Here is a 72,089-nt window from a genome sequence, read left to right as displayed (position 1 = left end):
AAAGACTCGCTTTCTGAAAAAGTGCGATTAAAAAACACCAAACATAAATGTACTATTATAACCAATTTTTTTAAATAGGCTTTATTGGACTTCTCTGGTAGACCAGTCATTAAGAATCCGCCTGCCAACTCAGGGGACACAGATTCGATCCCTGGCCCAGGATGATTCCACATGCTGCCGAGCAACTAAGCCCGCAAGCCACAGCTACTGAGCCTGCACTCTAGAGCCCGCGAGCCACAGCTACTGAAGCCCATGCACCTGGGGCCCGTGCTCCACAACAGGAGAAGCCACCGCAATGAGAAGCCCGCGCACCACCATGAAGAGGAGCCCCCGCTCGCTGCAGCTAGAGAAACCCCGCAGGCATCAGTGAAGACCCATCGCAGCCAAAACTAAATAAATAAAAATATAGAAGACGGACTCTATTTTTTAGAGCAGTACTAGGTTCACGGCAAAACTGAAGTGAAGGTATAGAGATTTCCCAAATGCCTCTTTCCCCCATGTACACATAGCCTCTCCCATATCAAAATCGCCCACCAGACTGCTGCATGTGTTACAACTGATGAATCTACACTGACGCAACATCATCACCCAGAAACCATAGTTTACGTTAGGAATCACTCTTGGTGTTGCTCATCCCATGAGTTTGGACAAATGTATAATGACCTGACCATGACATCATAATGATCATGTCAAGTAGTTTTACTGCACTAAAAATCCACTGTGTTCCACCTATTCATCCCCCTCTTCCCCCCAACCTCTGACAACCACTGATCTTTTGACTGTCTTCATGTTTTGCTTTTCCCAGAATATCATATAGCTGGAATCATATAGTAGGTAGTCCTTTCAGGATAGTTTCTTTCACTTAGTAATATGCATTTAAGTTCCTCCATGTGTGTTCATAGCTTGATCGCTCATTTCTTTTTAACACTAATATTATGAATACATTGTCTGGATATACCACAGTTTATTTATCCATTCATCTGCTGAAGAACATCTTGGCTGCTTCCAAGTTTTGGCAATTATGAATAAAGCTGCTATAATCATCTGTGTGCAGATTTTTGTGTGAATGTGAGTCTTCAACTCATTTGGGTAAAATGAAGGATCATGACTGCTAAATCATATGGTAAGAGAATGTTTCGTTTTGCAAGAAACTGTCAGACTGTCTTCCAAAGTGGCTATATCATTTTGTATCCGACTAGCAACGAATAAGAATTGCTGTTGCTCTACATCTTCACTACTATTTGGTATTGTTAGTGAAAGACGAATGGATATGGTGCACCTTATTAAAATTTAAAACTTCTGCTTTGCAAAAGACACTTGCAAGAGAATGAGAAGACAAGCCACAGACTGAGAACATGTTCATGAAAGATATATCTGATAAGACTGTTGTCCAAAGTATACAAACAACCGTTAAAACTCAACAATAACAGAACAAACAATCCAACTAAAAAATAGGCAAGAAACTTGAACAGACACTTTACTAAAGAAGATGTAAAAAGATGGCAGATGTGCACATGAAAAAATGTTCAGCTTCATGTTATGAGTTGAAAATTAAAACAATGAGATACCCTTCACGCTTATTAAAATGGCCACCATCCATCATAACCATTTTCGGTGCACACCTTCGGCAGTACTTATTCACACTGTTGTGCGACAAATCTGCAGACATCTTTTGATCTGGCAGAACTGAAACTACATACCCACTGGGCAATGACGCTGCATTTTCCCCGTCCCCCAGCCTCTGGCAAGCACCAGTCTACTTTCTGTTTCTATGTACCTGACTACTTTTGTTAACTCACATAGGAGAATCAGAATCGTGTGTGTCCTTTGGGGACTGATCTATTTCACTTAGCATAATGTCCTCAAGGGTCATCCACATTGTAGGGTCATCTATGCACATCCTTGCACAGGCAGGATTTCCCATGGTTTTTTTAATCATAAAAAAAAGACTGATGTTTTCAATTAGGTAATGTACGTTGTGCTAGCTGTTTGTTCCACCTGCCCCCAATCAGACATTCTCTAGCCTCCTTGCCCTGCTGAGTCGCAGGAGGCTGACTTCTACAGACTGCCTTCCCCCTCACCCTCTGGTTTCTGGTTGCAGTTGGGTTGGCACATGGGAAGCACCATCAAGAGCCTGAAGGGCATGAGGGCATTCGTTTATCCCCTGCACAAACACTCTCTTCCTGCTCAGCACGGTTCAGGGAGTGGCTGCTCTTCATCCCACTTCCTCAGCACCAGCTCACTCTAGGCTCCCTTAACACCATTCCCCACTCTGACTGCACCCCTGCCCATAGGCCTGGGGTTAGGAACAACTTCCTGCTGTTGCTAGTCCCTGCACGCTTTCCCATCCCTTTTATTCTTCCTTTAACCTCACCCATACATGTGTAAATCATCTCTTTATTAAAGTCTCTTCATCAACCCCTTTAGAATGTCATCTGTTCATAGGATTCCTATGATCCTGAGTCAGACACATGTAGCTATGTTTAAAAAAAAAATTAATGGTGTAGAAGGCTAAGAAGTGAAAAAAGAAATCTGTTTCTTCCCCATAACCTTTAATTCCATTCCATTCTATGCCTAGTTGCCATTTATTTGCTTGGTGATTTGCGGGGGAAGGGTGGGAGATGGAGGTAGGATGACCTTGACCTCACCTCTTGGGTGAACTCTAATTGGTCTCAGATAAGCATGCTAAACCCTCCCTTGTGTGCTGTTTTTGCTTAGTCGCTCAGTCATGTCTGACTGCAACCCCATGGACTAGAGCCCACCACACACCTCTGTCCACAGGGATTCTCCAGGCAAGAATAGTGAAGTGGGTTGCCAACCCTTCCTCCAGGGGATCTTCTAAACCCAGAGATCAAACCTAGGTCTCCCACATTGCAGGCAGATCCTTTACTGTCTGAGCCACCAGGGAAGTCCAAGAATTCTGGAGTGGGTAGCCTATCCCTTCTCCAGGGGATCTTTCTGACTCAGGAATCGAACCGGGGTCTCCTGCATTGCAGGTGGATTCTTTACCAGCTGAGCTATGAGGGAAGCCCAAATCATCCCTTACTGGTACCTGGTTCAGAATGCTAGGCCTAAGCTATCCTTGTAGGGATTTTCCTGTCCCAGGGATTCAGCTGAGAATGGGCTCATGAGTCACAGCTATGATTCAGTTCAGGCCAATAAGACCCAAGAAGAAATTTGCTGGGGGGGAGGGGCAGGGTTCCTCTCATGAGAACTATAATTGGAGAAGTCCCAGAACTGCTAGAACTAGTCTGAGACGTCAACAGAGGAGGTTGGGCCAGGAGATTCAGAGAAATAGAGTTGGGCCAGCAGATTAAGCCATTGAAGCTAAACCCTGTATCCAGCAAGCCTCTACACTGCAAACCATGAGATCTGATCAGTTTCATGATTATCTGTTTACTTACAACAAAAGCATCCTAACCAATACATGCTTATAGTGTAAAACACACATACCCAAATGGGATCATATCATAGATTTTGTATGGCAAGTTGCTTTTTTCACTAAGTCATACATTCTAAACATCTTTCCACGTGAAAACATTTAGCCCTGCTTCACCAGTTTAAATGCTGGATGGTGTTTTCTCAAAGGGAAAAGTCAGAGTTTTTCCTTTCTTCAGTGGAAGAACATTCAGGTTGTTTGCAGGTTTTCCTATTACAGACGGCGGCACAATTACACATATTTTGGAGTGTCTATATTAATATGTACATAAGATAAATGCCTCATAGAATTGCTTGGTCAATAAGTCTGAGAATTTTAAATGTTCATAAATACTGCTAAGTTGTCTTCATTAGTTTACTTCATTAATAAAAAGGTTCCATTAATTTACACTCTTATTATGGATATGTGAGTGTACTTATTTCTTCACACCTCTGCCAATACTGGGTATTATAAAAAGTCTAAACCATTGGTAATCAGATGAACATTACATCTCATTAGTGAGTTAATATTTTATTCATGGGTTAGGTCAAAGGAGAAAAGGAAAGATATACCCATCTGAATGCAGAGTTCCAAAGAATAGCAAGGAGAGATAAGAAAGACTTCCTCAGTGATCAATGCAAAGAAATAGAGGAAAACAATAGAATGGGAAGACTAGAGATCTCTTCAAGAAAATTAGAGATACCAAGGGAACATTTCATGCAAAGATGGGCTTGATAAAGGACAGAAATGGTATGGGCCTAATAGAAGCAGAAAATATTAAGAAGAGATGGCAAGAATACACAGAAGAACTATACAAAAAAAATCTTAATGACCCAGATAACCACAATGGTGTGATCACTCAACTAGAGCCAGACATCCTGGAGTCCGAAGTCAAGTGGGCCTTAGGAAGCATGACTGTGAACAAAGCTAGTGGAGGTGATGGAATTCCAGGTGTGCCATTTCAAATCCTCAAAGATGATGCTGTGAAAGTGCTGCACTTGATATGCCAGCAAATTTGGAAAACTCAGCAGTGGCCACAGAACTGGAAAAGGTCAGTTTTCATTCCAATCCTAAAGAAAGGCAATGCCAAACTACCACACAATTGCACGTATCTCACACACTAGCAAAGTAATGCTTAAAATTCTCCAAGCCAGGCTTCAATAGTATGTGAACTGTGAACTTCCAGATGTTCAAGCTGGATTTAGAAAGGCAGAGGAACCAGAGATCAAATTGCCAAGATCCAATGGATCATCAAAAAAGCAAGAGAGTTCCAGAAAAACATCTACTTCTGCTTTATTGACTATGCCAAAGCCTTTGACTGTGTGGATCACAACAAACTGTAGAGAATTCTGAATGAGATAGGAATACCAGACCACCTGACCTGCCTCTTGAGAAACCTGTATGCAGGTCAGGAAGCAACAGTTAGAACTGGACATGGAACAACAGACTGGTTCCATATCAGGAAAGGAGTATGTCAAGGCTGTATATTGTCACCCTGCTTATTTAACTTATATGCAGAGTTCATCATGAAAACTCCCGGGCTGGATGAAGCATAAGCTGGAATCAAGATTGCTGGGAGAAATATCAATAACCTCAGATATGCAGATGACACCACTCATGGCAGAAAGCGGAGGAACTAAAGAGCCTCTTGATGAAAGTCAAAGAGGAGAGTGAAAAATGTGGCTTAAAACTCAACATTCAGAAAACTAAGATTATGGCATCTGGTCCCATCACTTCATGGCAAATAAATGGGGAAGCAGTGGAAACAGTGACAGACTTTATTTTTGGGGCTCCAAAATCATTGCAGATGGTGACTGCAGCCATAAAATTAAAAGATGATTGCTCCTTGGAAGAAAAGCTATGACCAACCTAGACAGCATATTACAAAGCAGAGACATTACTTTGCCAACAAAGGTCCGTTTTGTCAAAGCTATGGTTTTTCCAGCAGTCACATATGGATGTGAGAGTTGGACCATAAAGAAAGCTGAGAGTCGAAGAATTGATGCTTTTGAATTGTGGTGCTGGAGAAGACTCTTGAGAGTCTCTTGGACAGGAAGGAGATCCAACCAATCCATCCTAAAGGAAATCAGTCCTGAATATTCATTGGAAGGACTGTTGCTGAAACTCCATTACTTTGGCCACCTGATGTGAAGACCTGACTCATTTGAAAAGACCCTGATGCTGAGAAAGATTGAAGGCAGCAGGAGAAGAGGACGACAGAGATGAGATGGTTGGATGGCATCACCGACTCAATGGACATGAGTCTGAGCAAGTTCTGGGAGTTGTTGATGGACAGGGAAGCCTGGAGTGCTGCAGTCCATGGGGTCGCAAAGCGTCGGACAAGACTGAGTGATTACACTGAACTAGGTCAAAATATTTTTATGGTTGCTGTGTTTTGTAAACTGTTGATATGTTTTGCCTACTTTTCTATTTAATTGTATTTTTCTTATTGATTTGAGATAGCTCTTTGCATATATTTTTCAAATAGCTATTTTTGATAGGTGTTAAATTTTGTCCTCCTGCTTTTTGTTAATCATTTTTATTTGTTTGTGATACATTTTTTCACACGAAAGCTTCATTCAATCTAATGTGTCGATGTTTTCCTTCATCATTTCAGGGTATTGTTTACACTTAGAGTTCTTCCTTCACTCCAATATTATTATTTAAATTTACCAATTTTTTTTCCACTTATTTTATGGGCTCATTTTTACATTTGAGTCTCTGATCCAAGTTAAAAGTTTTTGTTCTACACAAATCTGAACTCTTTGATTTTTTTTTTTTACGATGAGTATATATAAGTATCACAGTTTTTAAAAATATAGTCACCAGTTAGTACAGTACAGCTATATCTTTCTATGAAAATCTTGACAAAAACAAAACCAATAACAGATGTAATTTTAAAAACAATATGGCAAATGAATGAAGCTAGGCTTCCCATATTTTGCTTTGAAAGATCACCATATGTGAGCCTCCCTCTGCTTCCCCGTGTGTACACACTGTTCTGCACATGAGGACGGCTGGCTTCGTATTGGTGGCCACCCCTCCTGAAGCTTGATACGAATCCACAGGAGAAAAGGAAGAAAAGATGTCAAGGGAAAGAGTAATCAAGTAAGATAAAAGCCTGTTGGAAGCAGAATCAGCATTTACTGCCAGGCAGCAATAGCTCTGCTGAATAGTACGCTTCATTTCTCAACTCCCACCTCATTAAAACTCTTCAAAGCTCTCCACCCTTTCGGTCCACAGCCCCAAAGCGTCTCCCCAAAGCATAAAGTCAAGAGCGTGGGCTCTGGAGCCAAACTGCCCAGTTCACACTGGACTCTGCTACCTAACTAGCTGTGAGTCCTTAGCAAGTTGTTCAAACATCTTTGGATGTCAGTTTTCTCTCTTAAAAAGTGGGAGTAATTGTAGTAATACTTACCTCATATAGATGTCCAGTGGATGGATTTGGTGAGGTAATACACATCAAGCACTTATCATAGTATCTAGAATATAATAGTTCTCAGTAGGTATTAGCTCTTTTCATTATCTAAGTCTAATTAAGTCTATCTGAGCCTCAAGTCCCTTGTAGAAGTCTAAGGGAATATCAGAAAGTTAGGAATTATGAGATATTCCAATTGTATTGTTTCACAGGTTTTGGAAAGTCATGCAAGTTCTGCCTTTCTACTTTGCTAAGCTGTAATATGTGGGCAATTAGTTTCTTATTACAATTAACTGCTCATTGTAAATTACTGTAAATATGCAGTTTGAAGGCTACAATTATGAAAGTGGTTCTTATTCACCTGACTTAAAATATGCTGTGTTTTTTTTTTTTCCCCAACTGACTCAGGGCTCTACTCACTACCATTGTCCAATAAAATTAGAGAAAGTTGTTGAATCATTTCAAACCTGCTTATTGATGCTAAGCTCCCATTGTGAAATGGGGCAAAAAAATCTTAGTCATGGTTAGGCAATAGCACCATATCAGAAGGGAAAGGAAAGGAAACGTGTGGTAATTGATAAACTGTGCAACTGAGGTCTATTTTGTGATAATAATTCTCCCACCAATCTTATGAAGTTAGCACTTTATAATGTTGGCCTATCAAGTTCCCTTCTTATAGAAAAGTAGATTAAAACTTTACAAGATCACATTACTGGCAGGGATCATTAAGATTCATTTTAGAAAACTGCTTACCACATTTATATGTAGATACAAGTTGCTTTCTTTTTTTCCCCCAGAAAAATACAGTAACGTGATTAAAATGCACTAATTTATTTTCTTTAAATTCCCTTTTATGTGTATTACACTTCATCTTTGGTACACTCTATTGTGGCTGAATTTTTTGGTTCATTTCTTAAAATTCACTCGTTTATATACTTTGATGTGTTTATGTTGCTATTTGGTTTATCTGTTGTTGTTGTTTAGTTGCTGAGTTGTGTCTGACTCTTAGGACCCCATGGGCTGTAGCCTGCCAGGCTCCTCTGTCCATGGGATCCTCCAGGCAAGAATCCTGGAGCGGGTTGCCATTTCCTTCTCCAGGGCATCTTCCGACCCAGGGATCAAACCTGCATTGACAGGTGGATTCTTTACCACTGATCTACCTGGGAAGCCCTTATTTGGTTTACTTACTAGGACTTTTATTTCAATGATCATATTTTTGTTTGTTTGTTTTCAAGAGCAACAGGTGATTCTTTAATTAAAACTGCCTGCTCTTACAGGTGTAGTATCTTGTCATATCTCTGCAGTTATTGATCACAGTTAACGTGAAATATTATTTGTTCTACAAACTGTTTCCTTGGGCATTCACGCTTATACTTATTGCCTTTGGTGCCTGTCTTCCACGGTGTTGGTTTTCCTTAAAAGCCTGGTGATTCTTGGTGCACTGCTTGTCTTCGTGTTTGAGCAGCCCTGTCTGTAGGAGCTGCTTCTGCTCCTGGGAGCTGTCACGGTCACTGTGGATCTCTCCAGCCCTCTTCTTCTCCTTCCTCCTCCTAGACACTCCCCCCCAATTTCACTACCCTCTGGAACATGTTTCTCAACCCTTTTTTCATTGTTGTTCTTCTAAGAAGCTGTTTTATGACACTTTCCCCCCAATCACTGCCTAAGCTCAATGAATTTTAGTAGCTCAGATGTGCTGTACATCTGTTTATTTATTGTTGTCCTTTGTTGTCGTTCAGTCTCTAAGCTGTGTCCAACTCTTGGCAGCCTCATGGACTGCAGCACACCAGGCTTCCTGTCCTTCACCATCTCCCAGAATTTGCTCAAACTCATGGCAACTGAGTCAGTGATGCCATCCAACTATCTCATCCTCTGTCGTCCCCTCCTCCTCCTGCCCTCAATCGTCCCCAGCATCAGGGTCTTTTCCAATGAGTCGGCTCCTCACATCAGGTGTTCTTTGGAGGGCCGCAAATTATTGCAATATTTAAGGTGTTTTTTGTTTTTCTTCTCTCCCCACTCTCAAATCGGTTTTTGCCACACCAGGAGCAATAGTGTACACACTCCCAGCTGATGCCGTGTGCTCTGAAGAACATTCCTGCCTTTCTGCACCAAGTGGCCTAGAGGTAAATGCTCTTACTGCCTTCTGCTTAGAAAGTGAACGTGAAACTGTTAGTCGCTCAGTCGTGTCCGACTCTTTGCAACCCCATGGATTGGGGCTTCCCAGGCTCCTCTGTCATGGGATTCTCCAGGCAAGAATACTGGAGTGGGTTGCCATGCCCTTCTCCAAGAGATCTTCCCGACCCAGGGATCAAACCTGGGTCTCTCACATTGCAGGCAGATACTTTACCATCTGAGCCACCAGGGAAGCTTCTCTACTTGGAAAACTGTAGCCCAAAAAACTCTCCATTCATTCAGTGCCTCTGAGCTTAGAACATCCCAACATTCCCCGAGTCATTCCTACCTCTAGAGTCTCTGAGGCACTAGGATGTCTAGTTGCTGTTGTTCTTTTAAAAAAACTTTATTCTTTACAGCAGTTTTAGGTTCACAGCAAAATCAAGCAGGAAGTACAGGCTGTTCTCATACACTCCCTCCCCACCCCACACACAGCCTCCCCCACCATCAACATCCGCCTCAGTGTGGTGCATTGGTTACAATTGGCATTTGGTTTTCAGCTGATGCTTGCTCTGTTAATCCAATGATACAAGCTTTCAATATTTCTAGAATTCTTCAAACACAAGGACCTAATCATGGCATATTTTGTTATTTTCAAGCAATAGTATGAATTCTGCTTTGTCTTTATAATTTTTGTAATTTTGAGGGACTAGAACAGGTGGGTAGGGAGAGCTTTCCTTATAGTCGTCCATCTGAAATCAATCTTCTAGACGGACAGGTCTACTATAATTTTTAAAAAAGGAGGTTGAGGTGGTAATTAACTTCCATAGACTGTTATTTTAACTTGTATCAGCAATCCTCCAATTTACCAAGAATCTTCTAAATTCTAAAAGACTAAGTTATTCTTCACTAAATATTCTACATTCATAACAAATCTTATGTGTTAGCTTATATATGATGAAGTAGCAGGGCTCTATTTTCATGGGTTCGTTCTTTAATGTGCTATACTTATCATTGTTGGAGTTTATGATATATTTAATTTATATAGTATATTAAAATGATATATCAATACTATATGTTTAAGTAGATTTACAGAAGACCACAAAAGCCATTAAATTCTAGTTCTATTGCTCCATGTTCACTTTTAATCTGTCAGTATATATGTACACATATTGCATGCTGCTGCTGCTGAGTCACTTCAGTCGTGTCCGACTCTGTGCGACCCCACAGACAGCAGCCCACCAGGCTCCCCCGTCCCTGGGATTCTCCAGGCAAGAACACTGGAGTGGGTTGCCATTTCCTTCTCCAATGCATGAAAGTGAAAAGTGAAAGTGAAGTCACTCAGTCGTGTCCAACTCTTCGAGACCCCATGGACTGCAGCCCACCAGGCTCCTCCATCCATGGGATTCCTCAGGCAAGGGTATAGTCCAAGGCAATGGCACCCCACTCCAGTACTCTTGCCTGAAAAATCCCATGGACAGAAGAGCCTGGTGGGCTGCAGTCCATGGGGTCTCGAAGAGTTGGACACGACTGAGTGACTTCACTTTTTCACTTCCATGCACTGGAGAAGGAAATGGCAACCCACTCCAGTGTCCTTGCCTGGAGAATCCCAGGGACGGGGGAGCCTGGTGGGCTGCCGTCTATGGGGTCGCACAGAGTCGGACACAACTGAAGCAACTTAGCGGCAGCAGCAGCAGCAATTTTATACATACTATTTTTGTGCTGTTATGTTAGTGTATGCATTTACTTATACTTAGAGTTCTACAAAGTTGCCATTTTTACTACCCACCTAATTACTTTTAAAATAATTGTATCTATTTAGGGCTGTGCTGGATCTTCATTGAGGTGCTCAGGCTTTCTCCAGTTGCAGGGAGCAGGGGCTGTTCTCTAGCTGCAGTGCATCGGCTTCTCATTGCAGCGGCTTCTCCTTTTGTGGAGCACAGGCTCTAGGCGCGTGGGCTCAGTAGTTGTGGCGTGCGGGCTCAGTAGTGGCAGCTAGTGGGCTCAGCAGTTGTGGTACACGGGCTTAGCTCTCTCTCGGCATGTAAATTCTTAACCTCTGCACCACTAGAGAAGCCTTACTTACACAATTATCATACAGAATGCATGATGTACTGAGAAGATGTCCGTAAATATGGGCGATTTACATTCTGTATGATAATTGTATAAGCAAGGGGACACGAGTTCAATCCAATATTTTTATATTGTGTCAAAGAGTATGAATACTGTCAGGTGGCTTTCCAAAAAACATGTCCCCATTTACAATTCACCTTCAGCCTTGCCAAACACAAAATCTTTTGTTCTTTGGGAAGTTTTTAAATTGGCTTTTTTTTTTTTTTTTTTTCACATTTGTGACTATGTTTTCCCACTCAGTGACTTCCTATCTCTGTTGTCCCAGGCATAAACGTGTTTGTGGCAGATTATGTTTCCCTAATCTGTCTATATCAACCTAATCATCCAATACATTTTTCTTTGACACTCTTCCCACTGAGAGATAAGCTCTATGCTCTTCCCCTTGATTTTGGGTGGGCTTGTGACTCTGGCAGAAGTGATACTATGTGACCTCCAAGGCTAAGTTAAAAAAAAAAAAATGCAATACAGTGTCTGCTTCAGTTCAAAATAAGTGCATCGCATTCTATGCTTGCTCTTAGGACTCAGCCACTCTGCTGTGAGAAAGCCCAAGTCACTATGAGGAGGTCCAGATGGAGCAGCAGTGCAGAGGGCTGCAACACGTAGCCCTGGCTGAGCTCAGGACAAAGCCAGCACCCACTTGCTAACCGCAGGCATGAGTCATCTTGACTCACTAGTGCTCAAACTAGTCGCTCCTGCTGATGCTGTGGGGTGAGGACAGAGGTAAGGGATCCTGCTGAGTACTGCCCGAATTAAAGATTTAGAAGCAAAATACATAATTGTTTTTGTTTTAAAGCACAGAATTTGGGGCTGATTTGTGACCCAACAGTTGATAACGGATACAGTGTGCATATCTCCTTTAACCACTTTTCAAGTGCAGTTAGGAATATTGATATGTAGTTGTTTAACTCTTTATTTGGAAGAGCCACTTTAAAAAAGAGAGAGAAATATAGAGATATGAGAGGTAATACAGCATAACATATGAGTATTGTAGAATTTGACTGCCTGGGGTCAAATTCTGGCTCTGCCAAGCACTTACAAATTGTCAACAGATAGCTTGTTATCTGTTAAGTGGGATGATAATGGTAACCACCTCATTAGAAGTATTATAAGGATAAAATGAGTTAACGTATATAAAGTACCTAGCCCAGTGCCCAGCCAACAGCAAACCTTATTTAAATGCTGGCCATTCCCAGCAGTTACATATTTTCACATATTCTCTATTGTGTTTTCTTTCTTTCTTTTTCAAAAAGGTTGCACTGATACACATTTACTTTACTTTTATACTTGGTATCGGTCAGGATTCTTTCCAGTACAGCTACAGAAAACACGGTAAAAACAAAGCAAAATAAAAACTGACTTAAGAAGGAAATAGCTTAACGAACTTAATCAGAGGTAAGGTGAGATCTGCAGTGGGTCAGTATACTATCTCGATCTTGACATCCGAGGACTTCCGTGGCGGTCCAGTGGTTGAGAATCAGCCTTCCATTGCAGGGGACATGGGTTCGATCCCTGGTTGGGGAGCTAAGATCTCACATGCCTCCAGGCAACTAAATCTGAGCACAGCAACTAGAGAAAACCCAAATGCTGCAATACAGACCCACTGCAGCCAAACTAAAAAAAATAAGAATAAACTAGTTCACTACCATATTTTTTTGTAATGCCATCAAATACCCAGGTTCTATTTAGCTCTTAGATTTTCTATTCATAACATAGTGGGGGGAATTCTGTGGTGGTTCAGTGGCTAGGACTCTGTGTTTTTACTGCAAGGGTCTAGGTTCAGTCTCTGGTCAGGAAATGAAGATCCCACAAGCTGTGTAGCAAGGCCAAAAAGGAAAAAAAAAAAAAAAAAGTAACATAGTGTGTAAATAATTCTAAGTCATGTCCAGATACAGCAAAATATAGAGGAACAAGAAAACTCATCTCTCTCCTGGTGCTCTCATAAGAAAAAAGCTTTTCTTTGAAGATGTACATCCATTGGTAAAAATTGGGTATGTTCTCAATCTATAGCCAAATCTCTTAAATGTGATTAGAATGGAATAGGTGTTGGACTGTCAACTACAATGTTCATTGAACACTTTGAAGAGTATACAACTTGATTCTGATAATATATGCTGTTTCATCAATGTATGTGTGCTAAGTTGCTTTAGTCATGGCCATCCTGTGCAACCCCATGGACTGTAGCCCACCAGGCTCCTCTGTCCATGGGATTCTCCAGGCAAGAATATTGGGTGGGTTGCCATGCCCTCCTTCAGGGGATCTTTCTGACCTGGGGATCAAATCTGCATCTCTTACATCTGCCTTGGCAAGTGGGTTCTTTACCACTAGCACCCCCTGGAAAGCCCCTGTTTAATCAATCAGCTCAGTTCAGTTCATTTGCTCAGTCGTGGCTGACTCTTTGCCACCCCATGGACTGCAGCACACCAGGCCTCCCTGTCCATCACCCACTTCTGGTGTTAATTCAAACTCATGTCCATTGAGTCAGTGATGCCATCCAATCACCCCATCCTCTGTCATCCCCTTCTCCTCCCACCTTCAATATTTCCCAGCACCAGGGTCTTTTCAAATGAGTCAGGTCTTCACATCTGGTGGCCAAGGTATTGGAGTTTCAGCTTCAGCATCAGTCCTTCCAATGAACACCCAGGACTGATCTCCTTTAGGATGGACTGGTTGGATCTCCTTGGAGTCCAAGGGACTCTCAAGAGTCTTCTCCAACACCACAGGTCAAAAGCATCAATTCTTCAGTGCTCAGCTTTCTTTATGGCCCAACTCTCACATCCATATGTGACCATAGCTTTGACAAGACAGACCTTTGTTGGCAAAGTAATGTCTTTACTTTTCAACATGCTGTCCATGTTGGTCATAACTTTTCTTCCAAGGAGCAAGAGTCTTTTAATTTCATGGCTGCAGTCACCATCTGCAGTGATTTTGGAGCCCAAGAAAATAAAGTCTGACACTGTTTCCACTGTTTCCCCATCTCTTTGCCATGAAGTGATGGGACCAGATGCCATGATCTTCGTTTTCTGAATGTTGAGCTTTAAGCCAACTTTTTCACTCTCCTCTTTCACTTTCATCAAGAGACTCTTTGATTCCTCTTTGCTTTCTGCAATAAGGGTGGTGTCATCTGCACATCTGAGGTTATTGATATTTCTCCCTGCAATCTTGATTCCAGCTTGTGCTGGATGTACTCTGCATATAAGTTAAATAAGTGGGGTGACAATATGCAGCCTTGACATACTCCTTTCCCGATTTGGAACCAGTTTGTGGTTCCATGTCCAGTTCTAACTGTTGCTTCCTTACCTACATACAGATTTCTCTGGAAGCAAGTCAGGTGGCCTGGTATTCCCATCTCTTTCAGAATTTTCCACAGTTTATTGTGATCCACACAGTCAAAGGCTTTGGCATTGTCAATAAAGCAGAAGTTTCTCTGGAACTCTCTTGTTTTTTTTTGATGATTCAGCAGATGTTGGCAAGTTGATCTCTGGTTCCTCTGACTTTTCTAAATCCAGCTTGAACATCTGAAAGTTCACGGTTCATGTACTGGCTTGGAGAATTTTTAGCATTACTTTACTAGTGTGTGAGATACGTGCAATTGTCTAGGTGGTTCATTACTTTTAAATTCTTGCTTTGTAGAGGATGGGCTTCCCAGAATGACTCAGTGGTTAAGAATCTGACTGCCAATGCAGGAGATGAAGGAGTCCCAGGTTCGATTCCTGGGTTGGGAAGATCCCTTAGAGAAGGAAATTGTTACCCACTCCAGTATTCTTGCCTGGGAAATCCCGGAGGTGCCAGAGCCTGGTGGACTACAGTCCATGGGGTCACAAAAGAGCCCAGACAAAACTTAGTGACTAAACAAAGAGGAGAAAGCAGAGACGAATTTAAAGATGCTGTACTTGAAGATTTGATGATGAAGCCACAGGCCAAGGAATGTCAAGAACCAGCAAAAGCAAGAAGAGTCAATGGATGGATTCTCCCTTTGGAGGACGTGTGGCTCCATCAACACCTTGATTTCAGTCTGGTGATACGAGTTCAGGACTTCTGACCTCCAGATCTGTGAGGGAATAAATTTCTATTGTTTGAAGCCATCACTTGTGAGATAATTTGTTAGAGCCGCCATAAGAAGTGAATATGATTCCCATCCAATAATACTTTTTCAGTTATAGGGAGATTTAAGAATCATACATCTGCGGGATCCTGAAACCCTTTGTATCTTCCAGTTCTGACCTAATGGCACCACGCAAGTCAATCACACTGTAGACTGTGTGAAAGAAGCCGCTTTATAGCACCCTTCCACGCTTACGTTATCAGCCAGCTTGAGTCGTTTTTCAAGGCAGCTCAATAGTATGTAGATCAGCACTGCCTCTACCCAAGGCCCCCACCAGTTCTGTGCAGGTCGATCTCCAAGGATCTGTCGTCTTTCAAATTCTCCCATCTCTCAGGAGACTCTAGCCTTTAGGACAGTGTTTGTAATGACAGCAGGATTCCTGGAGTTAGAAGTAAGAACTACCTTTGATATCTAATATGAAAACAAAAGATTGTATGGAACTGACACACTGGTAAAGTAGGTTCCTTCACATCTAGAAAAAAATTCTGCCGGTTTCCTGAATACAGTTGGCTATAATTATCTGGCTGAGAAGAATATGGAAACGTTCTAGCTTCCATTAGACCAGAGTTGAGCAAAATGTCCCGCCTTATAAAATGCCAGTTGAATGAAACCTGAAAATGGAATGCAGCCGTTCAGGTACAGCGTGCCATTTCTCCGCTCACAGAAATTCCCACTTGACAGTGTCTTTGTGTTTAGGCTCCTTGAGAACCAGCCTGGGGCCCCATGGGCACTGGAGATAGAGACAAGGTCTTCACTCTTTTTCAGCCACTTTATGTTTTGGGGTTTTTTTTTTTTAAAGGTTTCTTTGTTTTATTTTGTTTTTAAAACCAGGAAAGCAGCTTGCATTTCCAAGGTCACCAGCTCCCTCTCAAATCTCTTCTTTTCACGACCATATTGTTTTGTTTTTCTTGACCCTAGGGAAAAATTCAACCACAAATGTAATGTTTATCCTTCAAAATAGCAGCTGAAAAAAGCACAGGATGTGTGAGACTAAAAACACTCTTTTCGCTTCCTTTTCTGTGTGTGTGTGTGTGTGAGTGTGTGTTGTGTGTGAGTGTGTGTGTGTGTGTATGTGTGTGTTCTATCTTCCTCAAGTTTCTTCCAAAGGGAGCCTGCTCCAAGTAAGAATTCTGTTTGGCTGGGAAGGAGGAGCTCCCCAAATGAGAGCAGCATCACCTTGGGAACAGAGCTTCGTGTGCTCTGCACCTTCGGGTTCGGGGTTAACTTCAGTTTAGCAATGATTCTTCTCCCTTGTCTTCTTTGTTAAGTCATGACTTCAAGCATGTTAGTCCTGCCTCCCTCCTCAGTTGTTTGAAAATACCGTTTAGATCATGAGTGCTAGAGAGTCCAAAAGACTGGCTTTTCTTGGGAACTCTGTAAGAAAGTCTTCTGGAAACCTGACGGAAGCAGCCACTCAGCCATTTACTTTCCTTTTGGATGCATTGCATTTGACAACAAGATATTTTAGTTTAAATTCTTGCCTCGCAGAACCTGCTTGTTCTTAATGATACGTGTCCTTTCTTCCACTTCTCATACACCACACCCTCGTTACTCAAGTCTTCCTTTATCTTTGTGTCGTTGCACACTGTTCTGCAACCAACTTGCTATTAACAAGGAATCTACTCGTTTTCTAGCAAGGGCCCTTTCTCACCCTCATTATTTCAGTTATGCCTTTTTATAAAGTGTCTATAGGTCAAGGCTATGGTTTTTCCAGTGGTCATGTATGGATGTGAGAGTTGGACTGTGAAGAAGGCTGAGCGCCAAAGAATTGATGCTTTTGAACTGCGGTGTTGGAGTAGACTCTTGAGAGTCCCTTGGACTGCAAGGAGATCCAAGCAGTCCATTCTCAAGGAGATCAGTCCTGGGTGTTCTTTGGAAGGAATGATGCTAAAGCTGAAACTCCAGTACTTTGGCCACCTCATGCGAAGAGTTGACTCCTTGGAAAAGACTCTGATGCTGGGAGGGATTGGGGGCAGGAGGAGAAGGGGACGACAGAGGATGAGATGGCTGGATGGCATCCCTGACTAGATGGACGTGAGTTTTGAGTGAACTCCGGGAGTTGGTGATGGACAGGGAGTTCTGGCGTGCTGCGATTCATGGGGTCGCAAAGAGTTGGACACGACTGAGCGACTGAACTGAACTGAACTGATAGGTACTGTGGCAAATGGTTTCTTAAAAAATTGAATTGAATTGCTTTGGTTAAATGCCATTAAGATTCCTCATCTGCAGCATACACATGTTTGTGTCTGTTATAAGCACTCTCATTTTCATTCAGTTAAGTCTGGTGTCTTAGAATGATGGCCATGCTATTTCTTGGGATTGTCTGTAATGCAATATACTTTATTATGCCTCCAAAGTATCATCTTTCTTTTTGCAAAAATGTAACTAGTTCACTTTCACAAAGAAATGAATTTTTTGAAAACTGAATAACCCAAAGGAAAGAAAAACTCGGTATGGTGTATCTAGAGCAGCAAGCTCCATAGGTGATGTTTTGACCCACAGCGCTGAGAGGCACTGAAAGAGTTAAGAACAAAAGGTCCTCGGACTTCCCTGGAGATCCAGTGGTTAAGGCTTTGCCTTCTAGTGCCCAGGGTGCAGGTTCAGGGAGCCAAGATCCCCAGTGCCTCATGGCCAGAAAAACCAAAGCATAAAACAGAATCAATACTGTAACAAATTCAATGAAGACTTTAAAAATGGTCCACGTCAAAAAAAAAAAACAAAAAAAAAAACTTAAAAAAAAGAACAAATAGTCCTCTTCTGAATAGTGCAAGCCACAGTGAAGTGTTGCCCCCATGTCTCCCTTCTTCTTTTAGTAACTTAAAGGATGATCGTTGAGACTAGGCTACTTTAAATACGTGCCTAAGTGTATGGACATTTCTGAAACTACAAGGAATTTTTTTTTTTTGTATGACTGGAAGTTTATTTGCAGTTCTGCACAATTTTGTTCTTTCAGGGAATGTCTTACTGTGTTTATTCCTTCAATTCTTCTACATCTAAAAAAAAAAAAAAAAAAAAAATAGGCCCAGAGTGAGCACTTTGAAAGAGGAAGAAGATACTATTCTTTATTCCTTTGCTGTTGTCTCTGATGAAAACCAAAGGTGGGTCACTTCCTCAGTCTATCTTTTAGCATCTTATCTGATTTTCTTTTATAATATTTCTTTTCCTTTCGTGTAATCTCTTAAAGCAAATGGCAGCTAAATGAGCAGTTTCTGGCTTAGGTCAGGTGATTTCTCAAGATGGATTTTTTAGGCCTATTATGTAGTGTAATCAACCAGCTCCAAGAACATCCTAAGGAGAAACGTGTGTGTTTAGTATACTTAACATGCCTGAATTTCCCTTGGCCTTCAAAATGTATATTCCAGCTCTGCTCCTATTTTATCTGCCTGAAACATCTTTTAAAGGAAATTATAAACATAAAAAAGAAGTTTCTAAATAAATACTTGGGTCTTGATTCTCTAGAGTTTTCATAAATCAAACTCCCCCCACCCCCTGCCTTTTCTTAAATTTAGCCAGAGGAAAACTAAATGCAAGATTATACAGAAATGATCCCTTTAGATGCTTTCTGACTCAAAGTACAATTTTTCTCTTGGGTATATGCCTTCCCTCTTATGCAATGATTCAAAGCAGAAGGAAGTTGATGATACCACATTCAAAGTAAAAATCCAAGTAAATTTCTCCTGCTCTGGTGGACTTATTTGCATTTCTCATGTTCTTTTGCAGTTGGTTAAAGTGATTTGGGACCCATATTCCCTAGGTGGGGAATTAAATAATTCCTTTTGTATCCAAGTGTTTTTTAAGGTGCAATCTGTGATGGGGACGCTCTTAAACATACTTCCCAAGACCTTTTTTTGTCCCTGGCATGGGTCACACAGCACAGTTCATTGTTATAAATCTTATCTTGAGCTCCTTTAGTTGTAGTCTGCTAATTTGTTTTACAGATAAGATATATTTTTAATAGTCTCCTCTTGGGCATGGAACAACCTTAAAGTATTTTTAGAGAGTACTGGGGCAGAACTGAAGAGAAGAAAACAATTCAGTCACCATCCCAAAGATCTTACAATTATTACCAAGTTTAAGAAACACAGCTCTGAATATATGCCCCACCTCTGTTTGCCCTAGGAGTGTAGTAGCAAGGAGTCAGAACTGGGCAACACACATTAACTGTGCCAGTAGGTGCTAAGGGTTTGTTAGTAACTCATTGTAAGGTCTTTCCCAGGTCTTTGTGTCTACTAAGGGTTAGAAATACAGGGAAAGTTTTAGTTAGGCATAGAGTGTCATGGTGATCTAAGAAATGATCTCTGAATAAATAGGAAATAGCCTCCTCATTGGGCTTCCCGGGTGGCTCAGCGGTAGTGGATTCCTTTTACCGCTGGAAAAAGGAGATGCAGGAAACGTGGGTTTGATCTGTGGGTCAGGAAGATTCCCTGAAGAATGGCATGGGAACCCACTCTAGTATTCTTGCCTGGAGAATCCCATGGACAGAGGAGCCCGGCGGGCTACAGCCCATAGGGTTGCACAGAGTCGGACACGACCGAAGCGACTTAGCAGGAACACACACACAGCCTCCTTACCAGTATCTATGGCTGGGTTTGGGTTGTACTACCACCTAGAAGTCATGAAGATTCAATGTGGAATAAAGCCCTTACTGTTATTACCCCATTAATTATGCTGCTTTATGAATGTTTTCCTTGCTTAATAACCATTGCTGGATGCAATGTATCTTGAGGTCCCAAGTTGGAAATGTCATTTTAGTGATCATAGCTCAGTTGACAACAGTTGTGCAGGAGACCAAACGAATTCAAGTTTTTTGTTGATTTTTGAATTTGTTTTTTTTTTAAACGATCGGAAGAAAAGTTATTTTGCATTGTGTCTGAGGAAGCATGGCCTTCCCATTAGATTATATTGCAGTCTGTTCTTGGACAAAGCAGTAAAAGAACTATCAGAAGACTTCTTGAAGGCTTTTCTAGGACTATGATTGTAGTAGATAGAACACTGAACACAAGGCAAAATCTTCTGGCTATTTAGTTTGAGAACATGAGATTTTACATTTACGGTTTTCAGAAATTTGACTACTCCCAAACAGCCAAGTTAACTCTTAAATTCCCTGCCCAACATTAATTTTTCTATTTTGACCTAGATTTAAAATTGTATATATACCTTAGATGTAATTAATGAGTATATATTAAATACAAGATATAATATACAAAAATATTTAGCGATGTGGTATCTCAAACCATGATTAGACTATCTTAGCCATTCTCATAAAGCTTCTGGGCAAATTAATTTTACAAGTTATTTGGCAATTAAATTTATGAAAATATTTCCAGGAGAGAACATATGTTGCCATATGTTCCAATAATGAATGCACCTACACTTCAAATAATATTTTTGGAGTTAGGTTTAAGTGATAGTCTTTCCTTCATGTCACTAAAGTGTCGGAATGGTAAATAACTCAGCAGAATTCATGTAGTGGGCATTGTTTTTGTTTCAGCTGTAAAGAAAAAGTCAAAAAGTAAGGAAGAAAAAAATATTTAGGAATCACATGGGGACTGTTAATCCTAGGGTAATGAATACATTAAAAAAAAAAAAAATTAGTGTTAGATGAAGTCTGCCTTCAGGAGTTTGTATAGGCTTCCCTGGTGGCTCAGAGGTTAAAGCGTCTGCCTGCAATGCCGAAGACCTGGGTTCGATCCCTGGGTTGGGAAGATCCCCTGGAGAAGGAAATGGCAACCCACTCCAGTATTCTTGCCTGGAGAATCCCATGGACGGAGGAGCCTGGTGGGCTACAGTCCACAGAGTCCCAAAAAGTTGGACACGACTGAGTGACTTCACTTTCACTTTACTCTATCATTGACCAAGCCTGTTAATAATTCCTGGGAAACCAAAATAGAAAAAAAAATCCAACCTTTTTTTTCTTCTTCTGTGCTTGGTCTAGTTTCACGTGCTCATAGAGGGCCACGTGCAGAGGGCTTGAACTTGGCACTTCACACCAGAGTTCCTGGTTCAAAATGGCTCCCTCCACACCTCAGCTGGGAGGGCCAGCTGCAGATCTCGCGCACGCGCACGCACACACACACACACACACACACACACACACACACACACACGGGATACCTCAATTCAAAATGGCAGCGGCGGGCTGTGTGCGGACAGGCTGTGTTGCTCAGGTGCAGCTTCCTGGGAGAACCCTGCCCCCTCCCTGCTGAACAGGTCCCTTAAAGCAGCTTCGCCCACAGCCTGTGGAGTTAAGTGCTCGGGAGCCCAAGCTCACAGCTGGCTCTCCATTCTTTGATAAAAGAAATGTTTCCAGGACTTCCCTGGTGGTCCAGTGGCTAAGACTTCACCCTCCCAATGCAGGAGGCCTAGTTTCAAGCCCTGCTTAGGGAACTAGATCCCATATGCTGTAACTAGAGATCCTGAATGCTGCAACTAAAACCTGGTGAAGCAAAATAAAACTATAAATTAAAAAATTTTTTTAATTTCCTTTGCTTCTGAACTGAACTTGGTCTTGTTCTATTGGTTCAAGCAACATCGGGCATGAGAACCTTTGTTGGGGCTCAAAAGTATCAGTAACACTACATACAGTGTCTAATTTTTTAAAAAGTGAACGAAAAAAAAAATGGAATTATCTGGAAATTTCATCAAACATCTAAGAAACTCATGAAAATAAATGTATTAGTACTGATTTCCTATTCATTCCTCTTTTGTTGTAACAAAATGGCAAACTACCTGCTTTCTCGGTATTAATGAGAAAAAAGATTCTGATAAAGATACAAGTCGGACAAACTCCTGCAGTGAAGACTGCCCAGAATAGACTGAAGAGAGTTCACTGGGGACATTAGATTGATTCGATGATAGAGGACCTTACAAAGTTTAGGCTACACACGTGCACATACGCTCTCACAAACACACACTGCCTGTGTGGGGGGCTATGTACGCATGCACTCACAACAGAGAAATATTAGCGCCTTCCCCCACAATCTGTGTTGCCAAAATAATAGTTAAGACAACAGCAGCACCTCTGCACCATTTGCCTGAAAGTTCTTAGGCTTCCTGGATGAAGGAAGGCCTATGGTGCTTGGTAAAATTTAACTAGAGCAGGGCAGAGTTTCTATAGTCTTCGGCTAGTCTTTGCATGCCTGACTTTTATAATAACTTATTTGACCTAGAAACACACATACTCTCTATCATATGTTATTATTAGCTATGCTGGTTTATATGGTATCCTTTATTCTAACATAAATAAAAGCATTAAGGAACACATTTATCCTCATTTTTTTTTTTTTTAAAGAGGGAAGTTGATTCAATGGTCTGGAAAGCTGTTTGAATGGTTTCTGGTGTTTCCTTCTTTCTTATTTGCTCAGAATGCCAGATTAATCTTTATAGAGAAAACTTTTTTTTTTTTTTTCAAACAGGTTATTTGCAGAAATGTTCAGCAATCCCCTCAGGAAAAATTCCACACTAGTTATTCTAAGAGGACATGCAGATTTGCAGCTCCATCCACCTTCTGCAGCTGTTGATGCCCGCCTTGCTGCGCATATACCCTCTCCCAGAGGCTGCTCTTTGCCTGGTTCAGTCCTTTCTAGTGGTCTTGGTGTTTTTCTCGCTGTTTCCTCCACTCAGGTGCTCTTCCCTTTCGTTTCCGTGTATCCGAATCCTTCCCATTCCTCCAACTAAAATCTTGTCTTTGTGAAAACTTACCAGGCCCCTCCAGGCATTGCAGCTTCCAACCTCTTACTCTGAACAGATGGTTTATTTGTTGAGTATTACTGATAAAATCTGAGGCAAGATGAAGTTTAAGCCAGAGTAGGGTTCAGGTGTGAGTGGATTCTGTCCATTGGACTATCTTTGTGCCTTCTTGCCATATCTGTCAGTTCCTCTCTGTCATTTATTTTTTTAACTTGCTTTCTTATGGTTTCTCCCCCAGCCCTCTCTTTTAAATGTGAAGACTCATAGCGTATCCTTAGCATGAATGGACTTGATAGCCAGGCTTTGGAGGAGGACAACAGACAGATGGCAACTAGAAAACTAAAGCACTCAGAGTGGAACAAACCTACTCTTCTCACAATCAAACTGAAATACTGTAAAAATGTCAATGCCACAGTCAATCGAATCAAAAGAGAACTGCATTTATAAATAAGACAATTCCCAAAGGGTTGGCATATTACAGGTTGACTTCCCTGGTGGCTCAGATGGTAAAGAATCCGCCTGCAATGCAGGAGACCAAGGTTCCACCCCTGGGTGGGGAAGATCCCCTGGAGAAGGAAACAGCAACCCACTCCAGTATTCTTTCCTGGAGAATTCCTTGGGCAGAGGAGCCTGACAGGCTACAGTTCATGGGGTTGCAAAGAGTCAGATATGACTGAGTGACTAATACTGGCATATTACAACACCCCTAAAAACTAATTTAGTTCATCAGGGAAAGCAGTTACATGGTATAAAATAAAATAATTGGAAAACATATATAGGATTGAGGACAGGAGGAGAAGGAGGCAACAGAGAATGAGATGGTTGGATGGCACTGGACATGAGTTTGAGCCAACTCTGGGAGACAGTGAAAGACAGGGAAGCCTGGCATGCTGCAGTCCATGGGGTCACCGAGTCAGATACAACTTAGTGCGTCTGAACAACAAACAACAACAATTGAGGTGGGGAGGCAATAAAATATATAAACTTGGGAGGTAAGAAATTTAGAAACAATAAAGGCTATCTGAAGTACTGCTGGGGGAAATAGCAATAACCTCAGATACGCAGATGACACCACCCTTATGGCAGAAAGCAAACAGGAACTAAACAGCCTCTTGATGAAAGTGAAAGAGGAGAGTGAAAAAGCAGGCTTAAAACTCAACATTCAAAAAAACTAAGATCATGACGTCCGGTCCCATCACTTCATGGCAAACAGATGGTAAAACAATGGAAACAGTGACAGACTTTATTTTCTTGGGCACCAAAATCACTGCAGATGGTGACTGCAGCCATGAAATTAAAAGATGATTGCTCCTTGGAATAAAAGCTATGACCAACCTAGACAGCATATTAAAAAGCAGAGACATTACCGACAAAGGTCCATTTAGTCTAAGCTATAGTTTTTCCAGTAGCTGTACAGACGTGTGATTTGGACCATAAAGATGGCTGAGCAACAAAAACTGATGCTTTTGAACTATGGTGTTGGAAAAGACTCTTGAGAATTCCTTGGACTACAAGGAGATCCAACCAGTCCATCCTAAAGGAAATCAACCCTGAATATTCATTGGAAGGACTGATGCTGAAGCTGAAACTCCAATACTTTGGCCCCCTAATGCAAAGAGCCAACTCATTAGAAAAGACCCTGATGCTGCGACAGATTGAAGGCAGGAAGAGAAGGGGGCCACAGAGAATAAGATGTTGCATGGCATCACTCACTCAATGGACATGAGTTTGAGCAAGGTCCAGGAGATGGTGAAGGACAAGAAAGCCTGGTATGCTGCAGTCCATGGGGTCACAAAGAGTTGGACATGACTGAGCGACTGAACAACAACAATTTTGAAATTAGGAAGGAGTGAGGAAAACAGTGCTTGCTTAAGTCTCAGTTCAGTTCAGTTGCTCAGTTTGCAACCCCATGAACCACAGCACGTCAGGCCTCCCTGTCCATCACCAACTCCCCGAGTCCACCCAAACCCATGTCCATCGAGTTGGTGATGCCATCCAGCCATCTCATCCTCTGTCGTCCCCTTCTCCTCCTGCCCTCAATCTTTCCCAGCGTCAGGGTCTTCTCCAATGAGTCAGGTCTTCGCATGAGGTTGCCAAAGTATTGGAGTTTCAGCTTCAACATCAGTCCTTCCAATGAACACCCAGGACTGATCTCCTTGAGAATGGACTGGTTGGATCTCCTTGCAGTCCAAGGGACTCTCAAGAGTCTTCTTCAACACCACAGTTCAAAAGCATCAGTTCTTCGGCACTCAGCTTTCTTCACAGTCCAACTCTCACATCCATATATGACCACTGGAAAAACCATAGCCTTGACTAGACGGACCTTTGTTGACAAAGTAATGTCTCTGCTTTTTAATATGTTGTCTAGGTTGGTCATAACCTTCCTTCCAAGGAGTGTCTTTTAATTTCATGGCTGCAATCACCACCTGCAGTGATTTTGGAGCCCAGAAAAATAAAGTCAGCCATTGTTTCCAATGTTTCCCATCTATCTGCCATGAAGTGATGGGACCGGATGCCATGATCTTAGTTTTCTGAATGTTGAGCTTTAAGCCAACTTTTTCACTCTCATCAAGAGGCTCTTTAGTTCCTCTTTGCTTTCTGCCATAAGGGTGGTTTCATCTGCTTATCTGAGATTATTGATATTTCTCCCAGCAATCTTGATTCCAGCTTGTGCTTCTTCTAGCCCAGCGTTTCTCATGATGTACTCTGCATATAAGTTAAATAAGCAGGGTGACCATATAATGCCTTGACATACTCCTTTCCCAGTTTGGAACCAGTCTGTTGTTCCATGTCCCGTTCTAACTGTTGCTTCCTGACCTGAAGACAGATTTCTTAAGAGGCAGGTCAGGTGGTCTGGTATGCCCATCTCTTTCAGAATTTTCCACAGTTTATTGTGATCCACACAGTCAAAGGCTTTGGCATAGTCAATAAAGCAGAAATAGATGTTTTTCTGGAACTCTCTTGCTTTTTCGATGATCCATTGGATCTTGGCAATTTGATCTCTGGTTCCTCTGCCTTTTCTAAAACCAGCTTGAACATCTGGAAGTTCATGGTTCACGTATTGCTGAAACCTTGCTTGGAGAATTTTAAGCATTACTTTACTCACGTGTGAGATGAGTGCAATTGCACGGCAGTTTGAGCATTCTTTGGCATTGCCTTTCTTTGGGATTGGAATGAAAACTGACCTTTTCCAGTCCTGGTGGCCACTGCTGAGTTTTCCAAATTTGCCTGCATATTGAGTGCAGCACTTTCACAGAGTCATCTTTCAGGATTTGAAATAGCTCAGCTGGAATTCCATCATCTCCACTAGCTTTGTTTGTAGTGATGCTTCCTAAGTCTAGAGAGAAGCAAGCAGATGCCTTCACCTTTTGCCTAGAAGAAACGCCTTTAAATAAATAAATAAATAAAAGCTAAGACAAAGCCACAAGTTGTTCAGCTATAGTCACACATTGGGTTAAGAGGGACATTGTCAAGAAGACATTTTAAAGGACATATTCAGGGATGTTATTTCACTAAGGGTCCTATATTTGCAAAAATGTTTTCATAATCAAACTGCTAAATCTGAAGGAGAGTGCACAGAAAGTATGAAGATGTAAAAGAACCCTGGGGCAGGCAGGGACAGGGGGTGGGGCAGGGAGGGTGTTGGCCCCTCGGATTCCCTTTCCAGCACATCACACAAATCTAAATGATCTAAGATCCTTGAATTTATTTTGCTGACTCTAGTTTGTCCTCCCATCACTCTCTCAAAATCAACATGAAAAGGGAAAACAGAGGTCTTCCAAGACTCTCTTTATATTCAGTAGTTAGTGGTAACTTATGACTATGTTTTCAACTTTCTTCTGTCAAGTCATTGACTCCTCCTCCCCTCTCAGTTTCCAGGGTCATTGGGCAACCCTTTATAAATCACGGGACTGGATTTGCTTTGTTTGGTTTTGTTCCAGCTTCTTCATTATCTCTTCTGTTGTGTACAACACAGTTTTATAGACACACCAGATAAAGTGGAGAAACAAAACCAGATTATTCCCAGACTGCTTGCCAGCTGATTTTAAATTAGTGCTTGCTGCTGGTACACAAAACAAGGAACAGTGTTTTATTCCTGAGTTTTTAGACTAGAAATGGGAGGGGCTAGCTAACTTTCGGTTCCGTCAAACATCTTTGTTCTTTCTTTGCCTCAGTTTCTTAATTTGTTTAATAGGGCTGTTTATAATTTTGTTTTCTTCCCCAATTCTCTATAGTGCAAAATGCCTTGGGTATTTTCCCACCATTCTAGTATTAAAAGAGGAGCAGGAAGGATGTATGTATAACCATTTATAATTATCTAGATCTTGCTTCCAGAATTTATTGGTCTTCAATTGTAGAGTTTCAAGAAATCTCTGAAACTATGTCAGTTCACAGAGTCAATCCCACAGAATTGATCCCTGGGTCAGGGAAACCCAGTGAGTTTAAATAAGTCACTGCAAGTCATATGGCTAGCTAGGTCATATGTGCCAGGACTTGAACCTATCTCTTAGTATTTTCAACTGAACACATAACTCATTTGTACTCGAATTTCAGAATGCTTAAGCAGACTTAAGTTTTGAGCTGGATTTCTACCTCAGTCCAGGATGACTCTTGGAAATATATGATCTGGAACATTCTGAGATCTTGGTATGATTGCAGGGAATTATGGTCTGATTATGGGCTTCCCAGGTGGCCCTAGTGGTAAAGAACCCACCTGCCAATGCAGAGATGTAAGAGACCACAACTTCCATTCCTGGATGGGGAAGATCCCCTGGAGGAGAACATGGCAACCCACTCCAGTATTCTTGCCTGAAGAATCTCATGGACAGGGGAGCCTGGTGGGCTACAGTCCATAGCCTTGCAAAGAGATACGTCTGAAGGGACTTAGCACTCAGACATGGTCTGATTCTGTGGAGAGTCTAAGAGACCTAACCCCCTCCTTGAACAGAACCAAATTCCCCAGAATCTCACACTCAACCCACTTTCTTCACGGTTGACTCAGAGCAGAGCTGACACAGCTCAAACATTCTAGAGTACACCCACATCTCTGGCTTAATATGGACAGAGTGGAGTGGAACAAGGATTCAAGATCAACCATTAGTCCAAAGGGTCGTCTGTTGACCGTCATTAACTTGGTTATCACTGCAGGCCCGTATCTTCTCTCGAATTAGTTGTAAGTGAAATCTCTTCAAAACAAAATTTGCTTTATCCATATATATTTTTTTAATTTTGCAGAAAGCCGCTAAAGACTCATCAGCGAATATGAATCACAAATCAGCCCCGTGTGCATGTGGGTTCTGTCCAAGTCTACACAAGAGGGGAACATTTTGTTTTAGAAATGTGAGATGTATGAAATGCAAATCTGCCAAGAACCTTCCTCCGAATTGCTCTGGGACTAGGCAGGGCAGCCTGGGACCTTGCGAGGGCGGCGCGGGGTTGGGGGGGGGGGGGGGGCGGGGGGAGAAAACAAGGCAAGTGTGAGTCAGGTAACGCCCTTGGGTGGGGCCCGGGAAAGATAAGTGAGATCACAAGGGTAGAGAGCACTGAACATTTGTGTTCCACTGAGTCGGATCCATAATAAAGTTAGACAGTGGCGGTATGGAGGCCCCCAGAGTCCACAGCCTTTAGGTTCTCGGTGGAGGGCAGCAGGCAGGGAAGGGTCGACCTGGTTCTGCCAGAGGTTAACGCACGGTCCGGGCGGACCCAGGAAAGTTCACCTGATTTTGCTAAAAAGCTGCAATCCTGTGCGCAGAGGTAAACAGGGTTGGAAGCGAAATCGGAACTGCAAAATCCAGGCCCTCGCGCAGGAGCACCCCTCTTTCCTTCCCTGCCCGATCCCCTCCTCCGACCCGGGATGAGAGCAGGGCTAGCCGTCTCCGGCAATCTTTTGGTCTCTTGGGGGGTCAGACTGCGGGACCCCGCCCATATGGCCTCCGGCCCCGCCCCCGACCCCGCCCACATCGATCTGCCCGCCCCCGGCGGGGAGCGAGCCGTCTCCGCCCTCGCCCCCGAGCTGCGAGGCTGCAGGACTGGTGCCGCAGTCGCCGCCTTGGCCACCGCGCAGCTGCCGGTCCACCTCCGCCACCGCTTAGCCGCGCTCGGAGCCCGGCCGAGGAGGCTGCCGCCGCCGCCAGGAGCCCGCAGCCCGTGCCCCGAGCCCGCCGCCGCCGCCCTCCGAGGGCGCCCCAGGCCGCGCCATGGTGAAGGTGACGTTCAACTCGGCTCTGGCCCAGAAGGAGGCCAAGAAGGACGAGTCCAAGAGCGGCGAGGAGGCGCTCATCATCCCTCCGGATGCCGTTGCCGTGGACTGCAAGGTCCGAGGGCCGGGGCTCTGGGAAGTGGGCCCGCTGGGGCCCCGGGAGAGCTGCGCGGGGCCAGGGCGGCTGTGCGCCCCGGGACAGCGCGGGGCGCGCGCGGGACGGGGGTCTCCGAGAGGGCCGAGCGCTCCCTTTTCTCGGGCTGCTCTCCGTTCTTGTCCGGCGCAGCTTCTTTGTAAGAAAGTGCCTGTGCAGAAAGCGGTGCCCGGCGCGGGATCGAGGGCTTGGGGGCCTCCAGGGGAGGAGGATTGGAGAACCGGGCCGAGTGCACGGTGCTTGGTGCAGTCGAGGAATGTGCGTGCGTCCTGGCCGGGGTTCGTTCTGCCTGGAGACCAGCGGCGACATGCAAAACGACAAAACAACAACAAGAGTTTGGCACGTTCTCCCAGTATAAATAATGTCCCTAAGATGGCTGACATCATTACAAGCCTAAACCGCAGTTGCTTCCTTACTTTCGTTTCCAGGCTGAACTGCACTGGGACTAAGTCCGGCTCCTGTAAGCCTCTTAATTTTAAAAGCGGTTTTTTTTGTTTGTTTGTTTTGTTTTGTTTAACCTTCTCTTTTTCCACGGCCTTTTGGTAGCGGCAGGTGAACTTCGCCGTGGGGTCTGGAGAGGGAGGAAGCGGGCGAGGGGAGAAGGCAAGGTGATGGTCTGCTCAGAATAGGTTCTGGCTGTTCACTTTGTAACTGAAATATTCCCAGTAAAGGTTACTGATAGCTATCTGGATGTTAGTGTAAAACCAACAGTTCACTCTTAAATTATATCAGCAACTTTACGAGAACCCCTTAAGCTAAGTGAAACTAAACAAACTTGTTCTACGTCTCTTTCAAAATTGTCCTTCATCCCTTTTAAAATTGTCCTCCGTCCCTTCAACAACTTTTCTTTATTTTACAAAATCCCCCTTTTAGCCCTAAGCAAAAATCCGGAGAGGAACTATTATCGTGCTGCGGTAATACTCATTTAGGATGTGATTGTAATTGTCTCAGAAGTTGAATAAACAGGAAAGGTTCACAACCTTTCTACCAGATCTTCTTCAGGCTGCAAAAATTTAATCCTGTACAAATTAGTTGTAGAATTATTTATGTTCGTAACTTTATATTTTTTTGTTAGCATTTTTCAAGACCTGCTATAAGTAGGGTAAACTTAGTTTTAACTTTAAAAAACCCAGTAACTTGTGCAGATATAAGGACTGTTTTTTAATATATTACTACTACTGGGAAACGCAGTGTGAAAAATGTTTGAAAATACAGTGTTAATCTGCACGTGCCTGTACTGGGTTTTTGAAAATGTTCTGGTTAAAAACACAAATGTCAGGAGTTGATTTTTAAATGACTGTCTTGCCTTGAAATAGGAAGTGAACAGATTGCCTAAAAGGATTAAGCGTTTTGGTATTGGTATTGTTTGCCTGAATCCATTGCAAAGAGTCTAGGTTTTAGAGAAAATGTTTGGAATCCACAGAAGATAATTCCAGCAGCAAATTATTATCTGAGCTCTGTATTTGTCTAACATTCATTGTACCTAAATTAGATTGATATTCAAGTACCCCATCATAACAGACTGAAAAACATATATAGAGATTAGGTAGATTTTAATCCTATTACATATCTTTTTAAAAATCCTATGAACAAATACAATTCCTCTCATTAAAAAAGAGAGGAAGAAAGGATCCAATGATGTCACTTCAGATAGCTTTTCCGTGTTCCTGTTGTGAAGGAGATTTGAAACGCTGGACAAAAATCAGAAATAATTTGCTGGGTAGCTGTAAATCAGATTTTGGACATTTATTGTCATTTCTGAAACGGTGACTGTGTTTTCAGATTCTCACAATTTCACCATATTCAAATATTGTGGTCATAGCAGCAGTTAAAAAAAAAAAAGTAACCATTCCTAGCTCTGTTTTCTCAGATCCCCATATCCAAAGAAAAATACTGGAACTAAGCTGTGAGGGCCTGTCTTCCTTTAAAACCACACAGCAGTCATGGATGAACTGGCAGATACAAAATGACTAATACTTTTTCGAGCTGTGAACTCAAAGACCTCTTAAGTGAGTGACAGAATATTGCTGTACATTAGAAGGAGAATCATTATAACCCGTCAGTCACTTAACAGTAAAAGCAAACCTTACTTAGTAACAGGCATTTGCAGACGGTCTCTTAGAGCTGGGACAGTGATTACATAATGTTCTCTGACTCCTTCGGGTGACGGTATCATGACCACTGAGTTTGACTCTGCGAATTCTGCACAGAATCAGCGTTCCTGTGTTTGCCTGGGGCATTTCCTTGCCTGGTTGGTCTAGAGGATCCGGTTTAGCTAGTTATGAGTAAGAACTCCTGAACAAGAATTTTGAGTATCTTTAACTCTCCCAGACCACAGAGTCCTGAAGACCATTGTTTCTCCAGATGTCCCCTTAAGGATCACCTGGTATTACCTGGGATTCTGGTTTAAAAATGCAGATTCTTCAGACCTTCTGCAGTAAAGAATTCTGATCCCTCCGGTCGGCTGGCTTATGTAACTCACATTCCAGTACTTTTACACTGCTCCTGTCTTTGGCCATTTCTTTAGCTCTTTTCTCTGGAAGCTGTTGCATTGTCCTGTCTTTTAGATTTGTCTTTTCAGTAGCTGTTAATCCCAGCAGCCACATCTGTGGATTATATTGTCTCAACTAGCTTGCTGTTTATTATTCTTTCTCTACATTTCCCCCTAGGTTTTATGTAATAGAGGTGAATTTGAAATTATGAATGTTTTATGTGAGAGGCAGCAATTCATTCATGAACTTTTGTGTTTTTACTTTGAACTTTGACACATTGTTATATATGTGTAAATATCAAAGAAAATACTTAATGTCCTGAGTCAGAAGTCCCAGTTTTGTCAGTACACAACTGCTTGATCTTGGGTTTAAGGTTTTTTTTTGAAGAGTTCTTTATGTATAAGATGACAGGGTAGGACCAGATGGTCTGTAGAGGACTCTTCAGTTTTAAAATTCTATGAAAATGGCAAGAATTACATAATTATATTTGGCAGGAGTCAGATTGTTTTAACTGTGAAAAATAACAGTTCCCCTCTCACCCTAACTAGACTGTTCCTTTTTTTCCTCCCCTTGTTCAGCTTGTTACATGCCTTGCTCTTATTAAGTAGCTGTGGGTCCCAGAGAAAGGAGATGGCTAGAGGTATTATGTAATAAGCTAAATTTTCATTTTGGGTTACCTCACTGTAGAAAAGTAGCTGTCAATAACTCGTGTTGTCATGCCTGATTATGAAATGCCTTTTCCAGTATCAGGCCTCGAAGAAGCTCAAGTTTTCTTCCTAGGTATCCCTGTAAATTGTTTTGCTGATAATGTTGCCTCTTCTCTGCAGTGCATCGTATTGTAGACATCCTTAAAAGGAAAAGTGAAATGCTTGTGGGGGGGAAGGAAAGGGCAGGATGGAGGCCTAAGTGAAGGACTACTAGCCCAGTAAGCTCTGAGTCTCCCATCACAAAACGGCTGTCTCCCTCCTAATTCTTTTCACTTTCTGGCGTTTCTCTCTGCATAAAACAGGACTGGTCATTTAGCTTTTTGGTGATGTTGGTGTTCATTTTATTTTTTGTTTGGGGGGAGGTAGAGGGGAGGAGGAACATAAAATCTGACGCCATATACTGAAATGTTTTGGTCTTTAGAGAAGGGATGGGGGAGCTTGCTTCCCTTTAACAAAAGTGCCTATCATTACCCTGTTGTATAATTTAGTGTCGGTAAACCATTGACCAGCAAAAACTTTACAGTCGCTGCATTTTAGTTCTTCGTGAGGGTATTGATATCTGAAGTGAGGATTTAGTGCTGGGAGATAAATTAATTGCCCCTGTGCATACCAAGTGACCTTGGCAGGATCTCTTGTGTCCACATGCCTTGTGGGCAGCTGCTGCTCCAGAGGGTGGAAAAATTGTATGTTGTGCAGCTGAAAACTGCCCCAAGACCCTGCTTGGGGTCTTCCCAGTGTCACCTTAAACATAATCTTCTTCGGACTAGATGGAACCGAATATATTATCCTTGGCAAAATCATAAACCTGTAAGACATTTTGGAATTCAGCTCAGCCATATTAGAGATTTAGGTGCATAGAAGTATTACTTTAACCAGAAATATCTCTCGGAACACATGGTACAGGCCTATTTAAATTCACTTAGAATTTAACTTAAAAATTTTCAGTGTGTTTTGCTAGAGCTTGATGTAAGGTGGGACATTTTATTCCTTATTTGTTCTTTCATACCCTAACCTGAATACCTGGAACGTCTGTTTAAAAGGCATTTTCCGCGCCGCCCCCCCCCCCCCCCCCCCCCCCCCAAGGAAAATGCTTTCTGAATTCATGGCATAACTAGAACTTCAGGAACTCTTTCGTTTATCACAGTGTCAGCAGAGGAAGAGCCAGAAAAAAATTTGTCTTTTCAAAATGACATCAGTGAATCCATCCTCTTAAACTTTTTGGTAAACTTGTCACTTTTTATTAGAGCTTCAACTAAAGGAGTTCAGGACTTCGCCATCAAAGGACTTTTTCAGGCCATAGCTGCTGCCTGTTAAAAATAAAGGATTTGACAGTGCTGAATTTCTGAATGTGGTGGTTTTTGTCAAAATGCTGTAGAAAGCAATAACACTGGAGTTATGTTTTCAAGAAGCTTATGTGTAAAGAGTTATTTCCTGTCTTTCCTATTTACTTTGCACAGCTTAATAATGAAAATTTTACAGGGTAGACAACTGAAAGTTGAAAATTAGAAATTTTTTTACAGATATGACCCTAAGAATATCATTAAAAATCATTCAGTTGTGATTTTCCCTTTTAATCGGTGTTTATGATACATATACTTAATAGCTTTAAATAATCCTATTTTATGTTACCAATAATTGAGCAAAATTGTAAACAATTGAAGTTTTTTTGAATTCTTGAATTGATCAAAGGGAAAAAAAGAACTTAATAACTTAATGAAGTATTTCTATAATTCTGTCATTTGGGGGAAAATCAAGTAAAATGAACATAAACTTATGCAGAAGAATTCTTTAAAAGTGACAAAATTACTCTTGTATTTATGATAGAGGGATATTCTAATCTTTTATTTAATTATCAATATTTATTGATAAATGATAATATTAACATTGATAAGTTCTAGCAGTAATTATATGAGCTAGAGCTAAGATATATTTGTCGGAAGATAATTAATGTTGAAATTAAATTTGCACAGTTTATAAATCCTAAACATTTTCAAATTAAAAATGTAGGGAGTTTATTTGCAAAATTCATGCTAAGTGGGTGTGAGGTGTTTAGTACTTTCATATTCTGAAATACTTGCATAAACCTTTTTTGGCATAGTTGAATTTCATATTTTAAAAAAGAAGGTTTAACGAAGTTTTGTATGTTTGGATGTTTTTAACTTTTAATGCCAAAATTAATCTTGGATTGTTTTCTTTGTTTTAAATATGATTCTGATGTTTAAAATTTTGTAATATAAAAACCTAAAAGGTAAGTTGCATTATTCAGTCACTTACTGCAACATCCAGAAGAAGAATCATCTTTATGCTGGGAAAAATGACTTTTCAAGGTCAGTCCATCTAGGTCTGCAGTTTTTTGGGGGGTGGGAGGACACTGTGTGGGTTTTGTGGGATCTCGCTTTCCTGACCAGGATTTGAACCCTGGCCACGCAAGAAAGCCTGGAATCCTAACCACTAGGCCACTTGGGAACCTAGGTTTGCATTTCTTAAAATTCATTTTTTTTTCCAGCCAGCCTCTCTAGTATTTCATTTCTGCTGTATATACCATGGCAGTTTTTTCATTTTTCATTTTCTAGCTTTCTCTTCAATTTATTTTACCTTGCTTTCATTTTAATGCTAGGAAGAGTTTCCCAATTCCATCAGTTTTAGCTAGAGCAAAAACTAGGCATGTTAAGCAGAGTTGGCAAATTCAATACTCATGGGCCCAAGTAGATGTTTTAGTGAAGCCAAGCTTTTTTCATTTTTTTGCATATTAAGCAACTTAGACTATTCTTCATTTTCATTTAAAAAGTGAAGGATCCAATGTTGCTTGATCCTCCAGGTTTTAAAGGCAAGCTGGAATCGGTTTCATTTAAAACTTGATTTTTAAATATTAACAACTAATTCATACAAGAATTTCATGCACAGACATAGACGACGGACACAGGCCACCGTTTTACAGTCTCCTTTACAGTGGAGAGCAGAACTGGCAGATTATGGCCTACTGCCTGTTTTTGTATAACCCATGAGCTAAGAATGATTTTTTTAAAATACATTTTTAGATGTTTGGGGAGAAATAATCAATTTCTTCCATTTGCCCCAGTTCCCTCACAGTCGAAAAAGGGGTATCGCTTGGGAAGCCACACTGTCTACTTATTGAGAACTCAGACTATGCAGTTTATACTTGAAGGGTTTAGATTCTGTCTCTACCATCTCCTGCGATACTTTGGGGAAGTTACTACAACTCTCTGTGTCTTTCTCCATCAGCTAACTGGGGAATAAGATAACTTGTAAAAAGTGTATCACAATACCTAGAAAGGTGTATGACTCAGTAGATGCTCTTATTCCTGCTACAGATTTTTTTTTTTAATGATTCAAACTTTTATTTGGCACCACTGCAAGATTTCTGGAAGTAGACTTCAGGGTGGATGTGCCTGAGTACTCAGTCATGTCCAGCTCTTTGCGACCCCGTGTACTGAAGCCCGCCAGGCTCCTCTGTCTATGGCGTTTTCCAGGCAAGGGTATTGGAGTGGGTTGCCCTTTCTTCCTTCCTCCAGGGGATCGAACCTGAGGCTCCTGTGTCTCCTGCATTGCAGACAGACTCTTTACCCTCTCAGCCATAGGGGAAGCCAGGTAGAAGAAAATTAATGAAGCAGGGCAGTTACTCATTTTATACTGTTTCTTATAGACTAATACCTCAAATTCAACACTGTTTTCAGATAGTGTTAGAGCCTACTGGCAAAGGTTAATATTACTACCTGGATCTGATAACTTGGGCAAGTCCTACAACCTCCCAAGCCCCAGTTCCCTCACTTGTAAAATAATATAATGGCACTGACCTTAAATAGTGTTCTTGTGGTAGAATTAACAGTCCCTGGTACATAGAAACTCATTAAATGTTAGCACTTTCCCCCAAATCGCCATCTGTTAAAAGTCCCATTTTTACCCCCCTCCTCATTCTTTTGTTGGAATGTTACTTCTTGTGTTACAGTTACTGCTCATCCCTACTTCACATGTCAGTTAAATTGCAGTATTGTTGATAAGTAACACCCTGCTCCCCTGAGATACTCTGTCAGAGAGTCATTCCTGCAACATAAAAATCCTTAGCGTTCAGTAGCTATGTCCATTTTTGTATAGAAGTATTTCTTATTACAGAATAGAATGTTGATATAATTTTATAAATTTAATTTGGGGTTTAACCAAAGTAATACTTAGTTTTAAAATGCAAATAACTGTCCTGCCCTATCTCTGAAGAACGCACATTTTTTGGGGAACCCACTTTGTACATTAATGGTTCTCAAACTTTTTGGCCTCAGGACCCCTTTGTATTCTTAAAAATTGTTGAGGGTCCCAAGGAGCTTTTGATTTATGTTGGTTATATTTATTAACTGTATTCAAAATTAAAACAGTATTTATAGATTTAAAATAATACAAAACCTATAACATGTTAGCAAAAATAACATTTATAAATAAAAATTTCCATATAACCAACAGACTTTAAGAACAGTAAGAGCAACGTCGTTTTAAATTTTTACCCTTTACAGAGTGGCTTAATAGAAGACAGCTGAATTCTCCAGTTAGCTTCTGTGCTGTGTCATACATTCAGCTCCTGGGAAACTACGCTGTACACTGTCCAGAGAATGAGAATGGGGGGGGGGGTGTCTTATTTTTATTACGAAATTAGTTTTGACATTGTGGACCCCCCTCACATTGTGGTGTTTGTCCCTAGAGCACATTTGGAGAACTTCTAAATACTTGATATTTCATGGTTTTTGTTTTCATTTGTGTTTTTTGCAGTTTTGGTATTACCTACTGGTAATACCTTCCTAAAGGTAGGTATTTATCTTCCTAAAATGGGAAGTGACTATTTAGCCTTTTTTATTTGTTTATATAGTATATACATAGTCTCTTCTCCTGGTATAGTTACAATTAATGTCTGGTTAAATTGCTGATCCAAGCTTTTATTGTAATTGACGTGAAACTTAGATCGGAGTAATGTAGTATAACTTTTTCTACTTCCTTTCTTGTACAAAGCCGTTATTTTCCCTGAATTTGATAATTGGCTTCTTGAGTCGAGAGAGGGTTACTTAATTTTCTGTGTATTGCTAGTTCATCCTCAATGTCTCTGACAAACTTTCAGATAACAAACTTTCATATCTACAAACTTATCAGATAATTTACCGAGTTTTCTATTTTTCTTGGTGATATTTCACTTGTCATTCTTCAATCTTTCCACCCAGATGGTTGTACTCTAGGTATGTGGCTGCACAGATGTCCTGAGTAATTATTACCCTCGAATTATTCTGCCTTGGCCTCCATCCTCTGTTGGATCTTCAGTTTTATAAATCCAAGAAACAGCATTTAGATGAATTTTTTTTTTTTAGCCTGTCTGAGAATCTTTATTCTGTCTTTACATTCAATTGATAATTTATCTGGGCATAAAATTCTAGGTTAGCTGTAATTTTCTTTCAGCATTTTAATGGCGTTGCTGCATCTTCTAGTCTGATGCCATTCTGGTTCCTGGTTCTTTGAATATGACCACTTTAGTTTTATTTTTCCTCAGGAAGCTTGAGGTTTTTTTTCCTTATGTTTTCAGCTTTTAAAATTTCTATTGACATACTTTATCTTCTGTCATTTCCATTTTCTGGCTTATGGTTTATTTGCTATCCCTTTACTATCACTCTGTTGAGCTTTCAGGAGGAAGTAAAGATGACTGTTTAACTGGAAATCAATAATAGGACTTTCAACTCAGCTGTCTTCGTAGCTTTAAGACTTACTAGATCGTTTAACATTGAAAATGGAATTTTAATGATAATAATAGAAAACAATAGGAATAGTAGATAATAATAGGAAACCATGTTCATTTTTATTAGCATCAGTTTAAGGTCTGACAGGATAACCTATAGAGAGGCATCTGCTTGTCTCCTTTTTTAATATTCCAAAATTGTCTTTTCATGAGTAATTTTAAACACAGCTCCCTTACCGCCAACTTCATGATTTTTGCTTTGTGGCTTTATTTCTCTAACTTGACTAGCTTCATTTTTGTAATAACATCTTGCCTTTTTCATCTTTGAAATGTTTATATCCTAGTGAGCCTGAGTTATTTTCCTTCATTGTTCTTCCTTCATGTGCATATGATTTAAATACTTTTTCTTACTATCCTTTGTGAATTTGATGAATAATAGAGAAAAATTCTGTTAACTTCATCAGCACGTTAATAACAACAACACTACTGTTGCGGCAGTTAACACGTGGTGCTTCCTGTGAGTGGGACTCAATTGAGTGAACCTCTTATGATAGGGAAAGCTGGAGAAACTCCAGTCATTTCTGGTTGGATATTTATCTGTAAAATGACGTATTGGACTAAAGGACCTCTCATGGCTCTTGTAGAGAGGATTGTTTCTTTCTAAGAAGTATACTGATCACATAGTCAGAGGCCACTGTTGCATGACCAGACCTTATACTAAGAAGTTAAAATTTACTGAACGCCCAACCTTCAAAAAACCTCTAGTGTAACTCATAGAGACCGACCAACTATGTAAACCAAATTAATCACAACTTACTTAAATATCTGTATCTGTTTTCACAAGAAAACAACCCTCCTGGATCCAAGAGTGAGGCGAGTAGTGGGATAAGGGAGCGAAATCAAATGACTGCTGGATGTTTCCTGTACGTGTATTTGGTGCTAGGCATAGGTGCAAAGCACGTTTTACAGTGTATTCACTCTATAGATAACAAATATCTGTGACCTCAGGACTGGAATTATTTTTTTCTAATAGTCATTTTGTATAACTTCCGAATTTCTGAACTTGGATGGAAGATACAGCTTTCCACCTTTGAATTATTTTATGCTTTTAAAAGACTATACGTGGAATTTTCCTGTCAAAAATTCTGCATTTTAGATGGGATGACTCATATTTGAATACAAATGTATAATTATCTTGTTGAATGACATTAAAATCAAAGATTTTATACAAAAATGAGTCCAGAACAGGTTTCCTTTCCCCCTCCTCTAATTTTGACATGTAATTCTATGATGAATTATAGAGCATTCCTATCATATTTGAAAATCTTTGGAAGATGGTTGATACTCTCATTAAGCACAGTATGAACTCATGATTCAGCCAGTAGCAGAAGAAATATATCTTGACCAATTTGTCTATCCGTAGTAAAGACTGTTACTGACAGGAAATGTCATTTGTGTATAATAGTGTTGTTTACAAACGTCTTATCTGTTACTGCTTGTCTAGGTTTTTCTTTTGACGACCCACTACCTTCATATCTCACTAATATGAATTTGAAAACCTGATGAAATATTACACTTCTCTTCAGTGTAAATGGAATAAACGCTATATAGAAATGGTCATCTTTTAAAATAAGTAGAAAAAAAGAATAGAAGATTTTAAGGTATTCCTATATTAATATTCTGCTATGTACCAGATACTCTGCTTGCTCCTAATCATGTAAAAAGTGATTAAGTGACAGTCCATCACTAAAAGCATTTATAGCCTGATCTTTTTCTTTTTTATAGCTCTGGCCTATTTTTTTGTTTAACCTCGGCCTGTGCTAATTTTATGTAATGCCAATAATTTGGTTCAGATTTTCCTATTTCTCACAGTAGTTAAATTGTTATGCAGTGGATTTAAATTGCTAATTTTTTAATTCCTGTTTTGCTCTTTGTGTCATAGGATTTGTTAACAAATAAAGGACATTAAAGAGAAATTGGTTTTGTAGACATTATAATTTTAGATTAGTTTCTGTTTTGAAAACTCTCTCCCTACTCAAGTGTAAAATAATGCAATAACCTTATTATCCATATAATGCCAATCACTTGGAAAGCTGCTCCCTTTTTGCATCTCATACATAAGATTTCTCATGTGGACTTTCTCACATGGTTGAGATAGTAGCAGTCTTGCTTACTTGAAAAATCAAATGAGGAGATAAAATTCAGTTTTACTTATTTAAATAAGCAACAGAAACTGCAAACAGATGTTTGGTGGCTTGATGATTTTTTAGCTTCTTAGCCATAGATTTTTGTGTTTTACATATAGTGGAATATAGTTGGTAACCAGTTAATGCTGTTAATGGTGAATAGGTTGCTGGATCATGTCTTTTTGATCCTTCCATGATGGGAAAGAAAGCTAATGTAGAAGCCAGGTGACTTTAGAACAAGTGCTAGTGGTAAATGAATGAAACTGCTGTTCCACATGATAGGAATCAGATGGAGCAATTGCCTATATTACTTCAGTGGTTTGAGGGGTCTAGTTAGGAAATTATTTTGGAAATATTTAAAAATAGATGTTCAGTGATGACCAAGGTTTTTATTTTTAATTCTTATTGGAATAGGAAGTCACTTTCTCTTCCTCTCTAGTAATGTCTTTTTCAGTTGGCTTTTTCAGTACTTTGCTGTTCAGTTCTGTCGCTCAGTCATGTCCGACTCTTGGCGACCCCGTGGACTGCAGCACGCCAGGCTTCTCTGTCCATCACCAACTCCTGGAGCTTGTTCAGACTCATGTCCATCGAGTCAGTGATGCCATCCAACCATCTCATCCTCTGCCATCCCCTTCTCTTGCTGCCTTCAATCTTTCATTTATGGGGTCTTACGAAAAAATCCTCTCCTTGCTTCTCATAAGCTGGGAAAGGAGAGGAATTCAGATTTATTGGAGTATTAGTTACATACTGAGAATTTCAGCCCCTCAAACTTTATACAGTTCTGTTAATTTTGACCAAGATATGCAGTTGTGTGATCATATCATTTTGTAGTCTGTCCCAATTTTCTGTTTCTATAATTTACCTTTTCCAGAACCTCATACCTATGGTATTATACTGGGAGTGGCTGTCCTTCATTCTCATTGTTCCTGTCCTGAGAACTGGGCGCCATCTCGAACATGTTTGATGCCCACAGTTCTTGGACCATAGCTTTCTATGAGTTTATCCAATACCTGGCTGCTCTCTGTCACCATTTTTGCTTATGCCATTCATGCTTGGATTTATTCTTTGCCAAAGAATACCTGTTCTGTCATTTAAAGGATTAAGATGCTTTATTCACCATATTAATCTAGTCTCTAAAACCCAGAACTCTAAATCCTTTTATGTGGAGAAGTGGTTTAAAATTAGATACTCAGAAGGAATCATACATACCTAGTCATAGGTAGGGAAGTGAAGCTTGAAGTTCAAAACTAAGTGACTTTGTGGAAAAGAACTTAGTATGTTTGGTCTTGAGTATGCCAAAGCCTTTGACTGTGTGGATCACAATAAACTGTGGAAAATTCTGAAAGAGATGGGAATACCAGACCATCTGATCTGCCTCTTGAGAAATCTGTATGCAGGTCAGGAAGCAACAGTTAGAACTGGACATGGAACAACAGACTGGTTCCAAATAGGAAAAGGAGTACACATCAAGGCTGTATATTGTCACCCTGCTTATTTAACTTATATGCAGAGTGCATCGTGAGAAACGCTGGGCTGGAAGAAGCACAAGCTGGAATCAAGATTGCCGGGAGAAATATCAATAACCTCAGATATGCAGATGACACCACCCTTATGACAGAAAGTGAAGAAGAACTAAAAAGCCTCTTGAGGAAAGTGAAAGTGGAGAGTGAAAAAGTTGGCTTAAAGCTCAACATTCAGAAAACTAAGATCATGGCATCTGGTCCCATCACTTCATGGGAAATAGATGGGGAAACAGTGGAAACAGTGTCAGACTTGATTTTTTGGGCTCCAAAATCACTGCAGATGGTGACTGCAGCCATGAAATTAAAAGACGCTTACTGCTTGGAAGGAAAGTTATGACCAACCTAGATAGCATATTGAAAAGCAGAGACATTACTTTGCCAACAAAGGTCCGTCTAATCAAGGCTGTGGTTTTTCCTGTGGTCATGTATGGATGTGAGAGTTGGACTGTGAAGAAAGCTGAGCACTGAAGAATTGATGCTTTTGAAGTGTGGTGTTGGAGAAGACCCTTGAGAGTCCCTTGGATTGCAAGGAGATCCAACCAGTCCATTCTGAAGGAGATCAGCCCTGGGATTTCTTTGGAAGGAATGATGCTAAAGCTGAAACTCCAGTACTTTGGCCACCTCATGTGAAGAGTTGACTCATTGGAAAAGACTGATGCTGGGAGGGCTTGGGGGCAGGAGGAGAAGGGGACGACAGAGGGTGAGATGGCTGGATGGCATCTCTGACTCGATGGACGTGAGTCTGGGTGAACTCCGGGAGTTGGTGATGGACAGGGAGGCCTGGCGTGCTGCAATTCATGGGGTTGCAAAGAGTCGGACACGACTGAGCGACTAAACTGAACTGAGGAAGAAAAATGATGAAGGAGGAGTTGAGAAAACTAAAACATAGATGAGAAGTTAATTTATGAAAATTTGAATTATTAGATTTTTTTAAATGTTGGCAGCTAATTCTGTATTTTGTAAAACAGTGTACAGGCTAAACAGCACACCCCCAGGCAGCCAGCCTGTGCATCCCCATGTTTATCCATATTACTGAATGTGTTTTAAAAAGTACATATTTTGAAATAAACTAAATTTACTTCTGATGCTACTCTGAGTTGAATGAATTGTATTTTTTTCCCCTGAATGTCAGTATTTATATTAAAGTGTTTTTACACCATCACGTTCTTTTTCTTTTTTGTAATATGATTTTTAACTCAGAGAGGTATTTTCCTCGTTGGTAATTCTGGTTCTTACAGCATTGTTGTTGCATTTGCTGTAATAATGCAAAGTAATATTCCTGGGAGCTTTGAAAAAATGCCTCCTCATTCATTCTGCAAAGAAGGCTCATGAAGTGAGTTGTTAGTGTGGAACAGAATAAAAATTATATGAAAACCCTTGCATCTTGTCTGAGATCAGTTTATAATTGAAGCACATATACTAAAGCTACTCTTAGGGAACTCATTGAGGTGACCTAATTCTTAACTAATTGAAGTACCAGAACTGAATTTATCCTTCATTTTGCTTAAGGTATAGCTGGTTAAATAATTTTACTGTATAATACGGTGATAAGATTCGTTTGAACCAGAGATTAGTAGTGTCAGAGTGATAATGTGTTTGAAGCAGTTTCGTTCTGTTCCTACTGTGGAGGGTGACAAGGGTGATTATGGGCCAGCGTGTGCTTCAGCATCTTCATTTATAAACTGGGATAAAAACTTGAGGTTTTCGGAAGATTAATGAGATGATAATTGTATAGCACCTGTGGGAGTTCTTTTACCTTATCAGCATAATTTAAGGTGTACCAGTTTTATTGCAGTACCAGGGCAGGAAATGTCTGTTACTTGTTTAAATTAGGCCAAGTGAAGTTACAGATCTCAGTGAAGATGTTCTTGTTCATGAGTGGTTTTCCTTTTTCTTACTGTTGTGGTTAATTACGAAATAATCCAAACATACCAGAAAAAAAGAAGAGTTCAGAGTACCATTTATGTTTTTTAAATGTTTTTTAAGTGTTGAATATGTGGTGTCATTTTTTAATCCAACTTGACTTTTTTGGGTTCAGAATTCTGTTTCTAAGATTAATCTCAAAGTCAGCAGTGCTAGTTGGCTTCATTTAGACTTTAATTGTATGAACCTATAATACTTTATTTTTTACGTGATGGACATTTAAGTTATTTCCAGTTTTTTTCTTAATGACCATTCTGCAGTTATCATTATTGAGCCTCTTTCTGTGTACAAAAGTGTTTAGAGTTATAGTGCTAGGAATGGAATTACTGGCTTGTAAGATATACATACCTTTAATTGTATTAGATCCTGCCAGATTGTCATTCAAAACATTTGTAGCAGCTCCTGTCTTTGTGCGAAAGTTCTCAATTCCCATTGTTCCACACTTTCTCCAGCACTGGAGGTGGTAGACTTTCTTTAATTGTCGACTGTATAGGAACTCAGTTGATATTTTTTTCTCTCACTCCCCATATTGAAATAAACTTCACAGGCAGTAGGGCTTCCTTGGTGATCTAGTGGTTGGGAGTCTGCCTGCCAGTGCAGTGGACACGGATGCAATCCCTGGTCTGGGAAGATTCCTCATGCCAAGGGGCAGCTAAGGCCGTGCACCTCAACTGCTAAGCCTGTGCACCCTGGAGCCCACACTCTGCAACAGGAGAAGCCACTGCAGCGAGAAGCCCGTCCCCCAAAACTAGAGAAAGCCCACCAACAGCAACAAAGACCCAGAGCAGCCAAAAAGAAAAATCTTTACACACAGTAAAAATGCACTTGTTTTATGTATATAATTTGATTGAAATTATGGTCATTGTATAAAGTCATATATCCACCACCACTCATGATATGAAACATTTCCATCACCCTAAAAAATTTCCCCATGGCTCTTGTATCTTCCTTTCACCCTGACAGCCACTAAGCTGCTTTCTGTCATTGTAGTTTTTCCTTTTCATAGCTAGTCTTTTGTGTTGGAATTTTTTCACACTAATGTTTTTGAGATTCAGTGTGATTAAACCACACTTTATTTATCCATGCATCAGTTAGTGGATAGTTATGTTGTTTCTGCTTTGGGGCTATTATGAATAGTGATGCTATGACTATTTATGTATAAGTCTTTGTCCTGTTGATTTTTAATTACTGATCTTCAGCAATTTTGCAGAACTCTAATTAGTTTGAATAATGTGGCTTCCTCGGATTTTCTGCATAGACAGTTATATCACTTAACGTAATGACAGCTTTGTATTCTTTTTCCTAATCTTCTTTTCTGTCCACGTTCTGTCATTTTTGTGCTACGTCGGATCTCTAGTACAGTGTTCGAACAAAAAGAATCATTTCTAGTGAGCGTCCTCATATTCCTGACTTGAAAGGTTATGGTTTAACTCTGAAGCTTAAGTGTTACATATGAGGTTTGGGACAGATTTTTGATCATTAACCTTTTTCATGTTAATGAATTTCAACTGTTCTAGTTTGAAAAGAGATTTTATTATGAATGGGAGTGAGAGTTTATCAAATGCATTTCCTACGTATTTTGAGATGGTCGTGGGGCTTTTCTTTAATCTTGTATGTGGCTTTTTTTTCCCTCTGAGCTTACTCTTTCAAGTTTTAAAATTTAATTATTTAAAATACATTTTTAAATCACTTAGGTTAAAAACTCTTCTATCTTGAGTATACTTTCATCGCTTCTCCATGACTAAGACTGTAATAAAGGAACATCATTTAACTGTCATGCATACTGTTAATTTTAACTGTAAATTGCTTAAGGTCTCAGCCATGTCTTAATCACATTTGAATTTCCCACAGGACTTAGCACAGCACGTTGCAAATAACAGGCCCTTAATGTTGAACTGGGCTAAGTACTTCGGGCTACTATTCTTCGCTAAAGAGCCACAGTCTCTTGTGGGTTAATAAATTCTTATGTTGCCCCCACCTTTCATTACCATGCTGGCTGTTGATGTAACTTTGGGGGTCATTAAAAAACAACCAAGTTTTAAAGCTTTTAAATTTTATCCACACATCAATTATTTATTGAGTGCCAACTAAATGCCAAGGTTGGGTTGGTGCTACCATACTAACCTTACAGGAATTTAGAGAAAACAAGAGATTAGTTAGACTTTGAAGACCTGGTACCTCTTTTATGAAATAAATGATTGTATAAGTTAGATTCTTTGGGGAAATTTAAATTTTTATTGCTGTAGCCCTGAAATGTGATTTTTGAATCAACAAGAGATAGCGTATTACATAAAGTACCTTTGTGACCTGCCCCAGTAACTTGTCCATTCTCATCTCTGCATCAGTTGCCACCACGTTGGGCACTCTAGCCATACCCCAGGTGACTCTGGAGAAGTAGCACGTTCTGGTTATTCATTCTTTGCCCTACATATGATGCCCTTTAACTCCACCTTCTGCGTTAATGAGTATTTGTCCTTCATTCCACTCCAGTATTTTCTCCCCTGAGAAGTCTTTCCCAAATCAGTCCTCCTGTGTTCTCTACCTTCTCCTATTAGAGCTTGTATCATATTTATGTTCTTTTTTGTAGATTGATTTTCCAGGCTGACCTGAATGCTCTCTTTCTTGGCCGTGGCTATACACCCATAGCACTTGGCCCATAGTAGACATTTATAATTTAGTCTTGAAAATATTGCTTGTTGACCCGTTAAAAATGATAGAGCAAAAGGCCTGGAAACTTGTCATCAGATTAACAGTTGGGACTGCGTATTCCTTTACGAGGGTCTGCGCATGCTCTCTGGCTGCTCCTTGAAGTGCTGCTACTGAAGAGGGGCTGCCAAAACAGGGGGCTGTTACACACACATCTGACGGTCTCAGCAGCTGATACCAAATGTGTAGAATTCACTGTTTCCATCTGTCATTTGCATCTCCCCACCCTGCCTCCACCCTAAAATTAATTATCCTTGGAACTGTTTCCTGTCGTCTTAGATATTTGTGTCAGACAAGGGCTCAAGCAAAACACTGTATGTTCTTTGGTATTCGAGTTTCATAATGCTTGATGACTCCATGGAATTCTTTTCACAGATGGGATGTCTTACCTGACCTGATAAATTCCTTAGGTTTATTCTCTGGTACACACTACTTCCTTGCAATGCACGTGTCGTCCTCTAAGTATACATACAGTCTGTTGACAGGTGCACCTACCACAGCAAAGTGTGATGATCTCACAGCATCTGAGTTAATCCCTAGAATTAGAGACATTTTTTCTAGTGTTTAAACTTCAACCAACCCAGGTGCCTTAAAATTGTCCTTGGTTGGCTGGGTCATCTGGGCTTGGGCTTTTCCCGAGTGATAGGCAAGTTACGATTCCTCATCTTAGAATTGAAAATGTAACTTTAGCTTTCATTCTTTCCTCTCTGAACTCTTGCTTCAACTATATCCAGTGTTGTTTTTTTGTTGTGTTGTTTTGTTTTGGCTGTGCCACGTGACTTGCAGGATCCCTGTTCCCCAACCAGGGATTGATCCCGGACCAAGGCATTGAAAGTTCGGAGTCACAATCACTGGACCACCAGAGAATTCCCTCCAGCATCGTTCATACAGTTTTCATTCCTAACTTACAAGTTATATCCTGTTTATCTATGTAATTGTGGGGTCAAGTCTACTTTGTCCTTTAACCCATCCCATAGTGAGTTTTCCAAGTAAAGGTCAGAGTTACATACAGTACTTGAGAGGCTGCACACACATCCTACTTACTAGGTCATCTTTTATTATGTTGGTTCCAAGTCCATTGGAGCCTTTCTTTTGCTGTCTGTACTGTTTTTTGAGCCACTTGTTATATAACACCAGCAGCTAATCTCATTTTTTTGTTAGCTCTTTGCACATAAACCTGGGTACAGATAAGTTAGCTGTAACTTTGACGTGGCAGGGTGGAAGGACTGAGTTAGAAGGCAAGTGTATCTAAGGACTGTTCATATCCTGATCCTTGGTGATGTGATGTTTCAGGGCTAAATTACCTCCTTGAATGGGTCAGAATCAGAATTCTAACAATTGCATACTAGTTGTATGTCTCTTAATCATCAAGTTTTTCTTACTGAGTCTTTCCTCAATTTTCTGCTGCTTCTATCTTTAAAGTGAAAAACTTTGTTAAACTGGGATTCTTTAGGGTAGAGCAATGCATTAATGGAATTATTTCTGAATATATTTGTCCTACTTCTTTGAGATTCTGATTATTTAAAGAATCTGTTTAATATTATTTGGTCTGTCCCAGTTTTCCTGTTAATTTTTCTTGTATTTGGTTAGGAATGGCTTTGTACCTAGTGTGAAATATTAACTACCTGCAGCAGGCTGACATATAATTTTATGAATAACCTCACATACCCTGAAGTTGTAATACACAAGATGTGCATGCATGCTCAGTCACATATGACTCTTTGTGACCCCATGGACTATAGCCTGCCAGGCTCCTCTGTCCATGACATTTTCTAGGCAAGGATACTGGAGTGGGTTGCCATCTCCTTCTCCAGTGGACCTTCTCGACCCAAGGATTAACCTGAATCTCCTGCATTGGCAGGCAGATTCTTTACCACTGAGCCATAAGGGAAGCCCGATACATAAGACTCAGCACCATAATTTTACATGACAAAGTTGTAGCCTTTTCTGAATTTTTAAATATTAGAAGACATTTTAACCACAAAAATTATGCACAGAAAGTAGAAATTGTTGAGTATGTTACTGATTGCTCTAGAGGTATGGGTGGCAGGTGGGATGCTGAAAGTCAGAAGAAAACTCTCCCAAGGGCCTGGTGTCTCAGCTCAGGAGGCATCGTGCTGGGGCCCGGTGCCACCACTGAATCATTCCTGGTGAATTGTGAGTAGTGATCTGACTTCTTTGGTCTTTTGTATTTTTGTTTACAAAGTGTTAATTCTTAAGGTTTCTTTCAGTCCTGACATTTCTGTGGTTCTGACTGGAGATAAGATACTGACCATCAGTCTTTCACGTTTCAGGACCCAGATGAAGTGGTTCCAGTTGGCCAAAGAAGAGCTTGGTGTTGGTGCATGTGCTTTGGACTGGCATTTATGCTCGCAGGTGTCATTCTGGGGGGAGCGTACCTGTACAAATACTTTGCATTTCAAGTAAGTGGGAAAATGCTAAGGACACTTCTGCCTTTCCTTCACCTGTACTGGAAAATTGGCCCAAACTTATTCTAAGCCTGTGCTTTTTGTCCGTGGCCTTTTAGCCAGAGTGGTCGTTCTGTTTTCTGGTTATGTTCAAAAATTCCCTGAGCATAAGTTCGCTGAACCTAGTAGACAGTCATTAAAAGCAGAATAACATTGTTTTGAAATGCTGCTGACTGAAAGATACAGATTGCTGGATGATTTTTCAAAACTGACTAACCCTCAGTTTTCCTACCATAATTAATAGCTAAGTTATAGGATTTTTCAGTTGCCAATTGAATAAATATACCAGCCTCAGATGTCATGTTGATAAACTATAGTTTATTGCATCGACATTTTGGGCTTCCCCACAGTAGCTTTTTGCTTCTGGGCCCAGAGTACACTTGTTGCATTTCTCTCTGCCTCTTTCTCAGCCATTGGGTTATCGTAAGAATTGGGACTTTGGCAATAATGCTGATATAATTTAGGATGAAAGTTGTTTGTAATTTATTATAGGATAGGAATCCCAGTGGATTGAGACATAGTTTTTTTTCTTCTGATTACAATTATTAAGATTTATGATCTCTCTTTTGTGACTTATTTCTCTTGATTTAATCCAGTAGGTTTATTTCATTTAATATACCAGAATTTAGAGAAACTGTTGACAAATAGATTTTATTAAAATAATGAAACATTCTATAGAGCATGTATAAGTTTTGTGCTCATTTTCTGTATGTTTGAGATAATAGCATGGTGATAGACATTAGTGAAATACAAGTCATCTTTCTTAATGCAGTTTTTTATAAGAAATATATTTTTGACATAAAAAGTCATTGCAGTTCCACTGTCTAGAGATATTTGTTGATCTATCTTTTTGTTATATACTCATAATCTTTATTATATATGCCTACTTAAAAAAAATCTTTATAATGATTTGCTGTAATCTGATATTTTCCATTTAATTGTGATATATTTTAAGGAAAAATGAGAGCTACCTGTATGCCTGTAGAAATGACAGAAAAACCATCCCTTTTTTGGCTAATAAGAGAAAAATCATGTAATCAGTGAATCACAGCAAAATTAAAAGTATATTCTTTAAGAAAAATATTCCTGGTTTCTGAATATATTCCTTTTATAAAATTAAGGTCTGCAGGTAGAAAGAGGCGTGTGTTTCTTCAAATTTACTTGTCACCAGATGGATAATTGCTTTTATAGTCTATTTTTAATCAAATACAAAAAGTAAAGGAGAAATCAACTGCTTTTTTCCTTCTGAAACTGGTTTTTTTTTTTTTTTTTTTTTACAATACTTCAACACCTGATCTTAAAGAATGTGTTCACTCTGTAATTAAACTGTCTGACTTGTCATCTAAAAGTAGGAGTTTGCAAGCAAAATGCTATTTAGATAAAGGTGGCAGCTTAAGTAATACTTAACATTTAAAAACCTGTCTCCCACTGCATTGCTGAAATAGTGTTTAAACTCTCTATAGCCAGATGACGTCTACTACTGTGGAATAAAGTACATCAAAGATGATGTCATCTTAAATGAGCCTTCTGCAGATGCCCCAGCCTCTCGCTACCAGACCATTGAGGAAAATATCAAGATCTTTGAGGAAGACGAGGTTGAATTCATCAGTGTGCCTGTCCCAGAGTTTGCAGATAGTGACCCTGCCAATATCGTTCATGACTTCAACAAGGTAAGCCAGGTGCCCTGAACTGTAAAAAGAATGCAGGTCCCTTGATGGATGCTTTTGTAGTTTTACTTTTAATATTGGCTAATTTATTCTATTTACGGTTTACTGTTTGAAAAGAAAGTTTTTAAAAAGGCTTTGGGTTTTTTCTGCCCTACAAGAAAAACTCCAACATTTGATGGGCTCTTTGTCTGAGGCCAACCCTCAGGGAACCTACTTTTTCTCCCCCTTTCCTTGTCTGTCTTAATGCACACCAGATGCTGTTCCTTCTCTGCTGTTAAATTGCTTTTAGAAATCTAAATATTTACATATTTTGGTTTAACTCATTTTAATCCTCAGAACCATCCTCTTGAGTTAGTCTTTCTCAATCATGGTTTCTCATTTGAACCACAAGAACAGAGTCATTTAATTGACTTATTTCAGTCAGTTTCATCCAGTTCTCTTGTGGATGGTAGTAACTAGCCAATAGTTTCTAGATGCATCAGAGAGAAGTTAATTTTTATATACAATAGATGGATGCCTTGGAGGGCATGGTGGTTTATAAGTACAGGGACTAAGTCTCTTAATCAGATGATAGGGTATTGGAGTTAGTTTTAATAGTTTATTATTATCTGATCAGTATGTAAATACTGACTAGTAGCAGAATTTCCTCTCCCCTTTCTACTTCCATTCCTATCCTACCAAATTCTTGATTTGTTGAAATGCAAGTGATTGACACATTGTAAAGCCAACCCATTTTAATGGTACAAATTGTTCTTAAAAATCCAGTTGCTGCCTGTTTGTATATTTGTAATATTTATACATGAATCTAACAAAAATATCATCTTTTTCTTCCCAGAAACTTACCGCCTATTTGGATCTTAACCTGGATAAGTGCTATGTGATTCCTCTGAACACTTCCATTGTCATGCCACCCAAAAACCTATTGGAGCTACTTATTAACATAAAGGTATAAAACTTTCAGATACTTCTTATTGATGCTGTTATAGGATCTTGGAATTCCTTATTGAGAAATTAGGTATAGCTAGTAACCATCTTATGACAAGTAACTGAGACTGGTGGTTTGGGGTTTTTTTCCCTTGTCTCTTTTAATATTTTATTTATTGAAATTAAAATGTGGTTTCTTAAATTATATCATAGGGCCAGAGAATAAATAGTAGGCTTTAAAGAAATAAGGTCAGTGTTGCAGCTATTCAATTTTGATGCCATAGACAATATACAATATGTAAACAGATGGGCACAACTATACTCCAATAAAACTTTAAAAAAGTTATTGATTTATGTATTTTTGGCTGTGCTTGGGTCTTTGTTGCAGTGTGCGGGCTCTCTTGTTGCGGAGCATGGGCTCTAGGGTGCATGGGCGTCAGTAGTTATGGCTCTTGGGCCTCATCTTCCTGTGGCATATGGAGTCTTCCCAGAGCAGGGATCGAACTGCGTCCCCTGCATTGGCAGGCAGATTCTTAACCACTGGCCCATCAGAGAAGTCCCCAGTTAAACTTGATAGAAACAGATGGTGGGTGATAGTTTGCCAATCTCTTTTTTGTATTATAATCTCTAAAAATTTTATTTGTTTTCCTTGTCTGTTCAATGTATGTTTTGAGATATCCATGTAATATAATTCTTTTCCAAATGTAGGCTGGGACCTACTTGCCTCAGTCATATCTGATTCATGAACACATGGTCATCACTGATCGCATTGAAAACATTGATCACCTGGGTTTCTATATTTATCGACTGTGCCATGACAAGGAAACTTACAAACTGCAACGCAGAGAAACCATTAAAGGTAATACTTCTGAATGTTAGAGTGTTGGCAGAAAAGTTTGTTTCACTTCATTGTGTTAAGTTAGATTTAGTTGTAAGCTTGTCATTGTTACCAATACATTGGCCATGAGTAAGAAATAAAACTATATCGTACACTGTATATTTCTAGATTGCTGAAGAATCATCTTAATTCTAAATCTCGTCTTTTCAGATGTAGAGCATAGGTGAATGTGAAATTCATTTCCTGGATGTGCCATTAGCTCACTTAGTTCACTTTCCATATGGTCCCCCTGTCTGCCTTTCCATCCTCCCACTTTGGTTCAGCCTTACTATTCAAGCTCTGCTTACCCAAAGAGTCTCTAAAGTAGCTCTCACATGTGCACTCAGGTTCTAAGCAGAGTGTGCCTTTTGGATCACATTGAAGATAACCAGTCAGGTTAGTTAGAAAGGAACCGGACTGAAGAATTAAAAGCATTGACACAACCAAGGTAGCTTTGCCAAATCGCTTAACCTTTGTTTTCTCATGTGATGATGTTATCTCCTCATTTCTTTTCAAGATCATTCAAAAAATAAAATGAAAGTACAGGTGACGGTGCTTTAGAAAGTAAGACATGCCATGCAGACACACTATGATGTGATTTCTTTGAAATTGTGGCACCTGGTTAAATGCATTCCTGGCTTTTTGTTGGCACTTTTGATGATCTGATCTGCTGTTTGATGATACTTTGATGATGAGTTACCTGAAACCTGAGGCTTGATGTCTTACATTGTGAAATGAACTTCATGGTTCATAATTTTTTTAAAGCCATAATTTTACGTATAATAAAATTCACCCTTTTTTAGTGTGTAGTTCTGAATTTCAACAGATCACCACCATATCAAGATATAGAATGTTTCTGTACCTTCAAGGTCACAAATTTGTATGTATGGCATTGTTAACTGTTATCAACCTCTGTAAAGATACTTAGTTTAGAAAAGAGCGGAAATTATTTTCTGCCATGTTAAATCAAACTACAGAAGTTAATGGACTACAGATAGAGTGAAATATTTGTATATGTCTGAATAATACTTGTGAAGATTAATATGAATATTTATTACCAAAGAACCAGAAATTTTAAAAACTTTTCCTTTCAAACAGGTATTCAGAAACGTTCAGCTGACGCCTGTGTTACGATTCGGCATTTTGAGAACAGATTTGCCGTGGAAACTTTAATTTGCCCTTGAACAGTCAAGAAAAACATAATGGAGAGAAATTTAATACCGCAGCATAACCCCACCCTTTGTATTTTGTGCAGTGATTATTTTTTAAAAAATCTTCTTTCATGTAAGTAGCACATAGGGCTTCACGATTTTTTCATCTCATTAACTCAATTAAAACCATTATCTTTAAAAATCTTTTTTTCTTTCCAAGTGTGGTGTCTTTTCTCTTGAATTAGTTATATGAAGTCATAGGTAATAGTACACTTCATCATAGAGCTTAGGTATTAGGAAGTGTTTAAATTTCATTAATCCATGTATCCAGATTTTTGTGTTTTAATTATGCATTTTCAAGAAGAGAGGTTCTCTAATAATCACATATATGCATACGTAAAAATGGACCACGGGGACTTACTTGTAGCTGTTGCCCTGCTACTTAGTTTGTTAGAGCATTTTAGCACACATTTTAATTTTCTCCTCTAATTAAAATGTGTAATATTTTCAGTGTCATATTTAACTACTTAGAGTATGATTTCCACCTCAATGTTTTAATATTCTAGGCATCTGGTGTAATGACATTTTAGAAACTGTTTGGAATTTAAGGAAATAACTTGTATTACTAATTTGTATAATCTCTACCTGTGCAATGGAATATAAATATCACAAAGTTGTTTGACTAAAGGACTGTGCGTTGTTTTTCACATATAATAAAACCAAAGAGTAATTTGGTTCTTCATATCTTGAGGTGATCCATATTCAAGAAGAAACTATTTCTTAAAAATCCAGTTCTCTATATACAGTGGGTAAAGTCATAGGTTTTATAACTATATTCTTCATGGATGCTGTTCAAGTAACATCTAAGACTCAAGATGCTGTTTAAACATTTTGAAGGAATGTTTTTGTATTTAATGGAAGGGCTGTCATTAAACCTAAACTTTCCAAGGAGCGTAAACTAAAGTGCTTTCCTGGGAATATCTCCTCACAAACGGAGCATTTTGAGTTACAGTGGTGATTCTTATATTTCTAAGTTTGTTTCCTATCTGAAATAATTTAGAATCCACCTCTATTTAAAATATCTAAGAGTAATTTCACTGTAAATTCTTGAGACAAATTCCAATTCTGAATTTAAGAAGTCAGACTTTTTTAAAGCTTTACAAACCCATAAAGGATTTAGTCTAGGAACCAGTACTAGGCTAACAAGGATATTATTTTGAGTCCTGGCTCTTGGTTTCCTTTCAATAATACTGTAAAAGCTTTAGGCTGGCTAGACAGATACTTGTGGATTGAAATTTGTTTTAGAAGAGAATATATTCTGATGAAATGAGAATTGCTTTTCCCTGCCTCCAAGACACTAAAATTTCATGGTTTTTAGGGGCTATGAACACTTAGGAACACATTATTAATTCATTGAGCAGATAACGTTGCATCCTTTATATGCCCAGCACATGGCATTAAGTGTTAAATTTATACCTGTGAAAAACAAAGATAACTGCACCTTAGTAGAGACTGTCAGTCTCATGAAAGGAACTGATTAATGACCAACTAATTGTAACACAGTTGTGATTGGTGCTGGAATAGGGGAAGATTAGTCCAGACGTTTTAGGAGCCTTGGCACCCCACTCCAGTACTCTTGCCTGGAAAATCCCATGGATGGAGGAGCCTGGTAGGCTGCAGTCCATGGGGTCGCTAAGAGTCGGACACGACTGAGCAACTTCACTTTCACTTCTCACTTTCATGCATTGGAGAAGGAAATGGCAACCCACTCCAGTGTTCTTGCTTGGAGAATCCCAGGGTCGGGGGAGCCTGGTGGGCTGCCGTCTGTGGGGTCAACACAGAGTCGGACACGACTGAAGTGACTTAGCATAGAAGGGTCAGTGAGATTTTGGGATGTGAAGTGCATGGGACCAGGTTATGGTGGCCATTTTCTGCCATCCTGAGAACTTCCTTCTAACAGATCATGGACTGATAGTGAAGGTTTGTGTTCTGGATGGAGCATCTTAGTTTTTAGGATAATAGGATAGATGAACTGCTGTAACAATTCCAGCATCTCAGTGGTTTCGGACAGCAGGACTTTGGTCTGTTTTCATCATTACTTCAGTGTGGCAGAAAGGTTCCCAGGGACCCAGACTTGCCCATCTTGTGACGGTGCCAGCTTTGAATCCTCAGACTTGCCCTGGAAGAAGAGGAGTTGGGGAGTGGTAGATCCTGCAGGGGTTTATAGGCGGGCCTGCTAGGGTACGCATCACTTTTCCCCATTTCCATTGGCCAGAGCCCTGCCCTATGACCTCAGGCCAGTGGTAAGGGAGGTGGGGAATGTAGTCATCAGGTGTGTCCAGGAAGAGGACCAAAATGATGTGCTGAACACAAAGCGTTGTCTTTTTTTTTTACCACGAGTGGACAGTTCAAATGAATGAAAGAAAAAAAAAACTCATAAGAAAATAAAGATCCTCTGTAATTCCATTACCCAGCAATAATCATAATAAGGAATTGAGTGTATATTTAAAACTGTATCATCTTACTGTAATAGCAGCATGCTCTTTGTAGATTTGGAAAATACATAGAAACACAAGGAAAAGGGGAAATTATTCCCTACCAAGAACTGACTGTGTTTTTTGTTGTTATTTTGGGGTGTGCACTTCTGTGTCTTCACTGTTTTATAGTCTTTTCCTCCACTTAATGTAAGCACTTTGCCAGGTCATTGAACATTGTGCATCTTAAAGGGTGCATTATATTTATTGTGGGTGTGGTGTAACTTTCTAGTAAGTGCTCTCTTGTTGGACATTTCGGTAATGGATGACATTTTTGCCATTAAAAATGCTGAGTTGTGTATCCCTTATTTAGAGTCAGTTGACCAGAGGTGTCCCTCTCACTCAAGCTTGGTCAGTCAGATGTGGCCCAGGAATTTTGGAACTCCAGCTGAGATTCAGGGTTGTACCCTTTGAATGCCATACATGCCATATGCCATACATGGCATATGTACCCTCATATGCCATGCCTGAGACTACAGTCGTGGTGTGGTCGTGAGCTTGGGGAAAGCAGAAGGCAGAGGAAGTGAGTGAGAAGATGACCGAACCAGCCAGGCAGAGAGGACTGCCCAGTTTCCTGGGGGGGCGGGGGAGACTCATACATGCTTCCCTCCCCTTGACTTCCCTGAGGCTCTCCATCTTGTATATGTGCCTGTTTATCTACGATTGCTCTAATCCAGCTCCCTTCCAGAAACATCCTATTGCATGGCTGAATAAAGAGCACGCATCAGAAGATTAAAATCTCTGCATGTCGTTAGGTCTCTGGTCTGATCACTGTGGCAGAAGATGGAACAAAATAATAAATGTGAAAGCTTTGTACAGGGCCGTCTAGTTGTTGGCAATCCCTATCTAGGTTTTTGGGAACCCCCGTCACTGGTACATGTTAGCAAGTAAACATTGATCCTGTTTTTCAGTGCATGTTTTTAAATTTTCTGCTTTTGCTGTGTCCATTTTAGATTCTCCACATCCATGTTAAAATAAGTAGGATGCAAAAACAAAGCAAAACAAAACAGTGTTCTCAAGGGTATTCATCTCAAACAGCGGAAGTGGGGTGTAGACTATAAAGAAACTCAAAGACAGTTTAATAATAAAACAAGAAGCAAATGGATTATTGGAAGGAAAAAGTCCAGATTCCACATTTGAATGCGGTTATGAGTTAATGCTGGCTGAATGGCTAACATCCTGCTAAGTGCACATTTAATAGTTTATTGGACACCTCCTTTCCACCTAGAGAGGAGTTTGTTGGCTGGAATTATATGAACCCTGCTCTGAAGGACGGGCAGCAGTCCTTGCATGTTTAACTCTTTGGGGTTCAGCTTCCCAGGTGAGGACTTCATGTGTGTGTGTATAAAAAGGACATCATTTCAGCTCCACAAAACTGCAGGGCTGTCAGTTGGTCAAATGTCTTGTCCAAAGTCAGGGTTAGCTTTCTTCTCTCTGGGTCTTTCTCATTCAGATATTACATGAGGGAAAAGCATAGTCTAGTCCACTCTCTCACTAGTGATCATTGTTAGGCTTTTATCTTACTGACAAAATATTAATCACAATTTAAGATTTAAGAAATACGTATGTGTACTCAGTCGTGTCTGACTCTGCGACCCCATGGACTATAGCCCACCGGGCTCCTCTGTCCATGGGATTCTCCAGGCATGAATACAGGAGTGGGTTGCCATTTCCTTCTCCAGGGGATGTTCCTGACCCAGGGATTGAACTCGCGTACCTTGCATCTCCTGCACATACTGTAGCCTTTATTTGGTGTGGACTCTTAATCCCTCCAGTCTTCTATTGCAGATGAGTCCCAAGAAGCAGATGGGTGGGAGTGGGCTTTTGAGAGCTCAAAATCCATTTCTAAGTGGCATAAAAGAAGGTAATCCTAGCTTTCTTGCTTATATTTGTAAATAATTTGATGGGGTTTCTATATTCAATGTTCAGCTTACATTTGTATTCACATTTTTAATGTAAAAGTCGTGTAATATAGAAATGTTGATGGTAAAAAGCGAATGCGCCCCTCTTTCTACCATCGTTTTTAGTCCCATTCCCACCATTGTTGACAGTTGAACGTGTAATGTAGCATGTAATTTTTAGATGACCAGGGCAAGATGTAATTCTTGCCCTAGTGAGTAAGAAGGTGAGAACAGGGACTTCCCTGGTGGTCCAGTGGCTGAGACGCCACACTCCCAGTGCAGGGGGCCCGGGTTCCATCCCTGGTCAGGGAACTAGATCCCACGTGCCGCAACTTAGAGTTTGCATGCTGCAGCAAATGATTCTGCAAAGACTGAAGATCCTGCATGCCACAGCTAAGACATAGCCAGCCAAATAAATATTAAAAAATAAATGATAAACTTCTAGTCAGATGATGTGCTCTTACTTGTCATGAACTGGGAGCGTGTTTTAAGAAGCCCAACCCAGAAACCCCATCCTTTCCCCAGTCACCAAGTCCTTCACCTCCCAGCATCTTCATGGTTTTTGCAGAGATGGCTTAATATCCACTTCACCCCTGCAATCTATTCTTCATAATGCAGCCACAACAATCTCTTCAAGACACAAATTTGATGTGTGTGTGTGTTTTTAATAATAATACACACAGCTTTAAAACATGTTCAAGGCTTTTCCTAGCTCTTAGAATAAAGGACAGATTCCTTACTGCTGCATAATACAGTGCTATTCCACCTCTGCAACCTCGTCTTCATCAAACTCCCCTTTGCTCTTTGGAGTCTCTCACACCGGCTTCCTTACAGTGTAAATGCTGTTTTTCCTCCCTTGAAAAGTATTCCTATTCATTCTTCACCATGCCCTGTAGTTGACTTCTAGTCAATCTGCAGAATCTAGTTCCCTTTCTCAAAACAGACCTTTTCTGAAGCGTTAGGAAAAGTTTCAGGACTTAATAGTATCACGTATTTCTCCTTTATGGTACTATGATTGAAAGTTTGTTTTCTGAAAAAAACTTTGAAAAAACTCTGAAAAAAGGAAAAACTTTCTGATTGAAAGTTTTATTCCTGCTTATTTCCCCCACTTGACTTGTCAGTATCTTTTTTTTTTTTTTCCCCCTTTTTCCACTGTGCAACCCACTTCAGTGCCTGCAGTCTACTGCCAGAGGCCAGGCAATGGTTCGGGGCCGGATTTACTCTGGCATGGGACACTATGAGAGGCCCAGGGAGACGAGCCTGCCATAAATCCAAACCCATGCATGACTTGTCAGTATCTTAACAGTGCACTTGCATATAGTTGGAGCTCTTAATTATTTACTCAGTGAATCAATCATTCCTCCCTGTTCCACCTTCATTCCCTTGTCTTGCCCACCATCACCTTTACTACATAATACAACGTTGCCCACCCAGTTGTCTAGATGTCACTTCCAAAATCTAAGTTGGCTTTCTCCAATCTATCCATTCTGAATCTGAATGAGTTGGGTTAAACGTAAGTCTGATGGTGTCTTTTTTTTGGTTAAATTTTATGATGGTGTTTTTCTACACTTAGGAGAAAGGTCGAAATCTTCCAAGCCCTAACATTCTGCACTCACTAGATTTGTCTGCACCACTTTTCTGTGTTCATGCTAACCTGTTCTGGCTTTTGTATAATCTGGTGCCCCTGGCTAAAACAATTTTCTCTCTCCCTAAACCCCTCCTGATCCCCACAAACAAAACATTTAATTTCTATTCATCCTTTATATCTCAATTTTAAAATTTCCTCAGGAAAAGTCACTATAACTCTTTAATTCTAATATTAATAACTTCTGTATTTATTTTCTATTTCCCTGAAACCTTCTAGTAGACTATCAGCAAAGCTTACCACTGTGTCCTCTCTGCTTGGTGGGTAATAGGTCTTAACACTGAATGAAGGAATAAACTAACTTCTTGATCAGTTGTATCTAGAAAACAAAAAGTTTTAACATCAACTTTATTATAACCAAAGTATTTGGGGCAGATAATCTTCATTTGAATGGACAATTCAATTAATATTTATTTAATGAGCAACATTTTGTGGGTTCAACTAATTCAGCTGCTGAGAATTTTACTTGGAGGCTGTTTCATCCTGGTAGGCTCATCGTGCAAAGACATAGCCTTGTTCTAAGTAAAATGTTATGTGAGAACCATATTCAAGTTTTTGTATGACAGAAGTGAATAACTGATATTATATGTTTCCCAAATGTTTCCCCTAAACCAAGCTTATATCTTTTTCTGTGTCATGTGATTCCACTGAATTTGGGATCAGATGCTTTTCCACATTCAAAAGGATACCAACTTTGTTTTAAGCCCCATGATGCTAAGTTTAAAAACAGAGCAGGACTATTTGGTTGTCTTAAGGCTAAGGATGCTACTTGTACTTCCTGAGTGGAGCCAAGGATGCTAAATGTGTTAAAACTGGGAGTCCTGAACAACAAAGTACTGTGTGTGTGTGCGTGCTCAGTCATGTCCGACTCTGTGACGCCATGGACTGTCACCTGCCAGACTCACCTCTCTGTGGGATTCCCCAGGCAAGAATACTAGAGTGGGTTGCCATTTCCTCCTCTAGTGGGTCTTCCCAATCTAGGGACTGAACCTGGATCTCTTACTGTCTCCTGCATTGGCAGGCGGATTCTTTACCAGCTGGGCCACCATGAAAGCCCTAACAAAGTACTTCCCTGCCTAATTTTGTCAATTACAGCGCTGCTGGGAAGCACAGGAAGGAGTTGCAGAAGGGGTACCTAAATGCCAGAGATGAAATTATCGATTAAGTCCCAACTAAGCAGACACAGGCATGGTTTTCTATTTGGGTGTGAATATGGCAGCTTCTTAGAACTTTTTTTTCTTTTAAGGCTTTTTTTTTTTTTTAATGGACCATTTTTAAAGCCTTTATTGTATTTGTTACAATATTGTTTCCATGTTTTGGTTCTTTGGCTGAGAGGCATGTGGGATCTAAGCTCCTCTGACCAGGGATCCAGCCTGTACCCCTGCATTGAAAGTCAAAGTCTTAACCACTGGACCACGAGGGACGTCCCAGAAAGGTTCTTAAACATATAATTAACCAAATACAAGTTCAGTAGCTGAACTCCACATATATAGTTTTAACCAACTCCAGAGAACATTCCACTTTAGTTAACCCCTAATTATCTGATATCCAACTCCTGTCACAAACCCAGCTGAGGCATGCAGAAAAGTGAGCTTATGAAATCTGAGAATCCTTTGTTTCTCAAGAATGAGTCCCTAGATTCTATCCTTGCAGCTAGGTGGCAGTCTAGAAAGCTACCTTGAATGCCTCCTTCAGGTTCCCCATAGAAATTCCTTCATAGTGAAAGTTGCTCAGTGTCCGACTTTTTGCAACCCTATGCACTATAGTCTGCCAGGCTCTCTTTGTCCGTGGAATTCTCCAGGCAAGAATACTGGAGTGGGTAGCCGTTCCCTTCTCCGGGGGATCTTCCTGACCCAAAAATCGAACCCGTGTCACCCGCATTGCAGGCAGATTCTTTACCACTGAGCCACCAGGGAGGCCCTCCTTCATGGACCCATAACTTAATATTCTCTTACTTCTGTTGAGGACTGACAGAAATAAAAATGAGCCCAAAATGTTTTTCAACTTTTATGAAGGTTTTATTGAAAAAAATTGTAATATATTTTTATCTAAAGAGTCTTTTTTGTTTTTTGACTACACTTTGGCATGCTGGATCTTAGTTCCCTGAGCAGAAATGGAGCTCACACCCCCCGCATTGAAAGTGCTGAGTCTTAACCACTGGACTGCCAGGGAGTTCCCCTGGATATTCTCTAAAATGCAGTGATAGGAAAATTTTTTTTATTTTATGCATGCTGATATTAGATAATAGAGCTAAATAATGCTTCCCTTTTGCTTTGATTGCTGGAAAACTCAGAGCTCCCAGTTTGTGCTCAGTTAGATGAATTGCTTTCTGCCCAGGTTTTTCAGTAGTATATAACCCTTTCAATGGTTGGCTTATGTCCTGTTGTGTATTTTAGATGGAATTTACATTTAATAAAATGTACATGTATTCAATACAGTGAATTATGACAATTTTCTATGTCTGGGTTAACAATCATCAGAACAACTTCATTACCCCAGAGAGTTTCCTTGTACTCCTTTCCAATCAATTTTTCCTCCATCTGATGCAACTACTTGCTGAATTCTATGACCCTAGATTAGTTTTTGGTTGTTCTTGATATTTACTTGAATCATATAACTTGTAATCTTTTAGTCTGGCTTTTTTCACTCAATATTTTTGACATCCATGTTGTTGCATGAATCAGTATTTCTTTTTAATTGCTGAGTAGTATTTTACCTAGGGGCTTCCCAGGTTGTGCAGTGGTAAAGAATTCACCTGCCAAAGCAGGAGACACGGGTTCAATCCCTGGGTTGGGAAGATCCCCTGGAGGAGGAAGTGGCAACCCACTTCAGTGTTCTTGCCTGGAGAATTCTATGGACAGAGGAGCCTGGCAGGCTACAATCCATGAGGTTGCCAAAGAGTTGGACATGACTTAGCAAGTGAACAACAATTTTACTTTTTAATAAATACTATAATTTATCATTTCTCCTGCATGTGGAGTTATTTCCAATGCTTGGCTATTATGGATAAAGTTGGTATGAGCATTCAAGCACAATTCTTTGTGGATAGCTCATGTTTTAAAATCTTTGTTTAATGTTTTCATTGTGAAAGTATCTTTATCGTAAACCTCACATCTGGATGGGGAGGGGGAGTGGAAATATAGCAGTCCCAGTATTAGATTTATATCATAAACACTAAAAACAACTTATAAATTTTAGTTCCCCATTGTTTTGAAACTGAAGGCCAAGGCAAGCACATAACTTATCCCTTCAAATAAACATCTGTCATTTGGGAAACTTCTCATTTAAATCCCCCCTAAGCTAAAGGTTGGATAGCATCACCGATTCATGAACTTGGCCGATAGCGAGGGATAGGGAGGCCAGGTGTGCTGCAGTCCATGGGGTTACAAAGAGTCAGACATGACGTAGCAACTAAACAGCACCAAGGCTATAGTTGCTATCTTTTCACATCCTCATTTTACGTGTCCAGTAGGCATACCAGATTCAGCATATTCAAAGGAAAATTTTATCCACCCCACCCACCTCCGCAAAAAAAAAAAGAAATAAGCTAGCCCTTCCATATTCTCATGTCAACTCTTTTCTCAATTGCTCAAGCTAAAAATGTGTCTTCATCCTTGATACTTCTCTTTTTCAGAAACCTCACACCTAATCAAGGAGCAAATCTGGCGTGCTCTATCCTCAAAATACAGACTGTCAGGAAGCCAGCCCCTTCTCACTCTCCCTACTGCTAACATGCTAGTCAGAGCCACTGTCAGCTCTCGCTTGGATCAGTCAAGCAGCCTCCTAAGCAGTCTTGCTGCTTCTGTCTTTGGTCCCTAGAGCCTAGGCCCTTTGGTCCCTAGAGCCTTTGTCCCTGCCAAACAGGGCAGCTAGAGTGGTCCTTCCCCAGTCTCAGTTAACGTCAGTCACCGCGATCCATTTTCATTCAGAATAAAAGTCAAAGTTCTCACATGTTCTGCAAGGCCAGAAGTAATCCCCCGACCTCCCCTTCACTGGCTCTCTCTCCCCTTTCTCGCTCCTCTCGTCATGAGGCTGCCTCGCCTTTCTTTAAACTACCTAGAGCAATCCTGCCTCAGAACTTTAACACTTGCTATTTCTGGGCCAGGAATTCCACTCTTCCTACCTCCAGCCCCTACATACAGCCCAAGGCTCACTGCCTTACTTTATCCATGTCTTTCCTCAGCGTCACTTCATTGGATAGGTCTGGTCTGAGCACCTTTTCTAAAGTGAATCCCACCTCCACCCTCAACACCAGCAATGTCAATTTGTACTGTGTTCTTCACCCAACCCAGGCCAGACCACGAAGACTGCTTCCAGTTGAAGGAAGGGCAAAAATGATGATAAGAACTTCACTCAGTGCTCTTAAAACAGCCAATAAGTAATGTAAAGAAGAAAGAAGTAAGAAAGTGACTGGGGGGACTTCCCTGGTGGTCCAGTGACTAAGACTCCGAGCTCCCAGTGCAGGGAGACTGGGTCAGGGAACTAAATCCCACATGCCACGGCTAAGACCTGGAGCAGCCAAATAAAAATAAATATTAAAAAGGAGAATTTATTTTTTAAAAAGTGGTTGGGAACACTCTCTACAGCCTCCCCTGTTTTCTCATGGAAGCTCCTCTGGGATTCTGTGGTCCGCTCAGGCCACCTGGAGTGAAATGTCCACTCGGGTTGAGGAGCACAGAACTGCGGGCTTTGCCTTCCCCGTCTCCCCTCACCCCTTGGCATCCAGCAGCTGGAAACCACCTGTCTTATCATGCTGCTGCACAGTGAGACCGATCATCAGGGCCTTGTGTGTGGGTGACTTTGTGGCTTTGATAATCTCCTTTTATCTCTGCCTACACTCCACAGGGTCTAAGAGTTTTCTGGTCTGTCCTCTTAGAAGCCATGAGTTACCATAATGCCTTACTTTTTCCATGATTCTTATTATCACCGGACCTATTATATCTTTATTTTTGTGCATATTTGTTGCTTGTTTCCCCAAGTGAAATGTTAAGTTCCCTGACAACAGAGACTTGACTCTTTTTGTTCATGCTATATCCCCTCCCCAGTACCTAGAATGGCAGCTGGCACATCATAAATAATAAAGATTTACTGAAGTAATTTTGTTCAATGCATTTAACATCGTTCTATGTAGTCTCCCCCCAAATTTGGTATCTTTGTAAAGACTTTAGCGGCTGTTATTGTCAAACCAAACCTCTCTTTTGGCTTTTTTCTTCCCTTTGAGTTTCAGAGTGTCATTTAGGGGTTGGAATGGGCTTCCTTGGTGGTTCAGACGGTAAAGAATCTGCCTGCAATGCAGGATACCCAGGTTTGATTCCTGGGTCCTGGAGAAGGGCATGGCAACCCACTCCAGTATTCTTGCCTGGGGAATCCCTTGGACTGAGGAGCCTGGCGGGCTACAGTCCATGGAGTCGCGAGGAGTCGGACATGACTGACCGATTAACACTTTCTTTTCATGACCGTGGGAATGCAAGCTACGTACACCTCAGACTTGGCACTGGTTTTGTTAGGACAGTGGGCTGGATACTGTGTCTTCAGCAGCCAGAGTATAAGAAAATTTATTTTCTTATTTAATGTCTAAAGTTCAAATTGCCTCTAATCTAGGGATCCCTTGAATGTGATAAGGCTGAATCACATTGGACAATAAAAGGCTGAAGTTCAGTCCAATTGACAAATGAAAGGCCTCTTGGAAGCAACATTCTGAGAAAGGTCCTGCTTATTCAACACTGAATATTCTGGGGTCTGAATGAGTGTGAGTGGTATGGAGACTCAAAACAGAAACCGTAACTGCTCATCGATTCAGTCCAACAGATAATTTTATCAAGGGTCTAGTATAACAGAGACTTCCTTCACATATGTAATCCTACTTGTGATCTATTTTTTAAGTCAACATTGCTTCTATAGTAAACTATTTTTGCTAGATGACCCAGAAAATCCAAATCCCTGGTGGAAAAGAAGTACATTCGTGAGCACTCTTGTGTGCAGATTATAGCACTAAGCTCTGACCTAAAGGAGTCTGCAATTTCTGTCTGCCTGGAGGTATTGGTTGAAAGGAGCATGATAAGCTTCCCTCTCTTTCCCTATAAATCTCATTCTTTCTAGCAGAAGAAAAGATGTTGACTAATAAAACTGTTTTATAGATCACCTCTTTTTGTATTTCAGAAACAGCTAAAATTTGTTTTGCAGATTTTGATAGGATCTATGAGAGTGATTGGGGAAGGAAATGGCAACCCACTCCAGTGTTCTTGCCTGGAGAATCCCAGGGACAGGGGAGTCTGGTGGGCTGCCGTCTATGGGGTTGCACAGAGTCGGACACGACTGAAGCGACTTAGCAGCAGCAGCAGCATGAGAATGATATAATATCACTTCAATGGTGTATCAGCTCAGTTTGGAGCCAAGGATTGATCTTGTGGCTGGGAGGGTAGTGAATCTTGTATACCTGACTCATCTTCCCCAGATACTCAGAGACCATGGTCAGGAAGATGGTTACTATGGCTTTTGTAAGAAAAGGGCATTCCACATCAAATTCTGGTCAGAAATAATAAATATGGAAAACAGAGTAATCGGCTTTTTAAGAAGCCATGTACATATAAAAACTGAAAGTGCAAAGTCAAATATTTATGTGGTTTCTGTGAAGGACTTCGCTAAATTAAACAAGTCTGGAATAGATTAACTCTAGGCAGAGGGGTCTGGCCAAGGATTAAGAGTGCTGGCTCTATTTGGTCACAGAGCCACACAAACAAGGCATTGCAGGTGGGGAGAACTTAAACCAGAGCAGAAAAACCACAGGGTGAAAGAGTTCAGACCAGAAAAACCCTAAACAACAAAACATACAATTAAACAAAAACCCATGAGGAAAACGCAAGCTAATTGGTAGAAACTTCCTTGTTTCAAAGTTGATGACTGTCAATGCAATTCACTTAGAAAGATGAGCTTGAGACCAGGTATGGCTTGTTGACCAGTTATTTCACAAAGAATCAATCTTTAGAACATGGAAGGTCCTTTTCTCTGTAAGTCATATCTTTACCCAGAAGTCACACCTTTACCCAGAAGTCACAGGCTTCCTGGAATGACTATTAAAAATCTAAGATCTCTTGGAAATGACTTTGAAACTCAGTTTTCAATATTATTGACCCAGCCAGCCCTTCTTAGACATACAGATTGTATGGCCACATGCTATGTGACTGGACCACAAGACCAAGCTGAGAGAACAGCAAGGAAAGAGCAGGAACAGAAGAGACATTTTGCTGTTGACCACTATTTTGTCTTTTAAATATCACATACATCTTTGACTGTTTTTTTGGCTGCGCTGGGTCTTAGTTGCAGCACACAGGATCTTTAATTTTCATTGAGCATGCGGGATCTTCAGTTGTAGCACATGGGATCTAGTGCCATGACCAGGGATTGAACCCGGACCCCCTACATTGGGAATTTGGAGTCTTAGCCAGTCTTCATCTTTGACTTTTAATTATGGAGAATTTCCAATACAGATACAAAGATAGAAACAAAAGTATAATAAATTCTCATGAGCTCATCACTGAGCTTTCAGTTCAGTTCAGTTCAGTTCAGTCGCTCAGTCACGTCCAACTCTGAATTGCAGCACGCCAGGCCTCCCTGTCCATCACCAACTCCCAGAGTTCACCCAAACTCAGGTCCATCGAGTTGGTGATGCCATCCAGCCACCTCATCCTCAGTCGTCCCCTTCTCCTCCTGCCCCCAATCCCTCCCAGCATCAGGGACTTTTCCAATGAGTCAACTCTTCACATGAGGTAGCCAAAGTATTGGAGTTTCAGCCTCAGCATCAGTCCTTCCAATGAATACCCAGGACTGGTCTCCTTTAGGATGGACTGGTTGGATCTCCTTGCAGTCCAAGGGACTCGCAAGAGTCTTCTCCAGCACCACCTATTAGCAATATTTTCTTTATTATTTCATCTATCCCTCCCTTGTTTTACTTTTATTTCTGTTGGAGTATTTTAGTAACTCTCAAGTATCATTTCACCCATCAATACTCTCTTTTTTCTTTTTTTAGCAAAAATCACAAGACTGTTATCCCCATCCTCAACAAAACTAACATTTTTTAATCAACTAATGTATATCTAAATCTATGTTCAACTGGCTTTTGATAGTTGGTTTTTTTGAACTGGGATTTAAGCAAGGTCCTTACTTTGCATTTAATTGGTATATCATTTAAAAAAATTTTTAATTGGAGGATAATTGCTTTACAATGTTGTGCTAGTTTCTGCTGTGCAATAACTGTTATAGCCTTTACATCTCTTTTAATATATGATTTCATTTTCCCTTCTCCACCCTCCTAACATTCATTGACTGAAAAGTTGGGTCAAGTGTCCTGTAGTATTTCTTAAATTTTGGACTTTTCTGATTGCATTTCCATGAAATCATTTAAAATTCTCCTGTATCTCTTGTATTTTTTGTAAACTGAGTTACATTTGGATGAGGAATTAAATTCAGGTTACTTATTTTGGCAAGAGCATTTCACTGGCTGTGCTGTAATCTTCCTATAACATCATGTCAGTAGGAAGTGATGATCAGCTTGATTGATGGGTTCAGGTGGATTTTTAATTAAAATCTTGTTTTATTTAAAATTCTTTATTTTAAATAAAACTCTGTTTTAAAATTCTTAATTATGATATAATACATTCCCTGTGGAACAATTAGAAAATACAGATGGCAATAAATACAAAAATAAAAAGCAAGTGCATTCCCACAATCTAAAGAAGACTACCATTTACATTTGGCATATGTCTTTCTAAGTTTTTTCTATTTGATCAGTCTTGAAAGTTTTTCCCTTCTTTCCCTATTAGTCTTATGCTGCCTTTTAAAATATCATCCAATAAATTCTTCAGTTAACAAATATTTTGGGGTACCTATTATTATTATTGTGAATGATATTAGAAAGAAGAAAGGAAGGCAGGAAGAGTGTAGTCTGAACACCTGCTATGTAGCAGTGTTTTTACATTATTTTTTTATTGAAGGATAATTGCTTTACAGAATTTTGTTGTTTTCTGTCAAACCTCAGCATGAATCAGCCTAAGGTATACATATATCCCCTCCCTTTTGAACCTCCCTCCCATCTCCCACCCCATCCCACCCCTCTAGATTGATACAGAGCCCCTGTTTGAGTTTCCTGAGCCATACAGCAAATTCCCGTTGGCTATCTATTTTACATATGGTAATATAAGTTTCCATGTTACTCTTTCCATACATCTCACCATCTCCTCCCCTCTCCCCATGTCCGTAAGTTTATTCTCTATGTCTATTTCTCCATTGCTGCCCTGTAAATAAATTCTTCAGTACCATTTTTCTAGATTCCATATATATGCATTAGAATATGATATTTATCCTTCTCTTTCTGATTCACTTCATTCTGTGTAATAGATTCTAGGTTCATCCACCTCATCAGAACTGACTCAAATGTGTTTTTATGTGTTTTTATGACTGAGTAATATTCCATTGTGTATATGTACCACAGCTTCTTTCAGAGAAGGAAATGGCAACCCACTCCAGTACTCTTGCCTGGAAAATCCCATGGACAGAGGAGCCTGGTAGGCTACAGTCCATGGGACTGCAAAGAGTCGGACACGACTGAGCAACTTCAATTCACTAACTTCACTCACTTCATACTTTCTCACTGGAGAAGGAAATGGCAGCCCACTCCAGTATTCTTGCCTGGAGAAGCCTATGGACAGAGGAACCTGGTAGGCCATGGTCCATGGGATCACAGAGAGTCAGACACAACTAGAGTGACTAAGCAAGCACCACAGCTTCTTTATCCATTCATCTGTTGATGGGCATAAAAGTTGCTTCCATATTCTAGCTATTGTAAATAGTGCTGCAATGAACAATGGGATACATGTGTCTTTTTCAATTTTGGTTTCCTCAGGGTATATGCCTAGGAGTAGGGTTGCTGGGTCATATGGTGGTTTTATTCCTAGTTTTTTTAAGGAATCTCCATACCATCTTCCATAGTGGCTGTATCAATTTACATTCCCATCAACAGTACAAGAGTGTTCCCTTTTCTCTGCACCCTCTCCAGCATTTGTTGTTTGTAGACTTTTTGATGCTGGCCATTCTGACTGGTGTGAGGTGATATCTCATTGCAGTTTTGATGGGCATTTCTCTAATAATGAGCGATGTTGAGAATCTTTTCATGTGTTTGTTAGCCATCTGTATGTCTTCTCTGGAGAAATGTCTGTTTAGGTCTTTTCCCCACTTTTCAATTGGGTTGTTTGTTTTTCTGACATTGAGTTGTATGAGCTGCTTGTATATTTTGGAAATTAATCTTTTGTCAGTTGTTTCATTTGCTATTATTTTCTCCCATTCTGAGAGTTGTATTTTCACCTTACTTATGGTTTCCTTTGCCATGCAAAAGCTTTTAAGTTGAATCAGGTCCCACTTGTTTACTTTTGTGTTCATTTCCATTATTCTAGGAGGTGGGTCATAGAGGATCTTGCTTTGATTTATGTTATTGAGTGTTCTGCCTATGTTTTCCTCTAAGAGTTTTATAGTTTCTGGTCTTACACTTAGGTCTTTAATCATTTTGAATTTATCGTTGTGTATGGTGTTAGGAAGTGTTCTAATTTCATTCTTTTACACGTAGCTGTCCAGTTTTCCCAGCACCTTTTATTGAAGAGGCTGTCTTTGCCCCATTGTGTATTCTTGCCTCCTTTGTCAAATATAAGGTACCCATAGGTGCATGGGTTTATTTATGGGCTTTCTATCTTGTTCCATTGGTCTATATTTCTGTTTTTGTGCCAGTACCATACTGTCCTGATGACTGTAGCTTTGTAGTATAATCTGAAGTCAGGAAGGTTGATTCCTCCAGCTCCATTCTTCTTCCTCAAGACTGCTTTGGCTATCCAGGGTCTTCTGTGTTTCCATATGAATTGTGAAATTTTTTGTTCTAGTTCTGTGAAAAATGCCATTGGTAATTTGATAGGGATCACATTGAATCTGTAGATTACATTTGGTAGTATAGTCATTTTCACAATATTGATTCTTCCTACCCAGGAACATGGAATATCCCTCCATCTGTTTATGTCATCTTTGATTTCTTTCATTAGTGTCTTATAATTTTCTGTGCACAGTTCTTTTGTCTCCTTAGGTAAGTTTATTCCGAGATATTTGATTCTTTTTGTTGCAATGGTGAATAGGATTGATTCCTTAATTTTTCTGATTTTTTATTGTTAGTATATAGAAATGCAAGTGATTTCTGTGTATTGATTTTGTATCCTGCAACTTCGCTGAATTCACTGATTAGCTCTAGTAATTTTCTGTTACTATCTTTAGGGTTTTCTACGTACGGTATCATGTCATCTGAAAACAGTGAGAGCTTTACTTCTTCTTTTTCGATCTGGATTCCTTTTATTTCCTTTTCTTTTCTGATTGCTGTAGCTAGGACTTCCAGAACTATGTTGAATAATAGTGGTGAAGATGGGCACCCTTGTCTTGTTCCTGATGTTAGAGGGAATGCTTTCAGTTTTTCACCATTGAGAATAATGTTTGCTGTAGGCTTATTATATATGGTCTTTACTATGTTCAGGTAGGTTCCTTCTATGCCCATTTTTTGAAGAGTTTTAATCATAAATGGGTGCTGAATTTTGTCAAAGGCTTTTTCTGCATCTATTGAGATGATCATATGGTTTTTATTTTTCAATTTGTTGATATGGTGTATCACATTGATTTATTTGCATATACTGAACAATCCTTGCATTACTGGAATAAACCCAACTTGATCATGGTGTATGAGCTTTTTGATGTGTTGCTGAATTCTGTTTGCTAAAATTTTGTTGAAGATTTTTGTGTCTATGTTCATCAGTGATATTGGGCTGTAGTTTTCTTTTTTTGTGTTGTCTTTGGTTTTGGTATCAGGGTGATGGTGGCCTCATAGAATGAGTTTAGAAGTGTTCCTTCCTCTGCAATTTTTTTGAAAGAGTTTTAGAAGGCTAGGCATTAGCTCTTCTCTAAATGTTTGATAGAATTCTCCTGTGAAGTTGTCTGGTCCTGGGCTTTTGTTTTGGGGAGATTTTTGATCATAGCTTCAATTTCAGTGCTTGTAACTGGGTTGTTCATAATTTCTATTTCTTCCTGATTCAGTCTTGGAAGATTGAACTTTTCTAAGAATCTGTCCATTTCTTCCAGGTTATCCATTTTATTGCCATATGGTTGTTCATAATAGTCTCTAATAATCCTTTATATTTCTGCATTGTCTGTTGTAACCTCTCCTTTTTCATTTCTAATTTTGCTGATTTCATTCTTCTCTCTGTTTTTCCTGATGAGTCTGGCCAAAGGTTTGTCAATTTTGTTTATCTTCTCAAAGAACCACTTTTTTAGTATTATTAATCTTTACTATTGTTTCTTTCATTTCTTTTTCATTTAATTCTGCTCAGATCTTTATGATTTCTTTCCTTCTATCAATTTTGGGGG

At 40.1% G+C, this 72,089-nt stretch overlaps 1 protein-coding gene and 1 non-coding gene across 2 annotated transcripts; one reads left to right on the top strand and one right to left on the bottom strand.

Annotated features, from left to right (window-relative positions):
* Positions 1-28,881: 28,881 nt before the first annotated feature.
* On the top strand, positions 28,882-53,772 carry ITM2B (integral membrane protein 2B). The gene is made up of 6 exons (XM_006060833.4): positions 28,882-29,183; positions 48,776-48,904; positions 50,413-50,619; positions 51,452-51,562; positions 52,249-52,399; positions 53,516-53,772. The coding sequence occupies exons 1-6, from the start codon at positions 29,067-29,069 to the stop codon at positions 53,599-53,601; spliced, it is 801 nt and encodes a 266-aa protein (XP_006060895.1). The 5' UTR covers positions 28,882-29,066; the 3' UTR covers positions 53,602-53,772.
* A 5,381-nt stretch (positions 53,773-59,153) lies between these two features.
* Positions 59,154-59,286, bottom strand: LOC112578599. The gene has a single exon (XR_003102938.1). It is a non-coding gene; the product is annotated as a small nucleolar RNA SNORA42/SNORA80 family (small nucleolar RNA).
* Positions 59,287-72,089: the final 12,803 nt, after the last annotated feature.

Source organism: Bubalus bubalis, chromosome 13 (genome assembly GCF_019923935.1).
Source record: "Bubalus bubalis isolate 160015118507 breed Murrah chromosome 13, NDDB_SH_1, whole genome shotgun sequence".
NCBI classification, from domain to species: Eukaryota; Metazoa; Chordata; class Mammalia; order Artiodactyla; family Bovidae; genus Bubalus; species Bubalus bubalis.
Note: the sequence above shows the minus strand (reverse complement) of the source record. Positions and strands in the feature narration are given on the sequence as shown.

Excerpts from the sequence above, each read along its gene's own strand:
- ITM2B (XM_006060833.4), top strand. The coding sequence starts at position 29,067 with ATGGTGAAGGTGACGTTCAACTCGGCTCTGGCCCAGAAGGAGGCCAAG. Across the intron at positions 29,184-48,775 it reads CCGTTGCCGTGGACTGCAAG|GACCCAGATGAAGTGGTTCC; the intron begins GTCCGAGGGCCG and ends TTCACGTTTCAG. Across the intron at positions 50,620-51,451 it reads TCGTTCATGACTTCAACAAG|AAACTTACCGCCTATTTGGA; the intron begins GTAAGCCAGGTG and ends TTTTCTTCCCAG.